Below are 60948 nucleotides of genomic sequence, written 5' to 3'. Positions count from 1 at the left end.
GCTGGCAATTCTGCTTTGCTACTCATAAACAGTAATTCCACACAGGGAGGAAGCACAAGCTAACAAGAGAATGTGTTATATGCAATTCATCAAGAATACATGATATGATCAGAACTGAAGCTCTCCTGTTTTCCCTTCATCATCTGCAAAGCAATGCACTGACCCAAGTTAGAGCACACTTGTTCTGGCTAAAGTGGGTACTGGTTCTGGTTCTCAGTTCAAGAATTTTTGTTAATACATAAAAAAGGGCTGCCATGGGACATAGTTCTGAGCTTCAGAACACAGAGTTTCTGTAACTTGGGTGACCCCATTTAGACACTTTAGCTAAAACTGGCATCAAAGACAAAACTACAAATAGAATGTATATGGAACATTGGGTGGCCCCACAGAGCCAGTTGTAAAAGTCCATTATCCTGTGGCAGCTGTTACTTTACAAATTAAAGCAAATCCTTTTTATTAAAAATGTTCTCATTTTCTGTAAGCTATTGCTATTTATTGAACAGCATTCTACATCTCTTAAATAAAACCAATAAGCCAATATTGCTTCTGCAACTATTTCATATTTTAGTTTTATGAAACACTTGAGAAATTACATGAGCAGTTGTGAGTAAATTGCACAATTTCTTCTTACACTGTCAAGAAATGCCCAGATTAATAGGTATTCTGTAGGCATATTCTGTACATTCAGACTGACCAGTATCCTTCAATAGTCACATGTGAATTAGAACCAGTTAAAAATACAAGGGGAAAGCAGCACTGACTGTCTGGCATTAGATCTGTAAACTTGTAATAAATATTGACACAAATCGTAAGAAAATATGATGCTCTTTATTATTCTTTACATGTCAATTGTTCCAAATATTGGAAGGTTTCACATTCAGAAGCTCAAATTTTCTAAGGTGGAGTTACTTAGAAAAAAGAATTTTTCTTCCATGCACAGAATTTACACTTTGTTGTGCAGAAGGTCAGCCTGTGATCAGTAGTATTCTCCAGTGTCAGTCGCTGAGTCCATATGTACAAGGAAAGATTTTTTTGTGTAGATAATCTGCCATTTTTCTGGTATTTTGTAGACTTTCTATCTCAAAAAATGGAATCTGGAAACAAAACAGAAATGATTGCTGGAAATACCTTTTAATAAACAACTGATATAAGTAAGACTGATGTTCATTAAGCAAAATTACACATCAAATACTTTTGTTTTAAAATTAAAGATTTAATCCTAAATGTACTATTGAGCTGTAAACGACCTGAATAGAGATTACTGTAAAAAATAGGAGTGATATCTATTAGTTTAAACTAAGATAAATGTTATGGAGTTCAAGTTATGTAATAAGTGATGATAAGTGGAAAATAAAATCTCAAGAAACTAAAAGTAACAGTTTTCCTGCAGAGTATGTTTAAAGAAAAATATACCTCTATAAATTCAACAAGAAAAATAAAGGTTATATTCTGTTGAAAATATTTACAATAAAAATCAGCTTCTTTTTTTAACTTCTCTTTTTAAACTCCAAACCTTTTAAAAAAAAGTGTTTAATTAAAATTCCAGTTCTAATGAACTCTTATGTAACATTTTCCTTTAACTGAAAATTTGAATCTTATTCACTGAAGAGAAGTACTCTTCCAAACAGCAACTATGTGGCAAAAAAACCACCAGCAGAATACACTAATTGATTCAATGAAGAAAAAGGCATTTCTGTACACTCTCAAAAAGGCAAAAACTAGGCAGAGAGAACCTAATATAGAAAGAACAAGACTACATCTGCTTTAGGAATTAATTGAAACTACAATTTTAAGTATTCTAAAATAACTGTTTACTTTTTTTCTTAGCCAGAGCAAAAGTAAATCACTGTCTTTGGATTTTACCTGCACAACTTCATAACCAAGTAACTGAAGATGTCTCTGTTTAATAGCTTCTTCTCCCAACAGATTGTGGCTATGAGCACAAAATCTATTTCGACCATCAACACACAGGGCAATTCTAAAATTAAGCATAAGTGTAATATCAAAAAAACACCAAAACCCAACAGACCCACAACAATTAGTTATTTTAATCATCACAACTGCTGCAGTTCCTAACAAACATGAGACAATACCTCCCTCTTACGTTGAATCAGATGCAGGATGGGAGCTACCTAGTTCAGGATAATTTAAATCACTCAGTTTAAGGGTGGAAGGTGAAACCCTGAAACTTAGTGAAATGATCTGAAAATCTTTTTTTATTTGCTCTGAACAAAAATTACCATGCAAGTTAATGAGAGTTTGATATTTTTAATTCTATGATTAGTAAGCTGTTTTGAGTTCTAGAAAGAAAAATGTAAAAAATTTTCCTCAGCTAGAAAACATTCCTGCAGCTAAATTTATTTAACTTACTAATTTACCTGTTAAATCCATTAGAGTTCAAATTGAGTTTAAGCTACACCTGTTTTAAGTTAAACCTGTACATATGGTTGGCAGCATGGATTGTAACTATATTTTTTCTTCTGAGTGATACAAATCCCATCAACTTAAACCAAAGTTTGTGTATCTAGTGTTAAAAAGCTGCTTACATTTTCAGTATGTTAAGTATATTGTGACTTTATTTATTTTATGAAAGCTATTACTTAAAAAAACCCCAAAACATTAAAGCCCATTCTCAAGTATTTAAGCATGGGCTCTGGGAAAGAACCTGTACTAGTCTCTGAGTCTTGTGAAGGTTCCCTGGTTTCAGCTTAAACCACAACAGAAGGTTAAGCTGGGGAAAGCCTAACCTCTTCAAAGACCTTGTTTGCTTAAGGTTGTATCCAAGGCTTCCCGAAGTAACCCTTCTTTAATATACATTAAACACCTATGCATTTCTCAATTAAAAAAACCCAGCATCTGTAGCAAATATCCTTATCATGCAGGACTCCTTGCAGAAGCAAATTTGTGAACTCAGAATGGCTTAAACTATGTTAAATCTGTGCAAATACACTCAGAATTTAGTTTTAATTTGAAAATGAATTACAGAATATGAAAATAGATTGGTATAATCCAAAATTTCACGATTATAAGCCACACTGAGTATAAGCTGCACTTCCGGGTGTCAGCAACTTTTCATTCTTTGTCCATACATAAGCCACACCTGATTATAAGCTGCATGTTACAATACAGAGAGTGATAAAAGGTATCTGTTCTATCACCATCTGTTGAGGGTGGGGGCAGTGATCCTTATCTCAATGGCAGATATTCTGCTAATGGGCCATCCATTGAAACCAGGCCAGGCATTGTTCTTTATCTTTTCACAACCCATCCTTCCTCCAGGGAGTCATTTTCTGCTAATGGCCCATTGAGTCCCACTGTGTGACTGATAAAATTACTTCATCTCATTGGAAGTTGCTCCAGCCAGGGGGAAGAGCCCAACATTTCTTACCAAAATAAAAACAGGTTTTGGGACACTAAGGTAGCCCCTTTCTCCCTTGACTCCAGAGGAAAACCGGATTTCTCCACATCACCACTGGACCTCCGGAGGGAAACTGCACCTTCTACAGGAGCACTGCTTCAGCTGAATCACATCTGTCACTGCAGGAGGATGCAGCCACCATTTAATGGGACTGCTACCAACACCCTGCCTGACAGGGTGTCAGGTTGTACTCTGACTTTGTCAGGGTTTGGAGTTTGTTTCTTTGTAGTACTGTATATCTATTTTAATTTCCCTAGAAAAGAACTGTTATTCCTAATTCCCATATCTTTGCCTGAAAGCCCCTTGATTTCAAAATTCTAATAATTTGGAGGGAGGGGGTTTACATTCTCCATTTCAAAGAGAAGCTCCTGCCTTTCTCAGCAGACACCTGTCCTCCAAACTAAAACAGCAACTTTTTGTTCTTTGTCCATATATAAGCCACACCTGATTATAAGCCACACTTTGGGTTTGGACCAAAATTTTAGTCAAAATGGTGCGGCTTATAATCGTGAAATTACGATCGTGAAATTGATTCTGACTGTCACTGGGTAAACAGACCAACTGTCTGACACTGTATAGTCAGGTGGCAAAACAATGAACAAAAAGCAGATTGGTAATTTTGTTCTTTTGCTAGTGGTTTTCATTGTGAGATCTGAACTTTGTTGAAGTCAATGGCAAAACTACAAATAGTTTAATTTTTGCTAGGTTTTCACCCCGCATGCTCTTTCTTAGTGTAAATCAGCATTTTACCAGTGGTTTCTTTTATTGTCTTACCGTCTGTGTACCTCGTCAAGTTGGGCCGCAGGCAATACAAAACCTTCTTCATCTAATTTAATCTCAATATCTTGTGTAGATGAAAAAAAGAAGTGACATTAAAAGTCATTTCTGATAACAAACTTTCTACTGTAATTCTCATCCTCTCAGAGGATGAGAATACTATCACTTCGTTTTTTTTTTTTGAATCCCAGAGACTGGTAAAAGTTGTATAGGTTTAACAAAATGAATGATAATTAGTAACAGTTCGGTCTTCCATAATGCTCACAAGCAAAGAAGTATTCCAAGTCCACTAAAAACTATACTGCAGTTAAATGGCACTTTGCTGTTCTAGCTAGGGTCTCTTGAATTTTGAGGGCTTTGGAGAGAAACACACTCTCTCCCTCTGCTAACTTCAACATCCTCATGAAAGCTGTCATGCAAAATAACTCTGGACTCATCCCCCTTTTTAATTTTCTTTTTTAAATTCCTCTGATATCCATGGTGTCCAAGATTCCCTTTCCTCAACATCTTACTATCATCCATCCCTCCTGGGCATGTGCCATTCCTCATCACTGCCTTCTGTGTTTCCTGCTGCACACAACACTGTTTTGCTCACTCCTGACTTACAGCCCACAAACCCCCACTGACTGTGCTGTCAGCAGCTCTTGCTGAGGGGAGAGGAGCCCAGCTGAGCAGGGTACATGACTGACCGCCTTCCTTTCTCTACTCACCACTAAATCAGGGAGATCAGGCAAGTGGCATTGCCAAATGGCATTGCCTCATTTGGCTTTACATGATACAAATTATTTAACGGATAAGAAGCACAGAATAAAAGAATAAAACCGTAGAATACAAGATGCTCTTAGCAGCTGTTTTCAGTGCAGACTGGCTGCATAAATACCAATTAACACTGCAGTGCTTTTCTCTCCATTTTCCTTTCTGACTCTGAAAATCATTTACTTAAAGTTCCCAAATTTCAGATTTTTTTCTGTATTTACAGAATTTAGAATGTCCACAAAGGAAATGAAAACTTTGGCACCATACACACACATTTAATTACTCTAAAGAAATTATACTTACCAACTACATAGAAATATGGTGTTGATACCTCTGATGCAAAATATATTCTTTTTTTCAGTAAATAAAGTAATCCTGTCTTCACCCTTTTAAAGAGGTGAACATCAGGAGAACTGTGAAGTGTAGGACAGGCCTTTACTTGGTACTTTGAAAGGAATTTTGGACCCTAGATAAGGATAGAAAACCAAATTGAAAAACGGAGATAACATTTTTGTAATTACCTCATATTAACATAATTACATTAAAATATATTAAAATGTATTTTGTACATTTAAAATGTACAAAAGTACATTTTGTACATGTACATAAAAATACATTAAAATGTATTCTGTGCATTTCAAAGCCAAGTCTGTTGAGAGACCTACAGTCTGAGGCATGATCCAAAGGAAACTTAAAATCACCCAAACAACCACCAGAACATCCTCAGGAAACTTCAATGCTATCATGTTCATGAGAAATGCACAGCTGTTTCTATGCATACACATATATTAAGTCATTCAATCGGGTAGGAATGCTCCATATTTTCATCAAGGAAAGTTGGTTTGTCCAATTCCAATGCTTTTTGTGGGAAATACACCCAACTAAGTATAAACAGGGCCCTAATGACCTTATCACCTGTTGTTAACACCACTTCTGGTTTCACATGTACTGTACCTCATAAAATGGGCACTCCAAGGTGACAGTCAGAAAAAGCTGAGTGAGTTGGGACATAACAAGTCTGTTCAAACCAGGTGGCTGAGCTGAAACAACAACATTCAGGTTTTCAGGTGTACCTTCAACAAAGTATCTTTACACAAACCGTATGGAGCAGTTAGGAAAAGCTATTCAGAATAATGTGCAGAAAAGCTACTTAATCATTAAAATTCTCAGTAATTGTTTAAATGAATAGAAAAATCAGTATGAAATTACATAGGTAGAAAAATGAGAAAATTATTTACAGAAAAATCAACACAAAAATACAAAACTAGCAAGTTCTTAGTTAAAACTGTCGTATTCTTTCACCAAAGAATATGAATGTACAAAAGATGCAGGACATTCTACATAAAAGAATAATTTTGAGTTGGGGTCTTAGATAAATATCTCCTTCTTATAACCCCTTTCCCCTGTGTTATAATTCCAGGATCTCATTGTTTCTTTTTTTTTTTTTTTTTTTAAATCCACAAGTTTTGGATAATACAAAATAATTTCTGGAGATTTGTCTGCTTCATAAAAATCAACTCCTTCAGGTATTTCATGCTGTTGAAAAATTAAGTGACCAAAATTTCTAATAATTTTGAAAACTTTAGCTTAGTTTTATTAGTTGAACAATCTTAGCTGAAGTCTTATAAAGTCAGTCATCTTCCATAAAAATGCTTTAGTAGCAAATAGAGAATAACTCAAAATGATGTGCTGTTTATTACAGATTTCTGTCCAAAAGCATTGAAACATGCAATAATGAGAGCCAAGAACACATGGGGGATGTTCTAGCATGTTGTATAAGACAAAGGACAAACATGGGGAACACCTGGTCCCTGTTTTCAGAAAAACAGAAGGACTAACTGAAATAATTCTTTAAAAGGAATTCAAGTCCGTATTTTAAAACTGTACAGTGACATTTTCAAACGCAACTAAACAGCATAACATGAAAGACAATGGCAACTGTGACAAGGAAGCAATAGCCTTTGGCTTCCTGGTAACTATTTTCCAGTCACTTTGATCAGGTCACTGTTTATTTGACAAATTAAATTGACAAAAAATAGGTGCTTGACAAGAGACAAACTACATAATGGAAAGAAATGTGAAACATCCCAGGAGAAGTTCTGCTCCTTACCTTGAAGCTTTTGCAGAAAATAGGGACTAAATATTTTTGGCAGAAAATTTACTGGATACCGTTGAATAAGGACACATGAGTGTAGCAGGTTCAGCAAGGTGTGAGGCTGAAAGTGCCTCAGGCGGGTATGCAGCACAGCTTCAAGCTTCCTAAACAAGGAAGCAGCACTTGGAGGCAGGTAGTTAAGAGTCCCAAATGGGATAATATATGCAGCAATCTGGTCAGTGGTAAGTCTGTCAGCACTGGAAATGAAACCTTCTGCCACTGCATCAAAGATGGGCTTTGAAAGGATCATCTTTTTGCAGCAATACTGCATTACCTTGCTGACCGTTTGAGGATGCATAGTGCAGATGGACTTGGGGACATGGCTTTCCAGTGCCTGTGTAAAAATCTGAACTTTTTGCCCGAAGTATAGGAAAGCTTCCAATACATTTACCAGTTCATGATCTGTGAAATAGGGAACATGCTTCACTGAATGTTTACACAGTGCAGTGACCAAGGAGACTGCCTGAGTCTGATGAAGAACCACCAGTGAATTCAGTATTACACTTGCAAAGTTTGGGCTTAGCTGGGAAACGGTGTGTAAAGTGACACTGTTCAGTCTGTTTAGCAAGTTTTGACATTGTTTCCCTTCCCTCACAGTCACCTGCAGTATCTTATAAACCATCACTATTTCCCTGGGACTCCATCTCTCAATGTCTTTTTCTTGCATGTGGCTCACAATTTGTTCCAGCGTCGCACAACTTGGGCTTTCTAACTCAAGCAAACTCTCTCCAAGAGCACACAGATTTTCAGCAGTCAGCTGTCCCTTGCCAAGCCGCTCCTCGCTCTCTGAAAGCAGCCTTGTCATCAGCGTGCTCTGCGGATCTATGTGCAGCTTTATCAAAGACTGCAATGCATTCAGCAGCCCCGTGTTTGACAGTTTTGAGGATTCCAATTCAAACTGGAAGCATAATGCCCTGAAAACTTCATTCTCTAACAGCCCAGGGTTTTTAAGACCATTGTCATCCACCTCAACTTTAGAAATCCTCTGCAGGGCTCCCGAGGCCATAGTATCAGACATGACCTCTAGAGAGCTAAGAAAATAAAAAATCTCTTCTGATGTACAAAGGTTGTCCAACTTCTTGAAAAATAATTGTTCATCCATCCACACATTATTTGTTTTAGTACAGTTCCTGGTATCTCCATATAGATGCACAGTTTCATTAGCAGAAAGTGGTTGCATTTGCAGTTGTACATGTGTCTTCCTACAAAAAGTATATTGAAGTTTATCTTTGACACACAGCACCCTCATGGCCACAGAGCTACAGTTTTGGGGTTTTTGCTGCCCGCTGATGAAGTTCAACCTTTTGCTTAGGGTCATCCAAGCAGACCTGCTTGCTGGTGTGCTGGACGAATACAGCTGGAAACTTTTTCGGCTAATCAAAGCCATATCGAATCAAATGAGTCCTCAAATGATACCTAGGGGAAGAAAAATAGATACGTAGTATCGAAAACAGCACCAGGATGACTAAAATGCAGAAACCCAGCATAAATCCTTCTGATGGCTGGGACGATGGGTACGATCCCTCTCCCACGAGCACAAGGCAATGCAGACAGCAGAAATGCCGGGAGCGGCAGTCTCGTGTGACAGGCTGTCTCGTTATCCCGCAAGGACACTCCGACAGACGAACAGGAGCGGGACACGAGCCTTCCCCTGGGCAGGAGCCGCGGGACTCCACTCTGCCCGCGGCCGGGGCGGCACCGGCTGAGCCCCTCCACCCCCTCCGCCCCAGCACCTACTGCTGCTACTGCTGCTACTGCCACTGCTGCGGGCCGGGGCTGCGGGGGGCACCCGGCCGTGCCCGGGCAGCCGCGCCGGCCCCACCGCGGCGGCCATCACAGCCAGCGCGGCGCCTGCCGGGACCTTCCGGTGCCTCGGCTCGGCCCGCCCGGCTCCGCCCCGCCACGGCCCGGACCCGGCCCGGCCCGGCCCTGCCTCCTCCCGGCCCTGCCTCCTCCCCGCGCTGCCGCTGCCTCCGGCCCGCGCTGCCTGGGCAGTCACAGAGCGGGGCTTGGCGCTTTACTTTGGAATTGGGATTCGTGCCCGTGTCCGTGTGCACCGCGTCCTCCAGCGCAAGTACTCCCGTTCCCCGCTCTGGGGGGACACCAGGGCCGGGCGGAGCAGGTGCGCGGGGCGGAGGGTTTGTGTTTCACTTTTATAGTTGTCTTGGCCCTAGCATGCTTCTGAGCAAGTCGCACGCTGTTGAAAAAGTGGCTTGGGAATGGCTTCGTGGCTCAAGGCATGGTCCCGCAGCGTGGGTTAAAGCCAGAGGAGCGCGGGGAGCTCTTGTGGGTTGGTGACACAAAGAAGGCGTTCTTCTGAGTTTCAGAAGGGTGAAACTCCTCCGTGTGTGCAGGTCAGGTTGAATGAGGATCAAAGGAGTTTATCCATCCATGATGACATAATTAGCAGTGTGTGCACTGAAGTTTTGTGCTTTTTTTATCCGTCCTGTGGCCGCGCAGTTTATATTTGACAGGGCAAGGTCTGGCCTTGCCGTGCGAAGCGGCGCTGCTGGGGCAGCACGTGTGGTACAGCAGCATTCCTGCGCGGCTTGTCTGCTCCTGCTGTTTCCTTGGGGAGCCGCTGGACTCCCTGCTAATCTCATGTGGACTGTTAGCTCTCTGACTGTTCCAAGTATTGGATCAGATGAGCTGTAATTCGGAATTTCGTCCTCAGTTTCATATTTGATCCAGCAAATCACAGATTGTTTTCCCGGTTTAAACGTTGGTTTTTGATGCGTGTCTACCAGCATGACATGTTAAAGGCTACTGGTGTGGTAGTACTATGAGAGTTACAGGGATTCTTCAGAAACCTCAAGATATACCTCAAGGATTGCCTTTTTCCCTTCCTATTTATTCCAGTTGAACTTGTATCACGTAAGTGGAAGTGGGTTGGCATCTTTGAAGAGTGTATAGAGCAGCAAAGCAAGAGCAGTGTGGGCAGCATGCTCATCTGAGAGCAAGTTCCTGTTTTACGGTTGTTCATCTGCAGGTAGGCACGACTGATTTTTCTCTCTTGGAGCAGGCATCACTTAGCAGTCTGTGCACAAAGATCTTACGGTTGGTGACAGAGAGAAGACGTGTGGGTGCAAGGGTGAAACTTCAACTTGTACAGTTTAGATCAAATCATGATCAAAGGAATTTATTGGTCTGTTGTTGACATAATTAACTTTTAGTGAATTAAATAAACTAGTCAGTTTATTGAATGATATATTTAAGGTCAATAGCTAGCAACAATGCAATAGATACAATACTAGGCACCTGGAAAATGTTAATAAATGCCACAAATATTTACACAACTTTCTGTGTCTAATTCCAAGGAACTGTCTAATTGTGTTCTCTCCCATTGCCTCAAGGATTCATTCACACTGTTGCATACACATGCAGTACCATGTCTCAGGAGGGCTGTATGTGCATCTCCAGCATCATCTGCTCTTCTGTCTGGGTGGGTTCTTCTGTTTCCACGTGATGTCTATGGGAGGTGTGATTGCTGCAGATTTTTGTGTCTCTATGCAATGTACTGGTCCATTCACCAGTGTAAAAAGGCTCTCTCCAAGTTCACATATATGCACCTGAAATGTGTGTGGCTACTTTCTGCACCCTTTACTGTTGGCATCCTGACTGCTGTTCCTTCTGTTACTCTCTCAATGCCCCCTACTGTTAGAAATTTTTGTGCTTCTCAAACATTAACAGCTTCCCAAGCTGACTCTTGTTCTAACAGACTCTTGTTGGTAATGCCTGGTTTGTGATATTGGCAGCTTACTCCTCAGCTTTTCTTGTATAGAAGGTTTCTGTGCTATGGTGTGGTCTTAGTGGGAAACTGATTATCTTTCTCCCTTTCTGAGGTGTATGAAAGAGGGTAGTAATGAAGCATCGCTTTGTCTTATCTGTTTGTGGTCCAGCAATGCCACCTGCTGACAAAAGAGTTAGGTGAAAAACATAGCACATGACCAGAATGCATCTGTATTACTACAGGGATTTGAGGGTATTTAAACTATATTTATGTACATTGCTTTATATGAATCATCATAATTAGCGTATTTCTCTCTTTTGGAAAAAGAAGGTGAAAAATTGTTTTGAGGATTGTTCTATGCACCTTCTGTGCACACATGTGCATGAAACCAGTTGTATAAATGAATTTATCAAAAGGTGACTGTCAAGGTAATTACTAGTAATTTTAGACAATATATGTAATTAATTTAAAATGAAAACTAAAAAGGAAAACATAGTAGAAGGAAATACAATGAAAACCTCAAAATTTTCTAGTAATTACATTTTTCATTAAGTGCATGTGTGAACAGGCATTCTTAAGAACCTGTCACTTAGTTTTGCTACTTTTGATGTATAATTATGCTTTTAAAAAATTCCTTTGGGAAAAACCTTCCGCAGTACCATGGGGAGAAATATCCTGCCATATCAATGGAGTACAATATTCTTATAGAATTGAACTGTTTGTTTTCCCTTGAGAGAAAAAGAGATATCTCAAATTATGTAGTAACAGGTTTCCATAACTCAGTGTGTCTGGCTAGGACGCTGAATGCTTTCTGTAGTTGAAACTTTGTGGAAGCAGTAAGTGAAGTACAGCAAACTGGGCCCAGACAAGGGAGAGGTACCTCAGATTTGGAACTGAAAATTTCTCAGTACTCATTCTAGGTATTTGAGTTGTACTGCACCTCCTTAGCAATGACAAAATATTGACAGAAAATTAATTTGCAATATCCACCCTAAAGACATTCTGCTTCTCTCTCTTATTTACTGCTCTCTGAAGTTACATGTGTGGTATTCTCTCTGTCAAAATAATGGAAGAAAACTTACATTCAGATTTTCATAGGACTGGTGAATGGATAAGGATATGCATCTCATTCATCCTGCTGCTTTCAAGGGACTCGGCAACAGACACCATGGCAGATTTCTTTAAGATTGTTTCTTACTTATAGGAGAAAAAAGCCCCAAAGAGTCAATTCTGCAGTTCACAGAATCACAGAATAGTCTGCGTTGGAAGCATCCTAGAAATATCATCAAGTCCAACTCCTCCAAAGTGAATGGCCAATATGGGAATCAAAACCAGCACCTTGGTGTTATTAGCATCATGTTCTGACCAACCGAACTAACCTCAGGGTCAGGCTGCTCTTGTGTAAGGAGCTGCTTCTTGAAATATGAGATTAAAGTCAATATTTGTGCTCCAAAATACATAGTGGACAATAAAGTCTGGAGTTGTTGCAGAAAAAAATACTGATTTCAAAAAAGAAGAAACTGGGTATTTAAACTTTGTTCCTCAGACTTTGTAGTTTGACTTCACCAGGTCTGTGTTTTGTTTTGTTTTCAAAGACAGCTCAGAGAAGCGAACAAAGCAATCGCTAACTTGAAATGGAAAATATATAATAATATAATAAAAATAGTATATCTTTTCATTTAAAAAGTTTTCAGGTTGTCTTGTTTACAAACTAGATTTGTGATATCAGAGGTACTGTAACATTACTGCCGCATTAAGGCAGTACAGCACATAGGACCAGCACCACACATCCTTTGCAACCTGATCTACAAAGCTTGCATGTGAGAAATGGCTTCACTTCAGAGTAGATGCCTCATTTCCAAGCTAAACACCAATGCTGCTATCTTTATCTCTTTTTTATCTCATAACCAAAGTAAAATCTTGCTGTTCTGCTTACAAGAAATTCACTTTTTAAATTCTTTTCTTCCCCTGCAGTGTCTCTAAAAAAAAAATGTGCTGTGAATCAAAAAGGAGGTTTTTGCTCCTCTATGCAACACAAAAGGGGCAGGCAAAAGCCATAGCTGAGGAAATATGGCAGCAAGCAGGTGCCCATGGATTTGAAGCTGATATGCACTGTATAAGTGAAATGGATAAGGTGAGATACTCCATACTGTTTTGAAAAATATGTATTGAAGAATTGAATTCTTCTTCATGTGCTAGAGTGCTGGCTCTTATAATCATGAAGGCTAGCAGATGCACCCACCTAAAAAACACCATCTAGTGTCAAATTTTTGTTCTTTGTGAATCAGTAATTTCAACCAAGACTCACCATTGCTTAATAGCCTTCTGCCAAAAATACATCTTGTGATTTTTCTTATTAGAACTGTAAATTAATATGTCTTTATCTCTCTTCTAATAATTCAGTGACTTCTTGAGAACTTTTAATGTATGCAGTAGTGAACGAATTCTGTATTTATAGGTCAAGTCTGCTGTTACTAGAAATAGTGCTTTTTTTTCTTGTTTGTTTGTTTTTGGTTTGGTTGTTTTGTTTGTTCGTTTGGTGTTGGTTTGTTTTGGTTTTGATGGTTTTTTTGTTCTATTTCTTTTGTTGCACTGATATTCTGTGTTCAGTTAACTGTGACCTGGCCTGGAGCTTTTGTGGGTCTTGTGTTGCTTGGCATATGCGCTCATTTCAGTTCCCACAGAACTCACTTCAAGTTATGTTCTAGAACTAAATAAAAAACTTGGCTGGAACAAGGAAATGGCTTTTTATTACTTGCTGTTATTCAAGAATAAGAATGTGGAAACTTACTTCTGTAGTTAAAAGCATTATGGACTGTAATTTCCTTCACAAAGTACTCTCTGCTGTATGCCCTCAAACAGAAACATATAAAAAAACAGCAATCCAAACTTGATAACCTGGCATTTCATATGAGATGAGGAGAAAATAACATCTAAAAAGTTTTTTCATGCACTTGAAAATGTGAGACGTTTTGAATTAATGTGCAGTAAGTATGTAGCTGAATGTTAGAAAGAGACTTTTATGCAACCAGCAGAGAATGTGAAGATTCTCCTTATATTCTTGCATTTAATTTCTTCTGCATTTGACAGGTTTGGAGATTAGTTTCAGGAAGGTGATAGTCAGAACATTTCTAGCCTTATTATTGGCCTACCACTTAAACAAATGTATTTTTTCAAATTGGGCAAGACAATTCAGAGCTGCAAATAAATTATGAATTGAGAATCTGGGAATTGAGCCTTGAGGAAAAATGTAATTTCTGCAGCTTTGTAAATTTTGTCACATATAAGCTTCTTTTGTCACATATAAGATTTTTCCCTACTTGTTAGTTGGAAAATCTGTCTTTATGTAGCTTTTGGGTATTTCCAGACCTTGTGAAGGTCTGTGATTGGAATAGGTGATTACAGAGCTGGTAATAACATGATCTTGCCATTTAAAAGTGAATGGTCAAATACTGCTCAAATCTCAGGAATACTGGCTTTTCCAAGTAGTGTCTCTCACCTACAGTCTCAGAGGTGAGACTTGGTTGTTTACAGTGATTATGTTTTATGAAGACGGAAATGAGGTGGAAGTGAGGTAGGAGCACTAAAAAATGGGAGGCTAAATAGACATCATCTTGGGTCACAGTGTGTGTAGTCAGCCTTGGATGAGTTGTCTGAATAAATACATTTGTCATGATATATATTATTTTGGATGAGACAAACCTGGCTGTCTGATCCCATTCTCTTCTTTCAGCAACCATGCACAGCTTGAGCAGGCTGCTCACTGCTGTTGTGTGGCATTGCTGTCCTCAGCTGAGGAGAACGTTTGAAGGAAAGAGAAAGAATGAGACAAACCTGAAATACAAAGGATGTAGGAAGAAGTGGAAGGTAGAGTAAAAAACTGTAGTTATATTAGGTTCTTCTGGTATGGTGATGTAGCAGACCTCACAGTAATTGATGCAGATTATTGCAGAACTTGTGTTGCCAAATGTTTGGTTTTCAAAAGGTGCCCGAGTTTGCAGATGAGAATCTGCAGTGGAGCAGGCAAGAATTTAGTGTGCTAATCATGCCTCTGTTCTAAGACACCACTTCATGCTTCCTAAGCTTGTATCTTTTTGGTTTTTTAATGAAGCTCATTTTAGTGTATATTCTCATGTGATACCAGTAGACCCTTACTTTCTTGACTTGAAGAATTTGCTTTTCTTTGTAAATGCAGTAGTCATCTGTGGCAATGCACTGCAGAAGTTGTGGGTCTGTACTTATCAAATCCTCTGTGGAAGTTTTGAAAATCTGAGTCCTTATTGCAACAGGACGCTTAAGGCCATTTTTTGTACAACTTAGTACACTTTAAAAAGTTTTGAAAGTCTTGGGATTTTGTGAGTACTTGGAGCTTGCCTGAACTTGTAAAAAACAAAAGCTATGTTTGGAAGGTTCCTGGACCACAAGTCATTGAAGTCTGGCAAAGTGCCCAGGTAATATTCATGCACATTTACTCTGTTCACTTGTGCATCTCTAGCCTCTGCTGTAGGCTTCTCTTGTCACTGTCAGAGGCAAGACATGTGGTAATTTAAGTTTACCATGCAGCTGCTTTTAGCTTCTTCAGGAAAGATTTGGAAACACTGCCAACAGCAAAACCTCTTTAGTCTGTTTCTATGTATTCCTAGCCTTTTTGGGGTGTAGGTGTCAGGTTATTTTTTACATGGCTTGACAAGGAGATAGTTTGACTAATTTATTGAGGGAAGTGTTTAGAACATAGCTCCTCAAAATCTGGAGTTTTGAATTGCAGTCTTGAAACTGCACTGAATGAAACACAGCACCTCTTGCAATATTTCTTTTTATTTTCTCATAATCCTATTATTTTTATTAAACTTGCAGTGCTGGAGATTATTTAAACTGCAGCCCACAGAGAGCGGTAGAAGGAACTTAGGTTGCTTATTATGGCAAAAAAGGAGGCTAAGAAGTGATCTAATAGGCACCTGTGTGAGGCAAACTGGACAACAGGAGGCCAGATGCATTGGGTGCTGCCTGATAAACTCAGATTTGATTGACACTAGTGAAGAAGTTCTGCATGGAAGAAGCTACCCAGAAAAGGGAAATCTCTACCCTTAGAATTTTCCAGAATTCAGCCAGTTATAGCTGACCAAGTGCATCACTGACTGATAGTTGCACTTGGGGCATGGGATGGGACTAGGTGGTCTCCAGAGGTCACTCCCAAACACTGGGCTGGAGCTGTGTTTCACAGAGATCACTAGCCATGCTGTGATTTGTGTGGGTGACCCGACTGACAGCACACTGGCACAGTGCTGCAGCCTGCTAAAGATGGGGCAGTCAAAGATTTTGAGTGCTTTTTACTTGAAAAGTAATAAATGATTGCATGAGATCCAAATATATGGAACTGACACACAGTCCCTACTACAGGCAGTTCTTGTCAACCTGGTGTAATGGGACTAGCCCCCATGAAACTCTGGAAATGTGGGAGACCAGTATTAGCAAAGGACAGAAGAGTAAATTGTGGGCAGGGTGAATGGGCCAAAATTAATCAGAATGTAGAGCATGGCGTCTGATTATCACTTTTTAGAGCTATTCTGCTTCCCCCAAAAGCACTGGGGTTTTTTGGGGGTATGATGATCACAAAGGTCTTTTCCAACCTAGTTAATTCTGTGATACTGTGATTCTGTAACATAGAAGTTATCAGACAGGACCAAATGATACTCAATGAAACTTAGAAATGATCCCTACAGTTTGTAAGGCCCCGCCCCACTTAACTGTGTGAAATCATAAGGATTATGGTTATGTGATTGTGATCATACATGCAAAAATACTTTTTCCACTTGACAAAATACTGTAAGAACTGTGTATTTAAGCTGTCTGAGTGCAGTTGTGAAGTACTTTTCATGTATGTACCAACCTACTCAAAATGCTGCCCTTGGACGTCTGTACATGGGATCATAGGATATTTCAGGTTGGAAGAGGGTTCATGAGGTCATCTTGCAGCAAAGGTCAGTTAAGGTCAGAGCAGGTTCTTCAGGGCTCTATCAAATCTGGTCTTGAAAACTCCAAATATGATCATAAATTACATCCCCAAAATTACAGTAATTTCATGACCATAAGGCACACACTTTTGACTAAAATTTTGGCCTGAACCCGGAAGTGCGCCTTATAGTCTGGTGCGCCTTATATATGGACAAAGTTCAGAAATTTGCCAACCCGGAAGTGTGAGCTGCGAGCCGCGGGAGGAGCCGGCAGGGCTGTGGCAGCCGGGTGGGGGCGGGCCCGCGGGGCCCCGGTGCCGCATCTGCCGGGTGGAGGCCGGCCTGCAGCCAGCAACTGCACGGGGGGAGCGGGCAGCGGATCCTCGCTGCAACAAAAGAGTGTGCCTTATAGTCTGGTGCACCTTATATATGGGCAAAAGTTCGGAAATTTACTGACACCCGGAAGTGCGCCTTATAATCCGGTGCACTTTATAGTCGTGAAATTACTGTACTTGTAATTACTTCTGTGGCTTAATATAGGAAAAATGAGATTAAATGGTTTTCTGCCCAGCCTTGGGAAGAAGAAAGGTGGGAGATAGAGTATCTAAGGCCACAATTATATATCAGATGGCACCTTGTAACTTAACTTGTTCTATTGCTTGTAGTATAACCTGGAAACAGAAGAGGATCCTGTAGTTATTGTTATTTCCACTACTGGGACAGGAGACCCACCAGACACTGCCCGCAAGTTTGTAAAGAAAATTCAAGACAAGACCTTGCCTCCTGACCATTTTGCACACCTTCAGTATGGATTGCTAGGTGACTTAGTATTTTCTATATTATTGCAGAAATTGTATTTTTTTTTTTTTATAATTTCTAAATAGATGGTTTGGGCTTTTTCAAGTGCTTAGAAAACATTTATTTTTATAAAGAGCAATTTTATATAATGTCCTCTATGAGCAATAATGGAAAAATATTATCTGAATGTAAGCTACCAGCGTAATTTTTATAGCTTAATTTTCTTTGCATAAAACCCATATGATATAAGCTATCTATTACTGTTTGAATTTAAATTTCTTGTCAGGTCTCTACAGAGATTAGTAAACTAGATTAGTTTACTTGACTGTCTGAGTCATTGGGCATTTTTCTCTATAGAGGGAAAGGCAGTATAAAATGTTCCTAAAAGTAGAAACCTTAAATCTTCCCATCCCTTTAAAATTGCAATAATAGTTTAGTTTTGAATGTTGTACTCATCAAGAGAATGAATATAACTTCAGCTTAAAGATAGATAAGCAAAATACAGATTTGACAAAATACATGATATATCTTGAGCTGATGGTAAGGTTAGTTTGTTGAGTTTTCAAATTAATTTATAAACAAACTCCAGAAATGTCTATTTAAACCTGGGTTATTTTTACCTGACAGGTTTAAGTTGATAGATGGGAGTGAGGAAACTGCTAAGTTTCTAATAAGGAAGGGCCCGATTAGAAGGAAATTTCTACCTGATATAATGTGGAAGTCTGAACTATATGCATCCTAATCACGTAACATTTTGAGAAGCTGTTATGCTATTGCCTAGTTACACATCACAGTTTGTGAAATGGTCAGGTTCTTCATAGCTGACTGCATGCATATGTGTATGTGTAAAGATAAGTATTGTATTAACCCTAAATTTTATTATGGCAGAAATTATTATGGTGTCTAAATTATGTGATTCAAGTTTAACTAGTTATCAGTCTTAAACTACATTCATTATATCCATCTAAACTGGTTCAATGAAATGTTTGCTCTCAGTATGGTACTTGAGAGAAAGCAGAAGTCCTCTTAAAAGGGTAATAAAAAAAAAAAGAAGGCTGTTATAAGGAGAGAGGAATGCTCCATTTTTAGCTTGCATCATAGTTTAGCCAAAGCCAGAAACCAAGAGCTTTTTAGCTGCTATCTCAGTCCCCCAATCCTGGTGGGATGGAGGAGAGACAAGGAAGAGTAGAAGTGGGTTGAGATGATGACATTTTAATAGGGAAGGCAAAAGCCATGAACACAGTTAAAGCAAAACAAGGAATTAAGTCACCCTTCCTCATGCACAGGCAGGTGTTTCAGCCATCTCCAGCAAAGGAGAGCTCCATCACATGCAGCAGTGATTTGGGCAAATAAATGAGGAGAGGAGGGGAGAGGAGAGGAGGCCCTATCAACACTGTTTCCAGCACAAATCCAAAATACAGACCATACTAGCTGTGATCAGGAAAACTAACACTATTCCAGCCAAAACCAGCACAAGTGAAAATAATAAAGTGGTTTGAAACTGCACACAAGAAAGGGTCAGGCTGTGAAAGATTCCTATAGTGATAGTGAACCAGTGGTGAGGATTATTTAGAGAATTTGTGAAGATGGGCCTAAAACCAGTGGTCTTTAGGATTGTTGGGCAAGCATCTCTAAAGGATGATTGATCATTTTTGTGGGGTGGGTCAGTGATTTGGTTGACCCCTTAAAATCTTGGATCTTGCATGGACATTCTTCCTGAGTGCACTGACTGTTCAACTGGTAACAGAGCATCCTTATCTGAAACAGCTCCACACCAGAAAACCCAGTGCAGGTGAAACAAAATCTACAAAGAAATCTTTGATTCCTGCAGAGGAAGTTGCTGGACTATATTCCCTCATGCAGATTTTTCAGCTTTCTTCTTCTTTAAAATCACTGCTATGTTTGATCCTTTCCCCGTGTGCCCAGCTTCTAATATTTTTTACAGTAATTTCACGAATACAAGCCACACCAATTTGACCAAAAGTTCGGAGGAAACCCGGAAGTGCGGCTAATATTCGAGGGCGGCTAATACATTAACAAAATTCTAAAAGCTGCCAACACGGAAGTGAGAGCCCGCGGCAGCCCCAAGCCAAGCTGGAGCCCGGCCGGCCCCGGCTGAGGTGGGAAAGCCTGGCAGAGGCGGGGCCAGCAGTGCGGGGGGCGGGCGGCTGAGCCTGAACCAGCAGGGCGGGGCAGGGGGGGCAGCAGAGCCCGGGCCAGCAGGGCGGGGGAGCCTGGGAGAACTGGGGCTAGCAGTGCAGGGGAGCATGGCAGAAGCAGGAAGCCGGGCGGGTGGGGCTGCCTGGCAGCGGGGGAAGCCCAGCAGAATTGGGGCCAGCAGCGTGGGGGTGCCCGGCGGTGCGGGGGCCTACAGTGCCGGCCAGGGCGAGCAAACGCGGCGGTGGTGCAGACGGGAGGGGGTGGCCGGCAAGCCTGGCAGCGACGGCAGCCCTGCCGGCCGGGCGAGCAAACATGGCGCGGGGCGGCCGGCGTGCCTGGCAGCGGCGGCGGGGGCTGGCCCGCCGGCAGGGCGAGTAAACGCAGCAGCAGGGCGGCCGGCGTGCCTCGCAGCGGCGGCGGGGGCCGGCCCGCCGGCAGGGCAAGTAAACGCAGCAGCAGGGCGGCCGGCGTGCCTCGCAGCGGCGGCGGGGGCCGGCCCGCCGGCAGGGCGAGTAAACTCAGCGGCGGGGCGGCCGGCGTACCTCGCAGCAGCGGCGGCGGCTGGCCCGCTGGCAGGACGAGCAAACGCGGCAGCGAGGCGGTGCTGACGGGAGAGGGGGGCCAGTGAGCCCGGCGGCGGCTGCAGCACCACCCGGCCGGCCCCGCCGAGCCGTGGCGCTGAGCTGGGCCACCCGACCCCGTCGGCAACCATGAGCGGGCCGAGCCTTCCTGGCCCCGCCCCGAGCCAGTAAAGCCCGCTATGCCGCGATCCTGTTACTAATTGGCCAATTTGTGAAAGCTGCGCACGGATTCTCGCTACGAACGAAAGTGCGGCTAATATTCGGGGTGCGGCTTATCTATTGACAAAGACAGCAACATTGTCGAGGCACCGGGGGTGCGGCTTATAGTCCGTGCGGCTTGTATTCGTGAAACTACTGTAATTTCTTTTAATACTCTCTCATGTTGCTGCTGTTAACAACTTAATTTTGAAAGATAATTTCTTTTGGTAATTCACACCTAATTTATCAGCTTTACTCTTTTTAGTTATTTCAGTTCCTTGCATTTTTCCTGTTGAAGGAATTTTGTATTTTTTAAAGCCTCAAACTAAAGCAGTATTTTTCTGAAATGTTAAAAGTTGAAAGCAAAGTATTTTCAGAGTATTTTTCTGTCTTACATTTGCAAAGGAGGAGCCACTTTTTCAGCCCTGTTTTGGGACAAACACAATTTTGTTTGAAATTCATATAGTTCAATGTAGTATCTGAATAACACACATATATGCAAGTGTTCAAGTATATATAGATATATAATTATATTTACCATAGAACCATAGAAGGCCTTTGTTGGGTGGGCCTTTAAGATCATCCAGTTACAACCCCCTGCTATGGGCAGGGACACCTTCCACTAGACCAGGTTACTCCAAGTCCCATGGAACGTGACCTTGAACACTGCCAGAGTTGGGGCATCCATAACACCTTTGGGCAACCTATACCAGTGCCTCACTACCTTCACAGTAAAGAATTTTTTTTAACATCCAGTCTAAACCTACTCTCAGTTTGAAGTCATTCTTCTGGTCCTGTCAGCACATATCCTTGTAAAGATGCCCTGTGTCCCCATGTCTTTCTTGTAGGCTCCCTTCAGGAACTGGAAGGCCATCATTAGGTCACTCCAAAGCCTTTTCTTTTCAAGGCTGAACAAACCTAAATATCTCAGCCTTTCCTCCTAGGAGAGGTGCTCCACCCCTCTAATCACCCTGGTGCGCTCTTGTGGATTTGCTCCAACATACCTGATTCTTCTGTTCACCTGCAAGAAAAGTCTGTCTTGACTTTGTGTAGCCCAGTAGGCTGCTTGATTGACACAATTCCTCTTTCCTTGAATTTGCTAGGTCTGGGAGATTCAGAGTACATGTTCTTTTGTAATGGTGGACGGACAGTAGACCGACGACTTCAAGAACTTGGTGCCCAGCACTTCTATGACACCGGATTAGCAGATGACTGTGTAGGGTAAGAGCTGAATGGCTTTGGATTTTATTTCTTCATGATGCAATATTTGTGTAGGCATTTGGCTAAATTTCCTGAACTGTTTGGACTCTACTGAAGCTGGACACTTAGCACCTCATAGAAATGAGTTCTGCCTGAGCACAGTATGCCTTTTCAGTCACAATTCCTGTTGAGTAAAACTAGTAAAACTCAGTTCTTAAAGTGTGAGGAAACATTTGTAATGCCTGGAAAAACAGTATTTAGCAGTTTTAGAAATAAAGTCAAAGTAGAGGGGTTTGAAAATGTAGTTTCTTTTTTCTTTTTTTTTTTTCTTTTTTCTCTTTTGGGAATGGGCAGAGGATCACTTTAGAGTAATTAGGTAAGAAGATTTCTCTATTTACTGTAGAGGAATTGTGTAAGAAAACAACTCCCTGTTCTGGTGTTCTTTCTGGCCAGTAGGCTGCAGTCTTGGCTTAGTTATTTTGAACTGCTGCTTATATTGGTTCTGTGCATGATGATGCAAGGCAGTTGAACACAAACATTGTCATAACCATAAAACTTATCTCTTGTGTTCTGAAATAATAAAAATGGACCATTAGTGTAAGCTATTGATGTTGCTATTGCACAATGAAAAGTTGCATATTCTGCTGCTATTCCTTCAACTTTCTCTCATAAAGTTCGGCAAATGAAAATAAAAATGAGAAACTGAAAGAAGAGCAAGGCTGTTATACATTTTAGACTCTGTAAATTTACATAGTGATAACAACTAAATAATTTTTTTTTGGACAAAGAAGTAATCTTGGTAACAGCTGCAGATATTTATTATAAATGGAAAGTGAATAGTGTTTTTTGCTCTTGTGGTCTTTCATTATTTGTAAGTTAACAGTCCAGAAAATCACAATAATTCATCCATGCATTTCTTCTTTTTTTTCCCTCCATTCCCAGTTTGGAATTAGTGGTTGATCCTTGGATTGATGGACTTTGGCTTGCCCTCAAGGAAGCATTACAATTGCAGAAAGAGAAAGAAGACATGAACAATGCTGTCAATCCTGTTTCCAACTCTCTCTCTACAGCTCCACGTGCTGTGGATGAACTAAAGCTAAGCTCTGAAGTACAGAACTTGAAGCTAGAAGATGAGGGAGCAAGGAGTTCTGATATTCTGTCACAGAAACTGGATGGCATCAATCTTGTGGCTCCAGCTGCAGACACCAAACCTTCACTTGTTTATTCTGTCCCTCCTGTCTCACAGTCTGCTCTTAATATTCCTGCCCTGCCACTGGAATATATAGAGGTGGAGTTTCAGGACAACCAGGGTGAGGTAAGGACTTCCCTTTGAGTGATGGAAGCCTCTAGCTCTTGTAGGAGTATGAGTGTATACTTCTATGTAAGGCTAAAAAGAGCAAGTGAATGCTTACATAACAGAGGTATGTCCCTAAATGCAGGAGGCTTTTGAAGTTTAAGTAAAAATCCATTTATATTGAATGTAGGTGCCACCATATGGGTTATGGGCACTTACGTCAAGATATAATTCAGCTAAATAGTAAGTTGGTCTTGCACTGTCAGGAAGGCAAGAATTCAAATATTCTCTAGCTTATAACAGTGAAAACATCTTGCTATAGTGAGGACTACAGTAAAGTTTCTGTTCAAATTTTTAGTATTTCCAGAATGTTCTAAGAGGCTGTAAAATTGCTCAAAATCTTGCTGCATACTTAGTAACAGAGAAACTTGTCATTGTGAAAACATGATCATTATTTTACTGGGGGAAATGGAAGGTGAACTGTAAATCAAAAGCCATGTGTATGTATGCTTTTCGTGTTGAAGCCACATTGAACAAAGAGATGCTGTACTAAGAGAAGAACTAGCATGAGCTGGAAATCTTCTCCATTTGGCAGGAGTGGCGCAAACTTTTCTGGTCGCCTGCAGGGGGCAGATTTTCCATTATCTGCCAGGAAGTAGTGAAGTCTGGCTACTCTTTAAATGACAGGGAGCCAGAAGCTGAGTGTGTTAACACAGCCAGCATTACTACCCACTACTCAAGCAATGCAAACCAGGAGGTGGCAGCCAGGATCAGCCAGATGTGCAGATCATCAGGCAAGCTTGTGGGAATCTTGGCCCAAACCAAGAAACTAGTCTCAAGATCCAGACCTGGATCAACAGGATCTGTATCCAGTCATGGGCATGGTTGTGTTTGAGCTGCTAACCAGTACTGCTGTAATGTAGCTGAGGCCAGGGCTGAAGAACCAGTAGTGAGCTGAGATGGGGTTTCTGGGCCCAGTCCTCTGGTGTGGCTGCTCATGATCATGAAAACCCTTTAGTGTCCTCTGGACTCTGACACTCTCTGTTGAGACTGTTAATGGAAATGCTGAGAGAATCACTTAGTCTAGCTAATATAGTTATGGAAGGTATATGGATTTAAACACTGGATAATTTTGCTTTTCTTTTAAACCTTGTATTGTTGTTTTTGCTCAGATTGTTGAATTTAATAATCCAAATTAAATTCTTGAAGGTTTATGATTTAGAGGTACTCTTCCATCAAAGAGTAATTTTTGGGTTGAATGTACTGCTACAACCTTTAAAAGAGCACATTTTCTTAAAGTCAGCGTATATTCAGACTGATCCCTGAAATAGTTAATCAGGTTCTAATACTGATGCCTTAACTTTTCTGTATGTAGAAAAAAAAGTTAATTTTGCTTTTGAACAGCAAATGGAAAAAGCTGAATTTGCTGATCTGGAACTCAGTGACAGATTAAAGATTATAGTCCAGATTTTATGTATAAAACAGGGTGGTTACTTTGAGCCCTGGAAAGTATGGAAATGCGTGTTTGTGGTTTTTCATATGGAACTATTTTTGACATAGTTGGCTAGATCTTGCCAACAAGTAGATTCTATGTAGGGTCATGTTTGGTTTTGCAGGTGTCACACAATTCATGGCCTTTTTTGGTATCTCACATTGCGACAGCAGCTATGGATTTTTTTTGCCAAGCAGAGCTGAAGTTGGGGTGTTTTGAAATGCATCAATTTGAGGTTTGGATATTTCCAGAGATTCCCTGCCATTTAAAGAAGGCCTGGTACATGATCTCTCCAGTTACTTAAATGATCTTGTCTTGGGCTGTTGAGTCTCAGGGTTGAATTAACAAGCTGCTGCATGCTAATAGCAGAGCAGCAAAGGTCTAAAGCATTTGTGGGAAGTGTAAGATAATACAATTTAGCTTAAATCTTGATTTTGTTATGCCTTGAAATTGTCTTGGAGGGAATACAAATGTAGACCATTACAACAGTCCAGCTGATGCACAATGAATTGATATGGCCCAAGCCATTAATCACCATGTCAAAATCTTAAGAGAGCAAAGAAACTTCCAGCTGTTGTTCTCAAGTGATTCTCTTCTCTTCTTTTTACATAGAAAATCTTCAGATGAATGAATATTCTCCTATGGGTAGGATGGTTCCTTTATATTTGACAAGAGTATTGCTATAAGCATTTGGTATCCTTCCTGCCTCTTTTTAGTTTTGTCTGTATTGATCTCAAATAAAACTTGCTGGGTATAGTGATGGAGAAGTGAAGACTGTGGTCTGTAGTCTGATCTTCAAGTGACAGCCTTTGACGTATGTGATCTGGAATTATTCTTGGTGCCCATTTGTCATATTTGGGGCACATTTTTTACCTGTGTAGAAATGTTGTCTTAGAACATGATGCTGTCTTGTAGAGTGGGTTTTGCTCTTTAGCTCTAATTTAAAACTCCTTTTGTAAGTTGCCTGTAATAGTAGACCCCAAATGGAGCCCAAAACCTTAAGCTGTAAACCTGCAATGATGTAATTTCTTTTCTTACTTCTTATGTCCTTTCTATACACCTAATAATCCTTTAATTAGGCAGGAGTTTTCTAGGGTTTAACATAAATGCCATTCTCTAATTGGCTATTTTCAAAGCAGTTCTTGAAAAATGAAACAGCTCGCTGCATTTGATAATAACATAGGCCCATTATACTGTTCAAGCCTACTGACTTTTTGTAATTGAATATATGCCAGTTATTGCTTAGATGTGATTCTTTAAAAAGAGCAAAACGCTCTATGTAAATAGAAGATTTGTGTTTTTTCCTTTTTTTGAGCTGTTTTCTGAGCTTGTTTCAAAAACAACCTGTACAAACCCCAATTCCTGTATGTCATAGTAAGATGTCATAAAGCTGATTTGCATTTTTAGTGTAAGTTTCTGCGTTGTCTTTTTCAGAATCCACATCTGTCTTCACTTATCTCAGAGGGAACAACCTTTGAAGTGCCAGTTACAAAAGCTGTTCAGCTCACTAGGGAAGATGCTATAAAGACTGCATTGCTCATAGAGCTTGATATTGCAGTAAGTTGGTGATGGCTTTTTCTTTAGTGTGTTGAAATAAAGGGTAAAAAACATGTGTGTTATGTATAATAACTGAGGGGGAATATTATTTTTTTGACTGTTTAAAAAGAAAAAAATAATTCTCTATTCAATAGGATGTCAGCTTACACCAATCCATTTTGTAAATGTAAAGTTCGATTTATTCGCTGAAAAACAGAACAGGAACAATGCATCAAGTTAATTTCTTTGTTGTTCCATGGATATCATATTGATTGAAATGTGTTTATGAAAGGAATTTGCAGTGGAGAAAGGCAGTCAGGAAATATTGAAAATTAATAATGTTTCAGTTTATAAGTATACAACTTGAAGAATATTCAGAAACCGTATAGTGAATTGTGTCTGTTCATTATGGTGAGTAATCTACACATAGTAATTTCATTAATAGTATCAAGCAATAGGAATTGTTAGCTCTTGAGCATTGTTTCTGCCTTTGACATTCTTTTGCTGTGCCTTATTTACATGCTACTCAAACTGTCAACCTTGGTTACCCTCAGTTAAAAAATTGGTTTAGTTTATTCAGTGAAGATCATATTTTGATACTGATTTGAAGATGAAAGGCAGGCAGAGAGTGCTCATATTACTTTGTAAGAAATCTTGAAAAGGAAAGGATGTTCCTTTTGAGTGTTTTCTCAAATTGATAGAATGTTACTTTTGGGATATTGTGATTTTTGGCAGTGCCTTCTGTTGGACTCTCTTAGCCTAATCTGTCTCAATATACATGAGACCTATTTAAATCTCAGTTATAAATAAATTCAATTAAGTTTTGAGCAACTGATTCTTCGAGAGGCATGGTTTTTTGTATGTGTTTGTATGTACATATGCATTCTGTCATCAGCACCCACTGAAAATGTAAGCATTTTCTTACCTTTTTCACCTAACATTCTTGCCAGTCTGTGTATGCAGGTAACACCTGGTGCATAAGGGAAATGATGCGAGATAAATCTGCATGTTCCTTTAACAGGCAGAAGCTTGAGTTGCACAAAAGAGTTTCAGCAGTTGCACACAAGAATCTTAGGCAGCTAAGTAGAATCTAGGTCTTAAGATTTGAATTTTCACTGTGCTCTTGTCTGGTTATCTTTCTTTTTTCCCTCCAAAAAATGAAAACAATTCTGGTCATTTGTGTCACAATAAATCAAATAGTTTAACCAGCGAATTTTCTTTTAGTGATGGTGTATCTCTATAAAAAGTTGTGTTAATTATGAAGACTTCATTTCTCTGCTCTTCTCAAACCAGAAAATGTAGAACATCAGTAATTAATGATTTGGGCTGATTATATAACGCAACCTCTTAATACGTATTTATTTTCCTTCTGTTTGGGCTGCTCAGCAGTTCTCATTAAATAGTGTCCAAATATTTAAACTAGATAAGGAAAGACTTTTTCTAGTTAGTAAGGTTAAGCCTGTAAAGAAAACATGACTACTTCATTTCTGGTGTGCTCAAAACAGCAAAGTGTTAGTACAGAAAAAAGAATATTTGACTTAATGTGATCACAGTAGTAGGAAGGTTGTTGTCAGGAATGGGAATGCCTTGGTTTGTAGTAAGATTTAATAGGAATGTTTCATGTTTTAAAACAGGATACAGCCTTTGACTACCAACCTGGAGATGCCTTCTATGTAATATGTCCCAACAATGTCAGTGAAGTGGAAGATCTTCTTCACCTTTTGGGACTTTCTGAAAAAGGAAATGACTTAGTTTGTGTAACAGTTAAGCAGGGCACTAAAAAGAAAGGTATGGTGTGATGCACTGGTGCATCCTTTCTGTGTTGGTAGGAGTTGGTGTGCATAGTTTTGAACATTTTTACCTTCAGAATGGGAGCACATACTTCTGTTGTGTTTCCACACAGGCATGTTGGAAGTCACAGCTATGTGTTAAAAAAAGGGAACACATAAGAATGGTGCTGCTGGTTTTACTGTAGATGAGCTCTTGACTGGGGACTGCAGCCTGGCATTGGCATTCATCCATCTCGTTCTTGCTCTGTGCTCCTTCATGTTTATGGAGATAAGGCTTTAATTACATAACCTTACAATCCCCCACTTGAAAGAAATCTCCTTGCGCAGTACTACATGTCAATCTGTTTTACCTCCTAAGAGGCCTGCTCTCCTCAAGGACAAGCCTTTGTGGAGTTGCAAGGTGCCTTTTAATGGACCTGTAGGTCTGTGGATGTGTTCTGCTGAGTCTTCTGATACCATGCTTCAGAAGGAGTATCTGCAGGTTCAGAGTGTGCATGTGTACATCCAGCTGGACCTGTGTGAATTACTCCATTCTTACATTGCAGTTGGTGTCTTAACGGTGCTGCTAAGTTGTGCCTTGATTTCCATAGGATGGTGTAGAACTCTTTGTTTCTGGTTTAGAGCTAAATCAGTTCTCACTGTGAGATTCCCTGCATCTTTGAGGGCTACACAATTTGTCCATTAAATGTGAGATGTGTGATGCCACTTCCGTATATTAACAGATGCACAATTTACTTTGTTTTTGTTTTTTTTTTCCTCTCACTGAACTAGGAGCATCTCGTCCACAGCACATCCCTGAAAGAAGCACTCTCAAATTCATCTTAACCTGGTGTCTGGAAATAAGAGCAATACCCAAAAAGGTGTTGATGTGTTTTTTCTTCTAAAGAGAAATTAGCAATTCTCTGCTATGTGGTCCCTTACAGATCTGTCCTTGCTTTGTGTGTACTTATGGTATGTCTTGGTGAATAAGAACTGTCAGTTGATACGCTACTGTTTGTGCTTTACTCTGAGAAATGTCGCTTCTGTTAGTTTGTCTGGCAAACTGCTCTGCAGTATCTTGATTCATGACTAGCCTGGAAGTAAGTAGAAAAGTGCTAGATAACTTGGTGCCAGATAACTAGGAAGGCTGACTGAACCTAGCCCCGTAGTAATTTTAAAGTAAGCAGTCTTGTTTACTTTAAAAGGGAACCACGTCAAGTTCTGTTGCTAAAAAGATGCGTGTTGCTGTATGCAAATATACCAGAGTATCCTTTGCATTAGCTTGGTTGGTCAGAGAATGGTGCTAGTAACCCTGTGTGGGCCATTCACTTAAGAGCTGGAGTTGATGATCCTTGTGGCCCCCTTCCACTCACAATATTGTGTGAAATCTGTGAAATTTTAAAGCTTTTCTTTAACATTTCAGTAACCTAGCAAAGAAAAGTTTTTGCTTTTATAGTATTTGTTCTCACAACATGTATACATTATTTTCCTTTCTTTTTGTGCATGTAAAAAATTCAAAGCTTCTGACTAAAAATACATCTGTATTTCTGGTATTGTCAAAACATATTTTAAAGATAGCTTTATATGCAAAGATGAAGCTAGATGATTGTGTGGTCAGATCTCTGAGGGAAATCAGTTTTTGGGAGGACTTTTTTACTCCATTTAGTGGATTTTGCAGCAGAAGAGAATCTTCCTGTGTTTCAACCTTTTCAAAACCACATTTAATGGTTTTGAAAATTTGTCTCAGCAATAAGAGTAGGCAGAGAGTACTGGCTGGGGAGTATCACTGAAGTCAGTTTTTATAACCTACCTGCTGTATTAAGTCTTCAATCTAAAATGTGTTTTATTTAATTCCATACTCAAAACTATTGTCTGGAAGCTTTGTGGTTGAGCACACATTATTTTCCAAGTATTCCTTTGTGTCATCTGATTGCATTTGGTGTTTTCTATCACTTTTCTTTTATGCACTGTGTCTATTTCCATCTTTCTTCTTGAAAAAAACTTGTAAGTATTTACATCTGATCTTCACTTTATCTTACAATGCTCAATTTAATTTTCCTTTAAGAAAAGTTTACACTACCAGGATGTAGGCATAAAGTATGGAATAAAACACCACAACAACATTGGCATGACTCATTTAATACCATACTGTATTTATGGTTATACCTCTTCTGAGATTTTTGTTATTAGTTTCCTGACTTCTTTAACTTAGCAAATGGTGTTTTGTATTGAATTGTGTTATGTGTTATGCCTAACTAAAGTGTAAATAGGAGCAATAAGAACACCTTTCAAAAATCTGAAATTTTGGGGGGAGTGGCTTGTGCCTGTTTTTTTGTCTCTACCTTGCTGAGGCTAAGTAGGATTTTCTGATGTACTAGCTTGGTGCAGACATTGGAAGAGCAATTAAAAAAAAAATAATTGAGAAATAAACTGTATTGTCCATTAACCTAATTCCTGTCCCTAGGCAACCCAAGTTTTCCCCAGTTTTGTGACCATTTTCCCAAAAGGATAAGTTTTTTTTACCCTTCACTCTTTCCTTTCTTCCCTACAGGCATTTTTGCGAGCTCTTGTAGAATGTACCAGTGATGTGGGAGAAAAACGGAGGCTTCAAGAGCTTTGCAGCAGACAAGGAGCCTCTGATTACACACACTTTATTAGAGATTCTAATGTTTGCCTCCTGGATTTACTTCATGCTTTTCCAAGCTGCAAGCCTCCACTTAGCCTGTTAATGGGTAAAAGACTGATTTAAATTTAATTAGATTTGGTTTCTGAAAATGCATCAGACTAAATATTCAATTTCCCAGGAAAGGGGAGTAACTGTTCAGTTAACTGCTTAAGGAATATTATAGTTTCTATAGTGATCAAGATGAAATTTTTGTTGGAGAACAAAGCTCTGTTCTACAGTTTGTAGTCTTTGGCTTTCTGTGAACATTTAGGTTCATACCACTGTTTTGACTCTGAATTACTCCTATACATAAAAAGTAAGCATAAGGTACTTGCAGGATTAGGGTCTTTATGAATCAGTTCATCAGTTGCTTACAATTAAAAATGACGTATTTTTACAACTTCTAATTTCTCTGCCTATGTGGTCTTTTCCTGCACTTTCACCTGTTAAAACAGAATGGTTTTCCCAGTATATTTGTATTTATGTTATGTCTAACACACTGGGTTCCTGATATAAAATGCTGAAAGGATGACACTACAACTCTAACCATGTCAAATACACCTGAAATTGCTGGCAGTTATTTTTCACATTAAAATCCAGAAGTTTTAATGTTTCATAATATGAGTCAAAGAAATTGCTTTCCTTGTTCTTTCAGTCATTTTGTCCCCCCTTTACCCAAAATTGCTGAATGGGTTTAGTGTCTTGTTTAAGTGATTCCACTGCCCTACCTTTTCTTACCTCTGCCTAGCAACTATCTTACATAACAGAGCACCTTTGAAATATGTTAAAATGTGTCATGTGTGCATGTACTGGCAAAAAGGGTAGTTCTGCTTATGTACATACATATAAATGTCTGTGTGTGTGGTATGTATGGGGGGTTGGTTGTTCAAAAAATGCCCTGTGAACTCCTGTGTTTTGTTTTTTCAGCTGAGATATTCAAAACTTCACATAGGTAATCAGTGGTTGGAAACAGCTGTCACATCTGCTTCTGTGACATTGTATTTAGGAAACTTTCAATCAAGCAATCTCTATTGTGAGAGCTTTTGAGCTCATAGAGGAAAGGTGGGGAAAATTGAATTTCAAGCTTCACCTCGTCTACTACCTACTGGCACCTCTTCTGTACGCCTTACAGTCACTTTTGTTTGACCAAGAACCCCATAAATTAACTGTTCTGGTCTCATTCTATAGGTTCTCTAATTGATGTTCCACAAAGTCTAAAATCCATTCAAAATAGAGTGCAAGTCTTAACTGCTTGTTTCTGAACCACAAATACTGAATGTTACTAGAATAAAATTACAGTTAAATTAAAATACCTTGTAATCTGTTGTAGTGTAAACACTGACTATACAATATCTTCATTGAGGTGAATCACATTAATTTTTTTTTTGTCTGTTCTTCAGAACATCTTCCTAAATTACAAGCCAGATCCTACTCAGTGTCAAGGTAATGAAATATTCAAATTGTAGCTTCTCATTGGTTTAAGTATGGGGTTTTTCTCATATGTGTTTGTGTATGTTATACTCTGAGGAAGAAAGAGAGGATTAAAGGAGAAGATGTTGTTGGGACTCTGTTGCAAAAAAACATTTTTTGACTATTTCAAAGGATATAGTTTTGAATGTGTGACAAGGCTTTGGTAAAGCTCTCAAGAACAAGCTCACATACACAGGAATCTGGTAGGAATTTGGATTCTCTTCTGTAGACCTGACCTCTGAGTCCAGCCTTAAAGACAAATTGTAACTAAATATAAATATTACACAGTTAGCTGAACATTGAGAATCTTGATTCAATCGAAATGGTTTGGGCTGCAAATGGACTTGCTGCAAGATTGTACAACTGTCTCTCAGGTTTTGGGTTTTTTTTAAAATATATTTTGTCTTTGCAGTTCAAACTTGTATCAGCCAGGAAGGCTGTGCTTTGTATTTAATGTTGTGGAGTTCCCTGCCAGTCCCTCCAGAGCAGTCTCACGGAAAGGAGTATGTACAGGGTGGCTTGCTGAGTTAGTTGCACCTCTACTGCACCCCAGTAAAAACTCTCTGGATACAAAAGGAGGAAGTTCTTTAATTGAAAAGGTATGAATATTAGTTCTAAAGTCATTAACTGTTAAATTTATACATTTCTAAAACAACTGCACATTTCTTCATTCATTGCTGTGATGTACTGAAGGTGTTTTGGCAGCATACACCTTAATTTTGCAGTTCTACTCCTGTATGACATGTCCAGAACTTCATTCCTAAATACCAAAGTTAAGTTTTACTTACCTATTCATACCTAAATTGTGAAATTCCCCATTGCTGAAAGGCCAAAGTTGTTTTCCTCCCATCTGTAGTCCTAAGTGTTTCTTGGAGATGTTTTTGTGGACCAAACTACCACTGTGTAATTAAATGGCTATGACTGTTTGCATCACAAGAGAGGCACTTGGTCATTTCTAGGAAACGGTGGCAGGTAATAGATGAGAAACTGTAAAACTCACGCTTCTTGTCAGGTCTTCCAGAGTCTGCAAAGGCCAAGTTATTGAACATGACACAGAGGACAGCCATGTGTGGTTTTTTCTGATATGTATCAGTGATTGTTTGGCACAGTTGATATTACTGGAAGAAGGTTCTTTTTGATTTTTTTCCCCCCCCTCATTTCATTTTGTGGCAGAGATTCTTCATAATTAATCTATCTCAAAATCACTAGGTCTAAACTAATTATTAAAAAATTGGAATTCTACTATATAATTGATATGTGTGGTATACACATTTTTTCTGAAAAAAAACCAACTGCTGGCAACCTATATTTGTTTATGAAAAATGGAAACAAGAATGGAATTTGGTTGAAGGAAAACTGTGCCAATAATTCAAGGTGTCAGTCAGACAAAATGGGAAAAAACACCATACAAGTTACCTTCATTTTTAAAACTAATGTGAAGATTAATGTTTGCATCATATATCTTATTCCAGTGTTCACATCTGCTCTTTATTTGAAATATAATTTATATGAAATTAATTAAAGATCAAACAAGAAAAAGAGATGGCTAAAAAGAAAAAATAAAAAAATATTCCAAAATGAGTCTGGATAAAGTTTAGAAATATTTCTGTCTACTGCACAAGCTAGAATTCAGCGTAGATAAATGTGCAGCAACGCACATAGTTTGCAGAAATATATGGAACAACAATGCAAAATAGATGAGTGTGATCTTATGCAAAAATGTATTAGATTAATTTAATACACTTAACAGTATAAATGTGTTTACCATTTGCAGTCTGTTTTGAAAAAATGACCAGTTTGGAATCATTAATAGGGTAAATAGCCTCCTAACTCAAGGGTCGTGTGAAGTGTATATATATATATATAAGTATTGTTCCCCATCAGCAAGAATTATTCTGTTTTTTTAGCATCATGAAACTAGGAAAATAATACTCTTTAATATTAGAACATATATATATAATATTGTTATATCTGTAGAATTAAAGTATAAAAAAATAGTAGGGCTTAACCATTCAGATTTACACAACAAAGTTTAAATAACTTGGTCTAGTTTAAATAACTTGGTCTAGTGCCTTTCTCCTTCATTAAACTTGAAAGTAAATTCAAATCCTTCCATAATTAATGTGCAAAATAAATTGGATATTTGCTTATGACTTTAATGGTTGAAACTCTGCTATAACTGCTGTTGAGTCTTTTGGATAATCTTTTGGAATTAAAAATAGTAGTCGCTTGTTTTCTATAGGTTATGTTGGCAGTGTCTCAGAGGATGGGTATGGATATCCTATGAAAATATGACTTCCTTTCTGACACAAATTAGTGTTTATCACTGTATCACTATATAAAACATTTTCCAAAATCTTTGAGCTGTTACATGCTTCCCTTCATCCTTATGCACTTCTGGAAATCATGTCAAATTTTTATGAAAATTAAGAAAGCAGACTCTTTACTGGTAGGCTTCAATTCACTATAAACAAATACTGACCTCCCACAATGTAGAAAAAGGTTGAGTTGCCTTTAATAGCAATAAACTAGCTTTACATCTCTTCGAATGCCAACACCAAACTTTCCATGCATTCTGTAACAATATTCCCCAAATTTGTGGTGCAGTCAGTTTTCATATTTAGAAACTCATGCCTGTATGGTTTATCCCAGTTTTCCTCCAGATGGATTAAGAGGTTTGTAAATATGGTGTGGTTTTGTTGTTTTTTGGTTTTTTTTTTCTCCAGAGACTTCTGTGAGATTTTATTCTAAATGTCTGTGTGGCATTAAAAATGAACTCTGAAGCTCAGGATTTGGAAGGGTGTGTGGGCATATATGCTGTGTAAATATCCTGGAGGTTCTAAAAATGTCATGGTGTTTTCACTGCTTAAGAATACCCTTCAGTTATATTTTATCTAATTTAATTTTAGATCTCTATTTTTCCTCGTCCAAACAATGCTTTCCACTTACCTGCGGACCCATCTGTGCCGTTCATTATGGTTGGCCCAGGAACAGGAATTTCACCATTTATTGGTTTCCTACAACATAGGTATGTACCAAGTCGTTACCTGGAGAGCAGCTTTTTTTATGTTGAGGAGAAATAGAGCCTGAGGGTTTGAGTATAAATGCAGGTTTTTGGTTTTTTTTCCTTTTTGTAATGGTGGTATGCTGATTATAAGCAGTCTTAATAATTTTAAACAAGCATTGCTTGTGTATTTATTTCTTTTTCAGAGTAGTAAAACTTACATTTTCATCTGACTGTATTTACTAGTCATAGTGGATACATGAGAAATTGGGTGAATTGCAGAAATAGTAATCAAAAATTAAATCCTTTATCTGTTTTTATTGCTGGTGGAAGTCCTGTCAGAGGATAATAGTTTTTATAAAGTGTTTGTTGGTTAAAGTTTGTTGCTCAAAATCCACTCCTTGAGAAGTGGCATCTATATTAAAAGGCATGCTGAGTGTCAAATTTTCTCTCATATTTTCTTATTTCTGTATGGTTTACATTTTGATGTATTAAGAAAAGGATCTTGGCACCTGAACCTTCAACTCAGCAGTAGTCTTGGTGTTTGGGAGTTTGGGTGTGAGGGAAGGTGGATCTCTTATTTTCCCTCTCCAACTCCAGCAGCATAATTTTGCAAGGCAAAGAGATGTTTGTTCAAAAAGGACAGCACATCTCCAAGAATATGTAAAAACTTGATCATTCTGAGGAAGACAAGAGCAGAAGGAGTGAAGTATTTGGGTGGGAATGGTTTTAAGTTTTAAAGGTAACCGACGCATATTCCAACATGACTCATTAATTGCAGCAAGATAATGGAGTTTTTTGGGTTCTATAAAAATTTTTAAAACATTTTATTTGAGAGAAAAGGGAAATTTTGAAATTATGTTTCTAACTCCATGCTTTACTCTAACCAAATCATTATGTACTCCTTAATTTTAATTCCCAAATAAATGTTACCTCTCAAAAGTATTTTGCATTTTATTTTGAAGTATTAATGAAATCTCTCTCTCTCCCACAATGTAACTAGAAAATGGCAGCTAAAACACCTTTAAAATAATACTTCCAGCATTATTGCAAGAAAATGAAATAATTTTTCTGATGATGTGGTGGTTAATGAATTGTTTATTATAATATATAGCATGTATTTACAGCTAAATGGAAAGCCTTCTAAAACGGCTGAGTTTTCCCAGGTCATTTTACATAGCTTCCAATGAAGGATAAAATGTAGTGATCTCCTTATTCAGCAGTCAGGATTATTTTATGAGATGTTTGGATGTGTCAGTCTTGAGTATTTCAATATGAAACTGTGGCCAAAAAAAAAAAATTAAAAAAAAATTGAAGTTGATTGATCTTGAGCTGGTCTGAAAGTGAGTAGTCAAGAAAATCAAATGAGGGCTTGACTTTGATTTACCTAAATCATTTCACGTTTCTGCCAATCCAGAGTTTTTTTAAAATATTACTTTAAATGAAATTAAATTATAGATGTTTCAGATTCTACACTGGATAAAACAGGATTGGATTTTTTTGTCTCTTTAGGCAAAAGCTCAGAGAGAAACACACCGACTGGGAATTTGGAGAAACATGGCTGTTTTTTGGTTGTCGGCATCAGGATCGAGACTATTTGTTCAAGCAAGTTTACTGTTTAACATCCATTTTGTATTCATGAGAGAATGTTCATCTCTGAGCCATTGCTAACAGGTTTTTATTAAATTTCAGAGATGAGCTCCGATGTTTTGTTGAAAATGGAACCTTAACTCATCTTAAGGTTTGTTTCTCAAGAGACTCTTCAACTGCAGAAGTGGCCCCACCTAAATATGTGCAAGACATCCTTAGGCTTTGTGCCAAGGAAGTTGCCAGAGTCCTGCTGAAAGAGAGAGGTTACTTCTATGTATGTGGGTAAGTAGAGTGGAAATGTACTGTTCAGAAAGAGAGTAGCAGAAGTTTGAGTCTTTAGAAAGACTTAGATCTGTCTGAAAGAAAGGACCAATAAAATGCTGAAAGAACCTTCCTGGAGAGCTAGACTGTTATCCCTGTGTCCACTTTTCCACTGTAATCTGAAATACAGCTTGTAACCACACAGTTCCACTGATTGTTTTAGTCACTTATTTATTTTCCTTTTTTTTTGTTCAGTATTCAAGTAAATCATAGGAGATTTCAAGCCAATAGATTTCTCTGTAGAAAATGAAATATATGAATAGATGTGATGAGAAACTGCTCATCTGTGAAACTTTAGCAGTCTTCTGCTGTGTTCCAGGTTTGGGTGCTCCAGTATGCTAAAGCTCTATCACAGTAATTAATTTTACTGTGGGAGGTTTTTGTTTGTGGATGCTAACATACCTGGAGGTTCAAGATTTTTAGAAAGTTTGTTGATAAGTGGACAAACTGAATATAGGGCCCAATGTTGATGTGTTCCCCTGCAGGTATAAGCTATTTGTATTAAAAATAGCATTATTATTAAGTGAATGGTTTGGTAGCAATTTTTGTTGCTTTTTTTATTTGATATTGGAACCGTGTAGTGATATATGAGTCAAAACTCGTTCAGCAGGTCAAATTCTTCCTTAAAGAAACCAATTATTCTCTGACAGCTCAACTAGGGTTGAAAGGTTTCTTATTTATGACTTAAAGCATGCTGGAAACTATGTAGTGTTTGATTAAAAGAACTCCTAGTTAATGTCTATGCTCAGCTACAGGAAAACTGAGAATCATGCTGTACAATATAAAAGCTATATTTGTGTTTGGGATTTTTTTAATGCTTGTATTGTCCTGCCTCTGAAGCTACTGATAAATGGGAAAATACACTGTTATACTTTTCCTCCTCTATTTTTTTATTTTTCAGAGATAAGAAGCATATGGCTGATGATGTAAGTGATGCCATACTAGACATTTTAAGCATGGAAATGGAGGCTGACAGATTGGAAGCGATGAAAGTCCTGGCCATGCTTCGAGAAGCAAAACGATATTTGCAGGATGTTTGGAGCTAAATGTTTAGCTTTTCCTATATCTTTGTAATATAAAATACTTCCTTTTACAAATATTTTTTGACTAAAAGTTACTGTCAGTAGTCACACAAAGGTTAACTTTGTCTGTTGACCTTTCCAATGGGAGCATGAAACCTTTTAAATGACAACAAACCAGGCTGGCCTTTGAAGTGTATTTTTTAGAGATGTTTCATAACGGACTGTCTCAGTGCCTTGATCTTAAGATTGGGTTGCTGTATAAACTAAAAACTTCTGAACTTGTACAATCATAATTGTATGTTGACATTGCATCTTGTATCTTTTCCTATAATATATACATAAAGAAGCTACAGAGTAAATAAGTTACATGCTGTTCTGTACATCATGAAATACATTAACTGACTTGCTAACACTTACTTGAACACTTCCTAGATACTTCCTGAGAGTACATATATTTTTTCTTCTTGCACAATTACAGTAACTGCCAAAAGGAAATGAATGTGCAGGATGTTGCACGGAAAGGTTACTGAAAAATTTTAACTCCAATGATTCTCTTTAAATTTGTCACACCGTTGCATCATGTCTCAAAATTTGCAATACACCATTCTAAGGCTTTTTAGATCTTCCTGTGTAATTCTTTTGAAATTGTTTTCATTTCCTTCTTTGAAATGTGATTTAATTTATGAGCGCACACACCAGTTGCATTGAACTTGGTTGATGGAACTATATTGCTTGGTAAATACTTTCTCAGATTACTAAATTAATCTTCTTAAGTTGAAGACATAGAAAATATGGTATTTTGAAATACTTGCCCTTATGTATGGCCACCCACTGCAAAATAAAGTGGTTGAAAGCAAATTATTGAAGTGTCTATTTGTCTTTCTGACAAGGGACATTTGGAGCACAAATAGGTGGAAGAGTAAAAGTAAGTCATTCATGCTTCTCTTCAGGGCCCTGAACTCTTCTCTCTGCTTTTTCTGACTTCATGTTATCTCCTCGATTCCAGGTCATGCTTAGACCATTAAAGATAAACAAAAAGTACAAGCGAATATTTTAGATAAATCATTATTTATTTCCTGGGGGAAATTGTTGTTTTGTTTTGACTTACACATAATCAGAACCATAATCAGAACAACTTTTATTGTTTTCTGTGATTATTAGTTAAGTGGTAGGTAAATTTAAAAAAAATAGAAAAATTAGGATGATCAGTTGGAATAAAATCACATGTTTAAAGGAGAAACATTCCAGTGAAGTGCCTGGAAATAAGGTTATGATATAACCTCTGCAATGATTATTTAAGTAACCTTGGAAGAAATCAACTAAACTCCAGCAGAGTGGTTATATCAATCTCTGTCAAGTAATCTCTGCAGAAAAAAAAAACTCCATAGAGAGAGGTGGCTCACAGTAATTGCAAACTGCATGTTTTAATCTTCAGCACATAAAGGAGAACAGAAATGCTGCTTTTTCAAAAATACAGTAATTTCACGAATACAAGCCGCACCAATTTGACTAAGATTTTGCTCCTAAACCGGAAATGCGGCTAATAATCAGGAGCGGCTAATACAACCTCAGAAGTGCCTGCCAGAGTGCTGAGCCGAGCAGCTGCAAAGTCGGCATTTTGCGATTGTTACAAATCGCTACTTTGTTGCACCGCGGGTGGAGCCTGGCTCCGTGTAGGCAGAACGGGGGGCGGGGAGAGAGGCGGGAGAGCTCTCTTTCCTCCTCTGCCACAGCCCAGGGGAGAGACGGGGGGGGGGGGCCCGGCGCCGCCATTGCCGCGGCCCGGGGAGGAGAGGGGGGACCCGGGCCGCCCCTACCGCGGCCCGGGGAGGAGAGGGGGGACCCGGGCCGCCCCTACCGCGGCCCGGGGAGGAGAGGGGGGACCCGGGCCGCCCCTACCGCGGCCCGGGGAGGGGGGGGGAAGCCCGCACCACCATTGCTGCAGCCCGGGGAGGGGGGGGGAAGCCGGCGCCGCCATTGCTGCGGCCCGGGGAGGGGGGGGGGAAAGCCGGCGCCGCCATTGCTGCGGCCCGGGGAGGGGGGGGGAAGCCGGCGCCGCCATTGCTGCGGCCCAGGGAGGGGGGGGGGAAGCGCGCGCCGCCATTGCTGTGGCCCGGGGAGCCGACGGGAGCCCCGCGCAGCCATTGCCGCGGCTCGGGGAGCCGACGGGGTGCTTTGTCCCCGCCCGCCGCCGCCGCGGCAGGAGCGGGGAAACTCCGTCCCTGCCCGCCGCCGGCGCCACGGGCGCGGGAAAGCTCCCTCCCCGCCCGCCGCCGCTGCCGCAGGAGCAGGGGAAGCTCCGTCCCTGCCTGCCACCGCAGGGCAGCGCCGACCCGGGGTGACCGAGCCCAGTGGCAGCGCCGGCCGGCCCCAAACTGCAGCACCGTGCTGGGCCACCTGGCCCCGTCAGCGGCCCCTAGTGGGCCGAGCCTGCACAGCCTTAGCTCAGCCAGTAAACCCCGCCCTGCCGCGGTTCTGTTAATAATTGCACGCGGGTCCTCGCTGCGAACGACAGAGCGGCTTATATTCGTGTGCGGCTTATCTATGGACAAAAACCAAAATATTTGCCAACACCCAGAGATGCGGCTTATAGTCAGTGCGGCTTGTATTCGTGAATTTACTGTACTCCAATTTTAAACTTTTATGGAAATGATAAGCACAATGCAAATATCAACATTTTGCATAAGTGAATCAATTTACATATTTTTGAAAACTATTAATGAAAGAAAAATCTACTAGTATTGGTATAGTGAAGATAAATCTTTAACTACCTTGGCTGGGGTTTGTTTAGAAAAAGCACTTATGTGCATTCTCAGCTAGGACTTAGGATTTTCTGTTCCACTCAAAAGTGCTTGGAGATGATAGGAAAAGCAATGATTTTTCTGACTGATCGCTTGTTTTCCCCATATCTCTTACAGGTATTCATTTTTATGTCACTTGCATCTCACAATCAGGAGTCTCAGTGACCATTTTGGTAATAGTACAGGTCACTGCATGGCCCCCTTTGGGATATTGACAGCTGAGTGTCCTTTTCTGATTGTGTATGTTGCACTTGACAGCTTTGATATACAGCTGGTATCCATGCATTTCTCCTCTCCTTTATCAATCCTCTACAGAATTAAAACATTTTGATCATTTAGTGGTAAATCCTTAGTTAAGCATGTGAGCTTTATTATTGATGTCTTAGAACCACAAAAGATGGTTGCAAGTTATTATTAAATTTATAACTGCATGGTGCAATGTCCAAAACAACCCCAGCAAACACTGTGTGTGTTACCTGAGGAGGATGTTTGTCTTTTGGCGATGTTGAATGAGGAGGACTTCTGAGATACAGGAATCATGGAGATGGAAAAGGCTCACAGTAAAAGTTATGTTTTCCTTAATTGAATTGTGTTTCTCTGTAATTAGATAATGCTGATTTATTACTCATTGTTGTCTTTTAGAAAAGCATACAAGTATGGGTTTTACTACATTTTCTAAACTTAAACAGGATGCTCTTTTTTTAACGTCTTTTAATTTTCTTATATTAGAGAAATAACCTGTATCTGCTTTTCCCCAAAGTTACAGAATTTGCTACAGAATACCTTTGTTATTTAAAAGAAATAGTGAAGATTGTGTGCTGTTACATTCAGGAGGTTTGCAGTTTTTATGCTTCTAACAAGGACTGGTGGTTACGCTGTCCCAAAGCATTCCTTATGGCCTGTTTCCTCAGTATGTTTTTTAAAGCTGTTTTGAATTTGTGAAACAGGGTTGATGTTGAAATTTCTCTTTTAAACTACAGTTTTAAAAAGAGGGGTTAAGTTATCAAATCATTAAAGTCATGCCAAATTTTTTCAGTTTGCTACTTCTAAATTAAAGCTGACTTTCCTGCACCTGGAAGCAGAAGTAGTATTGGTGTGTTTCTTGCACCTCTTTTTCCTTTCCTTCACCATTCTCTCCCATCTTTTCATGAAATCTAGAATATTGGCAGAATTAGAATGAATAGGCTTTTTTAGCAGTTTCTGAAGATACTGAGCATCTTGGGAAGTTTCTATTGAAAAATTACGAGGCCTGATGAAAGAAATGGCAGAATCACAGAACATTGTTTTTCTGTCCATTTTAAGGGTTGAACTTATTGAATGCCGCCTTAGATACTGAATGGAATAGGGCTGAGGGGTTGAAGAGAGGTTATTAGGAATAAAAGTGCAAGTTGATCAGGTCTCAAAGCAAAATAAGCTCATGGAGTAAGGTGGGGGCAGTGTTGCAGTGAATCGTTTATAAGCAATTTTGAAATAGGGAAATAACTTGTTCCTTTCCCCATTTCCAGTTATCAGCAACCATGGTTTGTGATGAATCACACAGTGTTTTACACAAAATTAAATGTTTTGTTCTAAGGAGATTTAGATCACCGAGATGAACCTTGTCCTTTATCAATACTTGCTCTGCCCAACATTGTGAGGAGAGAAGTATCAACTGGTGTGCTATGCTTGTTGAATCTCTTTCACACAGAAGCCTTGTCCTATTTTTCATCAGTCCTGGCAAATGTGTAGTGTATTGCAGTCTGCTTGTTTCCTTTGGAAATAAAGCTCCAAAGCCACAGCTTTTGGCTTAACTATGTTCCAGTTTTACTTTTGGAACTTGAAACAAGGAATAAGAGTATTAGTTAAAGAGAAAGTAATTCCTGTGATTAGGAATTATGCTCATAAATTTCTTCCTTTCTCTCTTTGGTACTTAGGTTATTCTGTCTGAGAGTCTAAAGTAAAGTAGGAAATGAACAAAGTCTCCCAGCTCAGATCACTGCCTGATACAGATTGGCATATGTGTGTATACCAGAGAATGTTTTTGTCCCCAGTTTTATCCCTGAAATAATGGACTTTTAAATGTATTTTAAAATAACCCCCAAGCCTATATTTGCCAAAGTTTAGTGTTCTGTTTGCACCTAGTTTATCTGAAGATGAGGCCACATAGGGGAATGTGTGCATTTTAATATGTGTGAACCCACAACACAGATTTTGTTTATATATATATATATATATATATATATTTATAAACAGAAGTTTTGCAAAGTCATGAACTATTCCTTATTCCTGTGACATCCTTTTTACTCTCCAGTTACTCTCAGTGTAGCTGTACAGCTGATAATTAACACGTCAGCTGCTGCTTATGCTCAGGAGCATGGCAAAGTTATCTCATGGGGTTTTATTTGCTGGTTTTCTTGGTTTTTTGACAAGGTGTGTTTTTGTTGTTTCTATTGACCACTGGTAGATGTTAGCTTCAGATATGTCCTGCTTTTAGGGAGACTCATGGGACAAAATGATTTCTGTCTTCCTTGCCCAACAGAAATGTCCATGTGAGGATTTCTTCTGATAGAAGTGTCTTCCTCACCCTTTCATTCTTCTATAATTATATTAATATATTTATCTTGTGCTTTCAGATTGTTGGGGGTTTTTTTAATAGCGCCCAGCAACCATAATTAGTTTTCATTAAAACTTCTAAGAGCATTTACTGGGCAGGTTATGTTCCGTTTTTATTCAACTGGTTAGATCATGACAGTGAAGGTGTTACTATTCCAATGTACTCAATGAAAAAAAACAACAATAAAAGCACCTTATTTCTGCTTGTTAGATGTCCTTCATTTCCTGCTTGTTGTTTGCCCTCATTCATATCACTGCACAAGGCAGGTGATACATGGAATGCTGCAGCTAATGGTACTGGTGCAGGTTTGATGTAGACTCTTCCATTAACCAGTGTCTCACTGCTCTTAGTTACTGTATTCTACTTCATACTCTGAAAATGCCATCTTTTTTAAAGCCTGCCCTGAATGTAATGCAAATTCTTTTCCAGCAGTAATATTTTGTCAACCTAATAGCAATTACTATACAAAGACGTGTTGTCACATAAACCATATGGAAAATACACACTGCATGTTTTATCTGAATGTAGTGCTGTATTCTTGCAAATTCTGCTTCCCAGATAATATTTCTGTGCTGTTGAGGATAGAAATATTTTGTCAGGCTCCATGCTTGGCTAAAGTAGTGTCTGTAGCAGATAGCATATCAGATGGCTGTATCTGAAGACTTTGTGCTTTTTAAAACCTTGATCAACACCATGCCAGAGATAATTTCAAATTTATCTGACTCACAAATACCCTGTTTGAATGAACAAATTCAGCTGCAGGTCTAGGTAGTGATGAATTGTACTAAATAGACCTATTCAGTCCATTATTCTGTAGCTGAGTTTTTTAAAAGAAGAATAAAAGAACCCTTACAACAGCAGACATGAAATGACCTGCCTGTAACTCAACTTTGAGCTTTATGGCTCCTACAAAGTCATATGCTTGCAACTTTTATTTTTTATAATGTAAAAATTGATGGTCTCATTGCATATTTATGCATTTAGCAGTTTGGTATGTTGATGGCTTTGCACAACCGATTTATTAGTGTCTCAGTTTCACTGGATGTCCTTTGTGTAAAAGGGACTTTTTATTTCTTTGCTGAGTAGCTCTGTCATTCTGCATCTTAACCTGACAGCTTTGGATTTACCCCTGCTTCTCAAATGGAAAAAATGTTTGCCCCCAACTCTAGTTGCATTTCATTCACTGCAGTTATGCATCATCTGAATTTATCACTGAATCCAGTACTTCAGTTTCAGACCTGACAGTGATTATATAATAAATAGCAATAATATTTTCAATATAATTGTATGTTCTTGTATGGGTTTTGGAGTGTGATAAATGAAAAAGGGAGAATCACTGCCTGCTAGTGATTACAGGAAAAATATTGCATCACTGAAAGTTATGATCCAGAAGACCTGGTAAGTTATGGTAAATAAGAGATGAATCTACACAAGCAGAGGACTATGAACAATTGATTTGAATCTTAAAATTACACTGTTTGATAACAATAATTTAATATGAGAGCTATTGATAATTTTAATTAATAATGACAATCTGTCCTCCATTTGAAGAAAGTATGTAAATATAAAAAGCTGCTCAGTATTATTAGAGTTGCCTTGCATAAAGAAATCAAAATGCTTTTGAATTGATGGGAAAAACAGTGTATCAATTTGTTTAGTCTCAAAACCCTATTCAAATATATTTCATTATGGAAGAATCAGAGTTTTATAGAAACACAAATTACAGTCTTGAAAAGTTGATTCAGCACCACTACAAATTACATTCACTTTCATTAGCATTTGAATAAATGCTTCACTTGTGGTGGAAAAGGTTTGTCACATTGACAAAGCACTCCAAGCCAATTGTGCTTATTGAAAAAGAAGAGGTTTTACTGTTGGTTTGAAAACAGCAGTTTTGCAGAGCTCCATCAGTCAGGAATATTCATTTCTAATCTGCTTTTAACTCAATTGCATGGATGATTGATTTGGTTTCCTTATTTTTTTTAATGCAGTTTATGGTAACTTGCTGGAAGATCAGCAGGGCTGCTTCCAGTACTTTCTCCTCAATGTTTTCAGTTTTTTGCATGTTGTGAGAAAATGGTGTCACTTGCCCTTGATTTATGAACGTCAAACCAAACTGAAGCAGAATTATGGGCCTGCGGCTACTCAGAGTTTTTGGGTAGAGGCAGATGTTGAAATAGGCACATCTGTGAGCATCTGTACATCCTGTATGTCTGCTCCCTGCTTGTGATTCTTGCAGATCACTGTTTTGGGACTAAAATAATACTGAACTCTTTCTTGTGGTGGGAACAGGTTCTGGTAGACAAACCACTCTTTATGTCAACTTTTTGTGTTCTACATGGATGAGAAAGGAACAATATATGAGCTACCAAAATACAGTCAAATATCAGCTTGTGGCATTTGCAAGACACTATTTTAAAGGCAGAATCTTTTCCCCTTTTTCCTTGTGGCATTTTCTAAGTGTATTGGGAAGGGGTAACATTGCTGCCAATGGACACCCCAGAAGCACAGCTTAATGTTAGTATTTTTTAAAATTTATTTTCCTTGCCTAAAAGAGCTACAGCAAACACAAATAGGAGGGGTAGAAATGAGCACTGTAATGTTTTTAAAAGAAATTATTGGATTCCCAAGAATTTCACATACATTAGTTTTTGAAAGATGTTTTCCTGTGAGAAGCAGAGCACACTGATATTTATTTAAGCTATTTTTGAAAAATTCCCAAACAGAAAGGTAATTCCTAAGTAGAAATGGCTATATTTATCTACCCATGGGCAAGCTTGTTAAGGGTCTTATAGCTTTGCACACAGAGAGTATTGCATTTTAAGGTAAATGCAAACATTTTTCATACTTGTAAAACTTCCTACCAAAGTCCATTCAAAATTTTAATTGTCCATGGGCTATGGGAATAATTATCTCAGCAGTTTGTAGTTGTTTTGCTTTTTCTTTTTTTAATGGGGTGTGTAAAACCTCTTTTTTCTCTTTTTAGACATGCATGTACATGTCCAAGTATAAAAAATAAATACAAATATATATCTATATCTTCAAGTATAAATATATATGTATTTATATATGCATTGCCAAAATCTGCATACAGTTTTTGTCTTTGCTTTACAAGTAAGATGTATTTTGAAATGCCTGTCTGAATAACTGTGTCCTTCAGTTTACCGCTATATATACTAATAAAATATATGTTAACTTTAATTCAGAAAAGGTCAAAAGAATGCTTCCAGAAAAAAATAGCTTCCAGATAGTTTCCTCCATTTATTAGTATCAAAAGAATATAGGATTTTTGTTTCTCAGAGAGAAAGAAACTTATGAATGCATAAATGGTAAAAAAAGGAGGGCATAAATCTGTAAACTGCTCTACAGATGTCGTGGAAATATTTATTCCTCTCATTCATCGTTTCTTACAGTGCGTGTAGCATACTAAGGGTTTTCAAACACAAAGATACACAACTGATCTTTTTCATATTAATCTCATTAACTCTAAAAGGGTTTGTAGAATTTCATTTAATCAACTGGCATTGCTGTCAAAACTTAGGAGAACGAGAAAATCTGTATTCTGTGAAGATGTTATTATCCATTGTTTCTATTTATGTATTCAACATGTAGATTGTGAGTCCACTCTAGATTATCTCTGAAAAGTCATGACAACCAGGAGAGATTCCTGAGGGCTGGAGGAAAGAAAATATCACTTGAAGATGAACCACAAGGAAGATCTGAATAAGGTCAGCTTTGCCTTGTTTCCTGGGAGGGTGATAGAGAAAATCCTCCTGGAAACCACTTCTAAGGAGAAATTGGTGTTCTGGATTAGTCGCCATGAATGGTGAGGAAATAGCAACTGACTGATGTAATAGTCTTCCAAAAAAGAAAGACTGGAAGAATCAGGGGACAGCAATGGAAATCATTTGAGCTCAGCTGTTACATGGATTTTACCGCTGTCCTACTGAAGAGATTGGGTCTAAACAATAATGGTAATGTGACTTGAAAACTGGCTGAACTTCTGGTCTCCAGAGATTAGCTCAGCTGGATGCCACTAAAGTGTCCCAGGGGACAATTTTGGGTCTGGTCCTGTTTAGCACCTCCTTCAATGCCCTGGACAATGGGGTAAGTGCAGGTTCTGCAAGTTGACAGATGATGGAGAACTGGGAGTGCAGTGGTGTTTGACAGATGATTGTGCTGCCTTTTAGTGTGGGGCTCTTGACTGTCTGGAGCACAGAGCCAACAGGATTCTCTCTTTCAAGTGACCTCTGCATGCGCTTGTCTCCAGTTTACGTCTGGTAGCACCTCTCTTGCATGCAGAGTATTCACCCAGATAGCTTTGGACATGGGCTTCAGTCACTGAAAAGATATTCCCCCAGGAAACCTGCAAATGAGGAGGGAGTCCTGTGGAGGTTACCCAAAACTTGCCCACTGGGGAGTCTGAGCTGTTCATTGATGCCTCTGCTATCTACAGCATTATGTGATGTCTGTGGTCTTTGGCTTTCCTGACACTTTGTACTTTTTCAAATATTCAGTATTATGCATATTTGGAAAGGATGGGTTGGACGAGGAGTTTTAATGGACCACTGCTGCCATATGTCCATTAGAACCTTTTCCCTGATGTTTGCTTTAAAAATTACCACATTTGTTTCCTAATAAAACTTCTGTGTTGAAGTCAAACAATATTTTTCCATTATAAGATTTTCAGCACAGCATCTTAGGCAGTGGTATATGACTACATGTGATTTGTGCTCCTGCTTTGTTTTGGTCCAAAGACAGATTAATCTCCTAAAAGAAAATATTCAAGGCATGGTGAGAACTTCTGCAATTCAGTACATCTGGGGAAGTTCATCCCCAGCAGAGCTAAATTAAAAATAAACTGGTTGACTGTGAGTCAGTCTGCAAAAAATGGGTTCATGCAGGCTTCAGAAAGACAAAGTATACATGCCAGCTGGCCTAATAAAACACAATTTGCTTTATACTTTTACTGCTGGGCTTGTGCAAGGAATGATTACCTTGCTATTTTTTGAGTCATTATTGAGACTCTGCAGCATTGGAGGATAGTCAGCTTTGATCTGAAAAGAGATCCAGTAATTGTGAGTTTCAGATGACCACTTATATTTCTAAGGCATCTGAAGAGAATGGTTGATATTTGCTTGTAACATTGATGTGCTGGGTAGACAATAAGTTTTTCTGTTTTATGGTAACAATTCCATATGGCAGCATCAAGGTTGGAATTGTGTATTTTTTTTTTCTGGCGCTTCCATTGCAATAAAGTGTAAGGCAGCCAGGAGTCAGCAATGGAAAAACTTTTTCCTGTGTATTTCAGAAATAATTGCTATAAAATCCACATTTTTAATAGAATACTCTATTTGTCTCTAAATTATTTGATTTTTTTTGTGTCTGAACTCATACTGGGCAATTTCTGCAGACTCTGGGTTGTCCTCTGCAGAGGATATGCCCTTCTTTTTCTCTGACAGTGCATTCAGAATTATGAGATGGAATATTATTGTTTTCCTTAGCGCTGATACTGGTAGACTCGTAGTGAATGTGATGGAGATAGCCATGTCATCCTTTGGCTTTGTTTAATTCCAGGTTCAAATAATGCCCTTTCAAGGGAAACAAAAAAGACACACACATGATATACACACTTCCAGCACTGGTCTGAGGGAGATGACAGGAGAACTTGTGTTCATCCTCTTTCTTATCACCACCCATGCAGGGGGCTGTGTGTCTAAATCATTCCCCAGGCAAGCCAGCTAATATGCAATCAATGATCAATGTAGCATACATAGATTTTTCTTGCTGTGACTCTGCCCTTGATGTATTCATCAGCTATTTTTTTAAGAAAGGAGGAGAAGGATCATTAAAGGAGGTGTAATGAGTATTGGTTTTCAGTATGCACGGTTTTCATTCTCAGATTTTTGCCTCCTTGCTGCATGCTAGGGTTGAAAAGATTCCTTGACAGGGTGCCTGTGATTCATTGCCTGGATTGTTCAGGGTAAACACAATGGCTTTTCCGAGACAGACAGCCCAGTTTATCTGTGCTGGCAAACTAGCACAAGAATACAATGAAGGCAGTTCTGCCACAGGTGGCCTTACTCTCTGAGGATGCAGAGGATGCTTTCACTGCTGTCAGGTGCTACAGACTCTGCTGTCTTGCAGTCAGCTTTAATTTGTGGTTGAAGTTAGATAAAAATTCCACCAAAGTCAGCAATATGGGAAATGTGCTGAACTAACACAGTTGGTCACCTGCTTTGAAGGATGTGTGCTTTCTGGCCAGCTAATGTTCCTAGTGAGTTGCTGTTTTGGAGAGTGCTGTGCACATCTGCCTTCAGTGATTTCTGTGACCTGTTTGGGAGAGTGTGTCCCCATGCTGTCCACCAATGAGGATATCAACAGCTTCCTGCACTCCTCAAACCCTCTGAGCATGTCACACAAATACATCATTGCCTGGGCCACAGGCAGTTGCAGCACCAGAGAAAATATTTTGATGGTGTTTATAATGCCTGCTGCCTTTAAGGTGGGGAATGATGAAAAGGGCAAAATGCTTCTGGAATTAGCAGCCTGTACGATGTTAAAAGAAGTTATCTGATGTTATCTTGTAGAAAGAAAAAAAGATTTGCTAGGGGGAAAATTTCTAATTTCTTTAGAGGAAATTGTTACTCTGATTAAAAGAAGGCAAAATATGAGTATCAGAAGTGAACAGGGATGGAACTTCTGAACAAATAATACTGTCAATACACAGAAATTTGTACTTGAACACCAGTATGCAGTTATGTCCTAAATTAGATCATGAGTGAGTGGCACAACCTCTCCAAAACTTGTGTCTTTTTGTGAAATCACTGGTGAAAAAAATATAAAGTTAAGGGTGAAGCATTAAGTAAATCCTTTGTTTCTTTCTTGCAGATGACTAAATACATTATTTGCAGTGTGCCATCCTCATTGTGTCATGATGAATAATTATTGCTGTGATTCATTGTTGTGTTTTTGTTCTAGTCTAGCTGATGCCTGACATCTCATTTCTACAAATTTTTGCATTCAATCTGTTCTACTTACCTGTCATTAACATTACACTCTTCTACTCTGTTCTCAGAGTTTGTTTTTCTCCCTGAATGGGTCAGAGAAAGAACACAGGAGCTATAGCTAGTTTTTATCTTTTTATTTTTGTGGTTGTATTCTTATGCTCCTGTGGACATCCCACAATAGCATCTATATCATCCAGAAATATAGCAAATAAAGAGATACTCATTGGGATGACCTTTGTAAAGAGAATTGAAAGTATCATGACAAGGTTCAAAAGCAAGTAAAAGATTGCTTTAAAATAAAACAGTAGGAGCAAAAGCAAAATGAGGCTGTCCATTGATTTAAGTTCAGAACCATTTTAGAAGAGCTGAAAATGATTGCAAGTCTAGAGACTGTTTAACAAATTTAACCTCAAGCACTTCTATTTATCATTTTTGGCTGGTAGAATTAGCTTCATTTCAGAAGCAATGACAGATGGACTTCTTGATTTATGATATATTTCAGCTGAGGCCTGAAATGGCTTCTTAAAACCCTTGTAGCAGAAATCTTATATATTGATCTATGGGAGGTTTGATCTCCAACAGTAGGTAAGGCAAATTCCTCATGTAGCCACTAACTCACATCTTATAAAGAAGATTCATTAATCTTGATGCTCTGTTTATTGGGGTTTTTAAAGAGATATAATATTTTGTAGATACTGCTGTTAATAAGATGGAAAAATAAACAAAAATACCCTCAACCAAACCATCAATTATTTTGAAAATGTTTTGGAGCAACAACTTCTTTTCCAAGACTGGTCATTTTGGTCCAGATTTGGATTTATGCTTCTTCATATGGCTTAATTGTAGTGTTTAACGATGGCCATTCAACACTGGCAACAATGACTCAGAAGCTAGACAGTGAAAGAGTTTGGGAGCTGGAATTCTGAGCCTATCTGGGTAACTGTTATGAACATTGGTACTTCTGTTCTCCCGGAAATAAATGTATATCAGAAGTTAAAAAGATTTTTCAAGTCAGTTTAATTATTTACACTTCTAATTTCCTTGGAAGATTAGAAGTGTAAATAATGCATGTAGAAGATTGACCCTGCCCTTAGCATTTTAGCATTTGAGTTTACTTGGCTATCTTTCACTTGCTTTCCTTCCCCACCTACTCTTTCTCATTGCTTTTATCTATTAAAATATGTGCTAGATTTGTTTTTCAGCAAAAACAAACAACAAAGGAGGATTGTTTTTGCCCACTCATTTAAGAATGCTGTACAGAATGTCAAAGAGCATCGGGAGTTAACAACTGCAAGTGATGGTGAGGGCGTCCAGAAAGCTCTAAATCAGTAGCAAAAGGCTGATCAAAGAAAACATGGCCCATTACTGAGTAGACAGTTGCTCTAGTGTCCTTTGAAAGCTCCAAACTGGGTGGACATACTCAACTGCTGCTGTGACTCTGTCTTCAGCAGCAATGTCTCTCCTCAAAGAGAAGGACCTGCCAACAGTAGGTTTAGATCAGATGAGATCAGGAATTGCCTGAGATCAACTCATTCAGACCCAGAAGACTGGACAGGCTGCATGCAAAAGGGCTGAGAGAACTGGCTGGTGTGCATCCTACTGCAGCTATTCCCTCTTGTCTTTGAAGTACTGAATGGAGTAGGGAAGATCCCCAGTGGCTCAAGGAAAGCAAATGTTCAGCTTCATTTCAAACTAAAAGGACAACTAGAGAAGCGACAGACTGATCAGCCTCTCTTTCTGTGCAGAAATCATGGAGTGAGTCTCCTTGAAATGCATTTTGGGCAGAAGATTGGGAAAATCAGCATGAATTTAATGAAGGTATAGCATGTGAGTACCTTTTAGAATAACATAACTGAATTTGTAGATTAGGAGACAGCAGTAGATGTTTTTACCTTAACTTCAGCAAGGCTTTTGGCACTGCCACCCACAGTATTTCTGTATCTAATTGTTATAAGTTGACCCTGATCAGCTGCTGAGCATTACACAATCCTTCTTCCCCAGCAGGACTGGAGAGAGAGCAGCAAGAGCAAAAGCGAAGAAATTCAGCAATTAAGATCAACAATTTAATGAGTGAAGGAAAGAAATGGGTAAAACACCAATGGTGCAAAGGCAATCTCTCACCTCCTCCCCCAGCTCAGCAATGTCTCACAGGGCCCAGAGCAGCAGCAGTCTCAGAAAACTGAGGGTGTGGAGAGCAGCACTGCAGAGGAAGACATAGAGGTCTTAGTTTAAAGATCTAGAAGTTTTTAGGTTCCCTGCTAAATATTTCAGTGTGCCCTGGCAGCAAAGAAGGTCCAGCAGTTTCCTGGATTGTATTATCAGCCAGTAGGATGAGGGAAGCAACCCCCTACTCAGTACTTTTAAGACCACATCTAGAACATTGTGTCCAGTTTTGGCCCCGTTTTTCAGGAAAGACTGTGTTAGGGGGACCTAATAGGAACTGCCTCATACTTCAGATTCAGCAATAAAAGCCCAACCAAACAAAATAACCCAGCAGGATGTAGATGACTTTAGATCCCTATCAGGATATTAATACATGGAATTAGCTGTGATTTTGCTTTCATTATGAGGAAAAGGGTTTGCTGAAGAGTGTGGATATGCTACTGCCTTAGCCAAGCTTTGTTTCTTCACAGATCACCTGTAGGGAATTCCAAACTACCAAGGCAAATCAACTTTGATGTACTTTAGAATGCCTCCGGAGTGCCATTTGATAGCTACAGACTGTCTGTATCATGTTTGATATATGCTTGCAGGATTGCATGAGGCAAAACAAGCAGGCTTGAGACCAGCTGTGAGTACAAAAAACCTACACCTGTTGCACAAAAGCATTTGAATGTTCAAACTAAAGTTTATTTGTCTACATCTATTGCTTCTTTTGTGAGAGACAATAAAAAGCGTTGCTTTGGTTTTCTGAATACTGTCAGGAAGGATGCTCAGCAGGGTGGATAAAACCCATCTTACAAACCGGTAATGTAATTTTCTTTGAATGATGAAACCAAGCTGCCTGATTTTTCAGTGTTTTTGTCTTAATGTTTGGGAAACAAAAATATGAGGAGAAAATGTAAGGTATTAAATTGGATAAACAACAAATTTCTTGTGTTTCACTTCTGAGCTTCTGGTTTTTTTTGCATGCAGACAAGCAGCTCTGGAGTGCTGCTATTGCAGTGGGCTCTGCTTGAGGCAAGGCTGGTCAGCACCTGGGTTCAGCTCTCCAGATCACAGGTAACAATAAAAAGACTGAATATTCATTTTGTTATTGAAGTAAAATGACCTCAGATTCTACCCCCAGGGAAGTTTCTCCTTTGCCTCCAACAGCCTAAAAGATGTCAATTTTATTACTGCCCCTGAGGGCTGGAATTTGAATCATTCCTCTACGTAAACTGGAAAATACCAGCAGTGAAATACCAGATATTCTGTATCCTATTTATTTTTCTTATTTCAAGAGAAAAAAGTAATGAACTAAACAGGTTTTCTGACAATCATAATTCTTTGTTTGTTGGGGTTTAAGGATACTATATTTCTTACTTCACATCAGAACTTGCCTGTTAACTTTATTACTCCATGAAGTGCTTGCTCAGGGTCCTAGGTAGTAGGAGCCTGTTAGGTATACTCACATAGAAATATTTGTGCAAAAGTCAAACCCCTATAGACTCAGTGAGTTGGTATTAAGTTTTCAGAGGGCAAAAATGTTACTTACTCCATCTTCAGCATGAGATGTTTCAGGTGCTGTGTGTAGATTTTCCCCCTGACTGCCCACTCTGTATGAGAGATCCCCATCAGTCAGCCATGCTACTGCATAAAGCTCTGCAAAAAGCTTCTTGAAGTTCCCTCAGTGCTAAACTTGCCTGCCCTGACTTATCCAAGGTGCAGACTTTTCAGCTGGCTAGGTTGTCATTTTCAGTGAGATTACTTCAGAAACAGAGGGGTGAATAAACCAGACATCAGTCACTGACCTTCATTTAGTAAAAGTAAACCATGGCCACCACTCCTGTTCCAAAAGAGGGGAGAACAAATTTACCCACAATGTCTACTTCCACATTTTGAGTAATAAAGAAGAGTGGTCTGCATTAGAGTGTGGTCTGAATCTTCCATCCCTGTTGTGTGTGGCTATTTTGGCTGTCCACAGCAACATTTTAAGAGCTCCATCTTAGCTCTTAACAGGACTGCAATCTTTTACAAGCAAAGATGATAAAATCAAACACTAGCTTGTGGAAGATGTTTCGGCAGAAGAGCATCAGAGGAATAGTTTTCTGGTCCTATTTCTTTGCATAGGAAAATCATATGCTTTCTATGTGTGAATCAAATAAAAGAAAAAACAACAACAAAACAACCCAAAAAAGAAAAACAACCACAAATGAAAATACTCAGTTACAATGGATCCCATTATCTTTTCAAATGTGGTTTTGAGTAATACAAGAAGAAACAGGTGGTGCAAGAATATGTATGGATAGTTTAGAGAGAGCAGTACCTTCTTAAGCTGTACATACAGTTTGAGTACTGGAAAAGAAAATTCTAGATTTAAAATGATTTCTAGTTTTATTACTTTTAAATAGATCAATCTATTTTATTGTCAACTATAATTGTTAAGGCTCATCTGCCTTCAGATTCTTAGCCACAGTGTACAATTTTTTAAGTGTCAATATTGAGCAACAAGAAGTTTTACCTGGCTGTATCCTTCTTTGCTTCCTGAAAATGGAAGAGTCAGGGCTGAGAGCCTGAAGGAAAATTATCCTTAAAACTCCAAAGCATTTACATAATCCAGATTGATTTAAATATGACTTGGAAAGTTAGGTATTCTCAATAAGATTTGGAGGCATAGTTCTTATGGTAAAGCTTATAAAGCTGTTTTCATTCACACTTAGGATAGGAAACAAACATTTAATATTTGGGGGAAAAAATTGAGTTCCATGAGAGTAGAAAGACCTAAATATTTATATGTGTATTTCAGTGAAATGATTGCACTACTTTAAAATATAACAAAACTCAGCTAAAATTCAAAATTTGAATCTTGGCACATAATAACCTCAATATATCCATCAACTTCATATTTATTTATTTGACATTTCTTTATTGTTTCTATTTTTTACAGCAATTGTATTAGTGAATAGACATTCCCCCCTTTTTATTTTCTCACTGTGCTTTTCAGGCTTGGAGTCAGCACTGTTTAAATAAGTATTTTGATCTATCAATGAAATAATGAAAAGTACTTTGCACATTGTAGTCGTATTAGCAATATAAAAGTCAAGTCTGTGTAAAATCTTATGTGTAAAACTTGATAAATTAAGTAATAATATTTCCTATACATTAAAATAGAAAAACTGCATCTGAATGACAGATGAACCCATGCACCTATTATGTTGCAGTGATTCTGAAAGCAGTCAGGTTTTGCTAAGACAAAGACAAAAGACTGAGGCAAACCTTCAGTTTAGTACACCTCTGCTCTTCTCAAATGTTCCTCAAGTACTCCACAAAAAGCTGAGAAGCCTCAGACAGCATTGAAATGACTGTCTTCACTTTAGCAGTTCTAGTGTGGAAAAGAGCCTCTTGGACATTCAGTCATACTATTCTTTTGAAAAAAAGTTTAGTATGTAATGAAAAGTGAATTTTCTGCAGTTTTTCTTTCACTCAGAGGAGCATGCAACTATTAAAGTTACAAGGCTTCGGCTTGTAAGTCTTAAGCTTGTAATTTCTTCTAGGAGCTTTTTGCTACTCAGAATTACTGTTTGAAGGCTGTCATAATCACTTCACAATGATTTGGGTCCTGGAGGTTGGTAAGAGCTATTGGTAAGCTTGTGCTACCTGAGTCAGGCACATTTCACAAAACAACTCTGCAAGAAATCTTTGGACAAAACAGCTGTAATAAATCTGGTTTCTTGAGTGCTGGCAGCCTGCTGCTTCTTTCATTTCCATGCTAACCATGCATATGATAGCTCATCCAAAAAACATATCTCACAATTTTGCATTGTCTGACTCATAACAGTGGATTCATGGGGACTGTGTGCTTTCAACTTGTGACATATCTTTTTGATTTCTACATATGGCAGAGAAACAGCAGAAGTGAATAAAATAAGTAATAAACTATCCAAGATTGAAAGCTTTTACAACTGTGGCTTGTGGTGGTCTTATCTTAAGACATCCTCAAAGACAATTTTTAGGTGATTACTGCACTGAAAATATTATGTGAATATTTGTGATATTGACAGCAGAGACTGATACACAGGAAAGGATTGTGGGAATTGCCTCTCATCTGCTTACAAAGAATTTACAAGACATTTTTCTGGATTACAATTCTGCAATAAGCCTGCTCTTCTGTGCTGATTATCAGCTGCCTTTTCTGCTGTTTAGTTTGTTTAGGTTTAGTATTCGGTGTTATCAGCCTACTGAATCGACAAGCCTGACAGATGTTGTGTCTGTACTTGCTGCAGCCGTAGATAACCACCTCATCTCTATCACTCAAGGGGAGATCACTCCATCACAACATTTCACTCTGTTCAACCAGTTTTCTCTGGAAAGGGAGAATTTGCCAATATTTACGTCAGCATAACATTTTCCCAGTTAATAATGGGACCAATTTGATGCCATGCTGCAAACTTATCGCAGCATAATCTCTGTTTAATGCTTTCAGTTATTTTGCAAAGTCTGCATGAAACAGACTTTTTACTTGCAGTGACTGAAAATCTTTACTAGATAATAAAGGGAAATTTAAGTTGAATGCTGTTGTTAAGTGGAGATTATTGACCATTTCCTTCAGGCCTGAGATAGAAACTGACACAGGATTCTTACTTCGTCATCTGGGTGCTCCTTTTCCATCCTGGGAAAGTATCTTAATCCATCTCTGCACTGATCCTCCTGACCACAAAAGCTTCTCTAATGGCAAAACAATTGCTCTCTAAATTGAGGTGCTCATTAGAAAATTCTGGAATAACCACTGAAGTTCACACATACAGATTGATGTGTTTACTTTGCTCTGGAAGGAAGATGCCTCTCTGCAGGTCTCAGGCTGCAGGGCATGCCTGGAACCCCTCACTGGCCCAGGGAAGTGGGAGACAGGCTCAAAGAAGGCAGGACATGGGTATTCACTGGGATCTGTGCTGCTAAGTAAGGGAACTGGGAGGCAGTCATAAGGCAGGCCAGTGCCCAGTAGCCTGGGCTACATCCAAAGCAGCCCAGTCAGAAGGATCTGCAGGTCAGGCCTCACCAGAGGGAGGGGATTCTGCCCCTCTGCTCTGCTCTGCTCTGCTCTGCTCCGCTCTGCTCTGCTCTGGTGCGACCTCATCTGCTGTGCTGCTCCCAGCTCTGGGGCCCCAGCACAGGAGGGACTGAGTCCAGAGCAGGATTGAGTCCAGAGAAGAGCTTCAAAGATTGATACAGCACCTGTTCTGCAAAGACAGGCTGAGAGAGTTGGGATTGTCTGCGCTGAAGAATGGAGACCTTATTCTAGCCTTCCAGTAGCTAAAGGTGGCCTACAAGAAAGCTGCAGAGAGATTTTTTACAGGGGAATGCAGTAATAGGACAAGATGGAGTAGTTTTAAACTGCAAGAGTGTGGATTTAGATTAGACTCTAGGAAAAAACAACTTTCACTGTAGGTGTGGTGAGGCACTGGAACAGGTTGCCCAGAGATGCTTCAGCCCTGGAAATGTCAAAGACTGGGTTGAGTGGAGCTTTAAGCAGCCAGGTCTAGTGGAAGGTCTCCTTGCCTGTGGCAGGCAGGCTGGAATTAGATGATCTTTAAGATCCCTTCAAATCCAAACCATTCTAAGATGTGAATTCTTGATAATTTCCAGCTGGACATAATCCTTGAGTACAGGCTATCATCTACATCTTATCTCTCTGAGAGAGGTCATGGTTCCTGTGTATAATCTCCCATATTTTCATTTCCCTGTGTTGAGTGCTGTTGTTCCTTCTGTCTTTATGGAACATTATATTCAACCAGAGCTATGAAATGTTGATGTGAGAGAAGTTTGCAATCTAGGGGACAGAGATTAGTTACAGCCCATTTCTGTAAATCTGTGTGGGCAAGGAAAATACTACTGCAAGTGGAGCATCTCAAGTGCTGCAGAGCAGAGGTGGAATCTCTGCTTTGGGAGGTTTTTGGAACGTGCCTGAACTAGATCTTAACCTAATGAAGAGGCTAAGAGATAAAGTAGACGTAGAGAGAATATGTATGATTGAGCATCAACTGAGTGTATTTCTTATCAGCTGTCATCACTGCTGCGGGGAAAGTGGTTGAGGCTGACTAAGACAACTCTGTGAGGGTTTCCACAGTCTATCTCCCAAAGTGAGGAAGTAGAAAGCACTGTTATTTCCATCAAATAAAGGGCCCGCTTTTCTTATCTGGTCTTTTTTGTTCTTTTGCAGTCGGAGTCCATTTTCACCATGAGTTACATAGTAATATATAGTCCGTAGTCTTTTTTTGCAGTGTGGTGCTCACTAGAATGTTTTTGAAGCTCACCCTTTGGTCTTGAAAATTCTGTATATTTAAATGTGTGCTTAAATTTTACTCTGTATTTCTCTCAAAGCATAAGGGGTTTAGTGTAATCAAATGATTAACAAATATTGGCAGTCAGGTCTTTGTTTTTTCAGCTTGCATGCCAGGTGTTAGCATTATTCAATTTAAAATGATTGAGATAATGATCTCTCTCCTTGTAGCATGTTACTTTATCTAGCCTCTACAGCCCATTTTTCTCTCAGCCAAGTTACATGCCATGGGAGTTTTTGATGCTGATAAATAATAACATTGAAACACTGGCTGATTTCTTTGTAACTGTGGCAAATTCAGCTTTGAAAAAATATTCCTGGATTTAAATTTGTAAGCACAAATTTTTCATGACATTTTTGTTAGAAGTATTAGCCAGAAAAAGATAACTTTCATGGGCTTTAAAAGAAATTACATGTAATCATTTTTAATTGTACTCAAGCGGAACTGTGAAATCAGTTTGATTTTATATTATAAAGAAAGTGATATGAGTTTCATTTTATACTATATTTGAATGCAATTCTTTTATATTTATAGCTGAAGTTCAGTAAAATATTTGATTATAATGAGACTTTTGCTTTGCTGTTCAGAAGATATTATTTCACAATTTGTTCTTCTAGGACCACTCAAAGGCTTTTAAACTAGTGATTTTCCAAAATTACTTTTTCCCCACTGTGAAAATAATGTAGCAATGGGAATTCCTAGTTGAAAAACTTCCTTTTCTGGAAGTCTCTAGTCCAACCTCCTGCTCAGAACACTCCTACTACAGTCAGCACTACCTTGGGTTAACTGTGACACTGTCCTGCTGTCTTAAAAAGTGTAGGGAAGGACATGTCTCTATACATACAACAGTATAATTTTTCAAAGTTTAGATTTCCATTTCAAATAAGATTTCATATTTCTGTTTCAAATTGTAAAATAATGCAGTTATACAGAGATAATTAATGTAGCAGAGTGAAGATGGTATCTAATAAATTCTGGTTTTATTTTAGAAAGTTTAATACTTTTGATTATGGTCTTCTAACAAATTGCTCAGGATCTGTTCTAAATTCTTTTGAAAGCAGGGGAAAAGAGCAGATTTAGATGCAGTCAGAGCCACCTGCTTTAGCATCAGCAGAATTTTCCCTGCAAGTACATTTCTACCACAGAGTGCTAATGCACTGAAGGTGAAACACCCTGTGGAAATGTGTCAACACTAATAAAGCTTTTGAAGAATTAAATATCTTTCTTCCTTCTTTTGGTGCATTTTGGCTGCCAGTCTCTTTACTCCTCAGCAGATCACTCACAGGCTGCTGTAATGAAAGACTTCCAGATTCCCTTTGGAGCCAGACCAACATTTACAAGTGTTTCACTTCCATTAGATTTTTCTTGACATTTCCTCCTCTCTGCTGCACAGATTTGTCTCAGGGTTTGCAGGCAAGCAGCAATTGCTTTCCAGACTAAGCTTTGATCAGAGCTTCTGTGGGCAGATCTATTCTACAAGATCTGTGAAATCAACAGAAAGGGGGAGAGCAGCTGCTTTCCTGTAGTTTGTGGTGTTCTGCCTCTTAGGTATGGAATAAGCATTGTAAAGATTGTGCAAGATGGCATGTGGAATGAAACTTGAGTATAGTAAACCAGTCAGGATATAGGTACAGTAATTTCACGACCATAAGGCGCACCGGACTATAAGGCGCACCCCCCGGGAGTCGGCAAAATTTGCAACTTTGTAGATCAGATAAGGTGCACCGGACTATAAGGCGCACTTTTTTTTTGCTGCAAAGATACGAGCCATGCGCAACAAAGTAACGAATTAGTAACGGAAACCCGAGATCGTGGAGTTTACTGGAAGGAGCACAATTTAGAAACATTTTTCACAGAGTGTAGGCTTTCAAAGGCAGCCCCAGGCGCCCTCCTCGTGCAGTGGGCCCTGGCACTCCCGCCTGCCCCTGGTGCCAGCAGGCGTGGCTTGGCGCAGCCGCGGGGCCGCCTCTTCCTCACGGCTCCGTGCTGCCGCGATGCTGTTTCCCCTCGCAGCTCTGCGGAGCCACTGTGCCGTTCCCTCGCTCGGCTCGGTGCTCCTGCCGTGCCGTTCCTTCGCTCGGCTTGACGCTCCTGCCGTGCTGTTCCCTCTCGAGGCTCCGCGGAGCCACCCCCGCGCCCGTCCCCGCTCGGCAAGGCAGCGCAGCCACCCCAGCGCC

At 39.2% G+C, this 60948-nt stretch overlaps 2 protein-coding genes across 5 annotated transcripts; one reads left to right on the top strand and one right to left on the bottom strand.

Annotated features, from left to right (window-relative positions):
- Nucleotides 1-809: 809 nt before the first annotated feature.
- FASTKD3 (FAST kinase domains 3) lies at nucleotides 810-8880 on the bottom strand. The gene is made up of 7 exons (XM_033072561.1): nucleotides 8844-8880; nucleotides 7062-8522; nucleotides 5906-5991; nucleotides 5255-5417; nucleotides 4193-4262; nucleotides 1864-1978; nucleotides 810-1094 (listed from the first exon to the last, which is right to left on the bottom strand). The coding sequence occupies exons 2-7, from the start codon at nucleotides 8491-8493 to the stop codon at nucleotides 996-998; spliced, it is 1965 nt and encodes a 654-aa protein (XP_032928452.1). The 5' UTR covers nucleotides 8494-8522; nucleotides 8844-8880; the 3' UTR covers nucleotides 810-995.
- Nucleotides 8881-9029: 149 nt separating this feature from the next.
- Nucleotides 9030-38748, top strand: MTRR (5-methyltetrahydrofolate-homocysteine methyltransferase reductase). Of its 4 annotated transcripts, none has more exons than XM_033070771.1 (16): nucleotides 9030-9228; nucleotides 9966-10095; nucleotides 12811-12970; nucleotides 17453-17606; nucleotides 21628-21745; nucleotides 22667-23039; nucleotides 25945-26067; nucleotides 27681-27834; nucleotides 28608-28696; nucleotides 30367-30547; nucleotides 31881-31923; nucleotides 32363-32549; nucleotides 34860-34978; nucleotides 36467-36559; nucleotides 36647-36826; nucleotides 37767-38748. In XM_033070771.1, exons 3-16 carry the CDS (start codon nucleotides 12827-12829, stop codon nucleotides 37909-37911), a joined length of 2103 nt encoding a protein of 700 aa, XP_032926662.1. In that variant the 5' UTR covers nucleotides 9030-9228; nucleotides 9966-10095; nucleotides 12811-12826; the 3' UTR covers nucleotides 37912-38748. The 4 variants fall into 4 exon arrangements, with proteins under 4 accessions (XP_032926662.1, XP_032926670.1, XP_032926677.1 ...); XM_033070779.1 differs by having other exon boundaries at nucleotides 9030-9244; XM_033070786.2 differs by lacking the exon at nucleotides 12811-12970.
- The last annotated feature ends 22200 nt before the right edge of the window (nucleotides 38749-60948 follow it).

Source organism: Catharus ustulatus, chromosome 1, assembly GCF_009819885.2.
Source record: "Catharus ustulatus isolate bCatUst1 chromosome 1, bCatUst1.pri.v2, whole genome shotgun sequence".
NCBI classification, from domain to species: domain Eukaryota; kingdom Metazoa; phylum Chordata; class Aves; order Passeriformes; family Turdidae; genus Catharus; species Catharus ustulatus.
This window is presented reverse-complemented; position numbering and strand designations above follow the sequence as displayed.

Bases quoted from the DNA above. Each gene is read 5' to 3' on its own strand.
- FASTKD3 (XM_033072561.1), bottom strand. From the start codon at position 8,493: ATGGCTTTGATTAGCCGAAAAAGTTTCCAGCTGTATTCGTCCAGCACA. The intron at 5,992-7,061 runs GTAAGGAGCAGA...TTGTTGTTTCAG, and splicing joins TTTTCTGCAAAAGCTTCAAG to CTCAGCCACCTGGTTTGAAC. The intron at 5,418-5,905 runs GTACAGTACATG...ATCCTTATCTAG, and splicing joins TGGAGTGCCCATTTTATGAG to GGTCCAAAATTCCTTTCAAA.
- MTRR (XM_033070771.1), top strand. From the start codon at position 12,827: ATGTGCTGTGAATCAAAAAGGAGGTTTTTGCTCCTCTATGCAACACAA. The intron at 27,835-28,607 runs GTATGGTGTGAT...TCACTGAACTAG, and splicing joins GCAGGGCACTAAAAAGAAAG to GAGCATCTCGTCCACAGCAC. The intron at 36,827-37,766 runs GTAAGTAGAGTG...TTTATTTTTCAG, and splicing joins GGTTACTTCTATGTATGTGG to AGATAAGAAGCATATGGCTG.